Source organism: Dermacentor silvarum, chromosome 10, assembly GCF_013339745.2.
Source record: "Dermacentor silvarum isolate Dsil-2018 chromosome 10, BIME_Dsil_1.4, whole genome shotgun sequence".
Taxonomy (NCBI): Eukaryota; Metazoa; Arthropoda; class Arachnida; order Ixodida; family Ixodidae; genus Dermacentor; species Dermacentor silvarum.
Genome location: NC_051163.1, coordinates 6,644,842 through 6,698,707, shown reverse-complemented (window position 1 = coordinate 6,698,707; position 53,866 = coordinate 6,644,842). Strand labels below are relative to the sequence as shown.

Here is a 53,866-nt window from a genome sequence, read left to right as displayed (position 1 = left end):
GAGCTCAACCCTGTGACAATGCTGTGAGAGGGTGCAGATGAAAAGGAGAACGGGGAGGGCGGTTGACGTGAGTCGCGCTGTCCAATACTCGCGTTGGAGGGGGAGAGCATGAGGCGCGCCAACCAATGGCGGTGTACGAAAAAAGTAGGACAACGGAGGAGTGGGGTGTGAGAGGAATTCGCGTTAGCGTTGGTTGTATATAGGGAGCTTTAGTCAAGGACTCTTGTCTGGGAATGTCGTAGAGAAGCGCGAGGAACGCCGTCGCCCGTGGTGGTTTATTGCTCTCAAAAGAGAGAAGTACATGGAGGTATGCACGAGTCGGTCCTCAAGGGTCCGGTCCTTACAAATACCAGGTGGTGTCACTAGTATACAGGAGCCCAGTGGCGTCGGCCGCTGCCCGGGCGCGTTCGATCAAGGCCATTTGGGCCTGCAGGTCATAGCAGCCGAGCAGGGTCGCCTCCCAGTCCTCCAGAGTGGGGTTGGGGTGAGGGGGAATAGCTGGGTCGGATGTGGACGCCGACGCGTCCCAATCCCCGCAACGTGCTAGGAACACCGTCGCCCGTGGACGCCGAGCCAGTTCTTTCAGAGCCGGGCATTGTATAGCCATCGCCTAAGTGTTAAAAAATACCCCACTGTGCTACTCGGAGCCGGCACCGAAGCCTCTTTCGCGAGTAGGTAGCAAAGGGGTCGGTTTACCATTTTGTAGCGAAATTCAACATATAAAATCTCCAAACCCCAACATAGCAAATCCCACCAGAGCGCCAGCTTCGCTGGACTTCCCTCTTCACAGGGTAAAAGGGCTCTGACTCTTTTTTCTTATGATAAATATTTTGTTATGATATCCAAAAGAGGATGTCCTTTGTTTAGGGCCTAATTAGCTAATTAACAACAGCAAACGGAATGCATTCTGAATGTTCATAGTGGGTCGTAAGCTATAAATCGTTGTTTTAGGTCATTTTGACGCAAATTAATAGGTTGTCAAACTTAGTCATAAAAAATGCCCACCTTGATACCAGAAAAATATCAAGGCGGGCACTTTTTATGTAAAGAGAAGCTTAGCGTTTTGACGAAGTACACCCCAAGATCTTTCATTTCATGGACCTTTGGCAATGGAGCATCCCGAAGGGTGTATAGAAATTGCACATAGTGTGTTTTCTGCGTATAACGTAATACCATAGTTTTGGAAGCATTTAAGAGTAGCTTCTTGTTTCTGCACCACTTTGAGAGTGAAACAAAATTATTTTTTGGAGGTTGTTACGGGCCGGGGTTTGGTGAACCTTCAACAGCGTCTGCTTGGAGCTTGAACCAGGCTGACCATCGGAGAGGGTCCGACAGGGAAGACGAGGCGACGTAAAAACAAATAACAGAAGTTTAATACATGGTTACGGGTGAGCGGTGTGCTCCAAAGCAAAAGAAAGCAAAAGTGGCTGCTTGCTGGCTTTCTTATACCCTCCACCATCCGGGCACTCTTCCCCTCTCCTGCCCCCACTACAGGACAGGGCAAACCATGCGAAGTAGTGAGGGTGGGTGACCGTAGCGGGGTGAACGTCCCCAGCCGGGTTGGTATGGGCGCAAGGCGGCACGGCAAGTTTCGTCTCTGACGTATCTATGACCCGTCGCGACGGAAACGTCTCTTTATGTTGACGAGCGAGATCGTTAGGCACGCCGTTTTCCATGCGTTTGCACGTGGTCCGGGCATGGCCGCTCTATAAGTGAATCGTAACAAGGTCAATGCAGTCGTGAACACGATTGACAGTCTTAAATAGCTGTAAGTCATCAGCATATAGAAGGAATGCAGAGTGATGGAAAATGGCAGTGCACTTCGAAACAAGGAGCGAACAAACACGAGCGCTGTTGTTTAAGTTCGCAATTCTGTGCAATGAAAAACGATAGCACAATTCTGTAAACAGCACTTAATGAAACATTTGATCCGTACAAAATTGATACATTATACACCTCTATGAAATATACAACTAATTTATTAATACGAAATTTGCAGAACCCTTGCACAACATTATAACACATTCACGTAAGCTGTAAATTCATACACCAACTTTGTCCGCTTTAGATGTTCTAACGGATGCAATTCACAGAGTTGCGATATCTGTTTTTTGTGCAGAGTTACTGATTCATAAACTTCGTACTGTAGAACGAACTCCAGACTCTAGACCAAAATTCTGCTTCCTACAGTCACTACCTTCGAACTATGTCTCTCAAATGCAACAAGTTTCATTCAAACCGGCCTAGTGGTTATCTCACAAAAACAATTATCTGAATAGGTGGCACCGGAGTTAGCTCCGAGCTAAAGCTTTTGAACAATGAACTATGCGAACGTCCCGACGATGAGTTACACGCGCAGAGTACAGGTGCGAAGTCGTCACTCGCTCCTTGAGATGCAACGCGGTCTTGGAGCATGGCTGCCTCCGTGTGGCTCTGCGAATGTAGTTGTGGCTTCTTCATTTCGGGACTCCGTGAACTGTAGCATTGAGCTAGAGTCCTCGTATTACTTGCGAGAGCGTGCGATTTTATCATTTTTGAGCTTTTCATTGTTCTTCATAACACATGTAGTGTTGTGCCAAGTGCGTTCCCATGTACCCTACCTTGCATGCTTTTTGTTTCTCCTTGCTCTTTTTCATCCTACACCCTTAATATATGGAGTAGCATATGGAAAGCTCTCTCTCTCTCTGAGTAAGCGTTGCCTCTGTCTTCGTGTTTAAGCTGCTCGCTCTACACTGTCGTTCGGCGCTAGACTGTCGATGGCGAGCTGCACGTGCGTGTGTCCGCAGGGGGTGCTGCTGAGCTGGGCAGTGCGCAAGGGCGGCGACCCACTGCGGCTGCTCCACGGCGTGGACAGTCAGGGCAATGTGTGCGGCCGCGGTGACCAGCAGCCGCTGCCTGGGCGTGCCAGGCTCCGGTCAGAACACCACGGGACTCACGTGAGGACTTGCCGTGCGAGTGTGACTCTCGTCCATGCACGCACCAACCCGTTCCCAGCAAATATGGTGCACTCGGCATTTACGCGTGGCACGACGGTTCATCGGATGACGCAGTGCATGCGCTCGGTGTACTGCGCAAGTGAAGGAGAGTGGGTATGGCGGAGGGGTGTGTAGTGTGCTGAGGCGTCGTGGAATGCGTCTTCGGTGCAGCCCTTGTGGTACGCGATCAGTATACTACGAAGGTCACTGTAAAATAGGTGTATACTTCCTAAAATATTCTTGACCATGGAACACAGAAGTGTGCAGTCACACCGCAAATAAAACTGAACGCAAAAAACACGAAAATTGTACTTTGTGCGACACCACGAGGGGTTTCTTCTTATGCGGAACGCTTGATTTTTTTTTAAAGTAGACTGTCATAGCCATGGCCCCTGCCGTTATTGCAAGCAACAAGAAAAACATTCCGCGATAATCTTGCTAATTACCTAGAATATGCTAATTATGTTAATTAGCATATATGTTATGTATATTAGCATATATGGAGAATATGCTAATTTTAACTTTTTTAAAAAACAAGGTATACTGTACGTGCGACATCGTCTTGTGCGAATCGGCAAAAGAATTAGGTAAGCAGCAGGCCATATGCCATCTGGGCTTACATTGCAGGCGCAAGTTGGAATACGCTAGCGCAAGACAGGGGTAATTGGAGATCGCAGGGAGAGGCCTTCGTCCTGCAGTCGACATAAAGTATAGGGCTGATGATGATGATGATGAGTTCGAAACACCCTCGTAAGTGTTCTACAACCGTTTTCGCCGATCTTCGCGGCAGCTGTACTTGACCATTTGGCAGACAGCGCTACGGCCTGTGTAGCAAAATGGCGGCAGACAGTGCTCGATTAAAATTTTAAAAAATGTCCACATCTGTGTGGCCTATAACAAACGCTCTTTCATAAAAATTGACGCATAATGCTGTAATAATCACAAATGCAAAACAGATGGACTTTTTTTATTATATGGCTTTTAGGAGATGTTGGCGCCTTTAATTGGCGCCGGCTACTCCTTTTCACATAGAAGTATGAAAAAAAAAAAAAAGAAATAAAGAATGAACCTACACGCATTAAAATTAAATGTCAACTCCAAATCACAATAACACAAAGTCCAGTCACTTAAGTGCACTAATACCACACTAATACTGAAAGTCAACTCAGAAACACAGCAACACAAAGTTCATTCACGAAGGCGCATAAAGTTTAACACAAAATCCAGTCACATAAGTACACTAATGTCACACTAAAACTGAAAGTCCACTCAGAAAAAGGGCACACACATTTCAGTCACATAGCTGCACTAAAGTAAACACAAAGTCCGGTCACGTAATTATACTAAAATCACGGCACATAAGATAGCATGGATTCGATTTAAAGGGAACTACATGAACCCAGCTGTCGAATTGACCATAGAGTGATTTTATCACAGATAAACACTCTTTTCAATAGTTTCCGAGAATATTGCTCGCTTCTAGAAATCTTTGGAGGGCCATTAACGCTCGTCTTTGCAACGAATATGTTGGCCAAGGACCTAATATCTTCCTGAGGCTGAAGGGCCTGCGGTCTAATGTCTCTAAATAACGTGCTAAACGTTGTCTGTGTGTATCGTGTCGCGGACAGTCTAACAGAAGATGCTGTACATCCTCATCCGCGTGGCCACAAGTACATTCCGGACTATCAGCTCTCGAAATTTTTTTGAGAAAATGTTTTGTGTACGCGGTACCGAGCCGCAGACGGTGAATGAGTGTTTCGAAGGCTCTGGTTGTATTTAATGTGGACGGGATTTTGTATTGAAGTGCAGGGTCAATGTGAAATAAATCTGAAGATTTCGAGTTCTGATCAAACCATGTCGCTTTGCAACCACGGACTGAGATCTGTCTTAGTATGTGCCGCAATTCTCCTTGCGTTAGGAGACCGTGTGTGTCGGTATTAATATGCGCTTGTCTAGCAGCCATGTCTGCTGCAACATTCCAGGGATATTGCAGTGCCCAGGTATCCATTGGAACAGTATTGTGCGAGATTTTTCACTTGCCTTTGTGAGCTCTTTTAGTGTCTCATAAACTAACGCCATGTTTTGGGAATTGCTGATGCCACCACGAAGTGACGACAAAGCTGCTTGTGAGTCACAAAGGATGACCCATTGGTTCCCTTTTTGCGTTGAGTTTATGTATCGTAACACAGACAATATAGCAAAAAGCTCTGCTGTAGTTGATGATGTCGTGTGAGAAAGTTTAAACGTCTGTATTCGGTTCCATTCAGGAATGACAAAGGCAGCTGTAGAAGAATTTGGTTGGCAAGAACCGTCTGTATACGCTTGAATATATCCAGGGTAGCGAAAGTATATCTGGTACAGCGCCAGTTGTTGGGCTGCTAGCATAAACATGTCTCGTTTGCGAATAATTCCGTCAACCGAAAGTTCAATTTTTGGGGCGACAAATCGCCATGGAGGGTAGGAAATATCTGAGATCCAAAATTCGCTGTGTGGTAGTAGATTTTTTTGCACCTGAATCACAGTATTGATGTTCGCCCTGTCTCTCTCAATAAGTGTAATTGCTAGTGGGTGCCTTTTGTGCTGCACTGAAACGCGAAAGTAGTGTCGACAGGTTTCAACCGTCCTCATAATTGGGAATGGAGGATGACGTGCCTCTGCAATTACTAAGGAACTTGAGGTTGCTCGGGGAACACCTAAGCATACTCTAAGGCTCCTAGCTATTAACCGTTGAAGTCGCTCTTCAGATGAACGGGAGATTCCATGCAGAACAGGTGAAGAATAAGCAATTTTTCGCTTTATAAGTGCATTATGCACTTTCAGTAGAGAAGAAACCGACCCTCCCCATGTCGTGCCTGCTACGCGGCGAAGAACATTTATTGTTGAGTTTATTTGTTCTTCGAGTGTTTTAATGTGAGCATTACAAGAAAGTTGTCTGTCTAGTATAACCCCCAGAAATTTGTGTTATTTTACTGTCTAAACGTTGCCCCTTAAGGCACAGCTGAAACTCTTTTAGGCATCCTCTGGTAAATGGTAGCACAGCCGTCTTACTGTAAGACAGCTCCATTCCTCTTTCCTTTAAAAATTTGTCCACAATGTTTAGGCCTTCCTGCAAAGTTGATTGAACAAGGCTAGCGCATGAACCAGAGGCCCAAATACAAACATCATCCGCATATATAGAATAGTGTAGTGCAGGTGGAAGTCTCCGTGGTAAATCCGCCATTACACAATTAAAGAGAAACGGGCTTAAGACACTGCCTTGTGGGACTCCTTGAATAAGATTATAAGAGGTGGACTGATGCCTATAGGTGGCTATCGCCAAGGAAGTCAAGTTTTTCTTCACTGCGGCATACACGTTACATTCGCAGGCTCCTGGTACTGGAGGATGCGCTGGGCCGCAAGCGACACTGCGCTGCTAGCTGCCCTCCGGGATACAGGTATGCGACAGAGCTGATAACTCCGAGAATCAAGCGAGCGCCGGCAGGTCGTCTTGATGTCTTGTCCGTGACTATTCTTTGAGAGCTGCCCGAACGGCGCACGTTTACTACTCTGTTCGGGCACATTAACGTCCTACATCGCAAGAGTGAATGCATGCGTCGTGGAATGAGCAAGATCATTCTCGAAAACGACATGTGTGACTAGCACACTCTTGCAAACCGGGCAGGAATCTCTCGCCCCCTCGCCACTCGTGCCCGTCACGTGCTTCGCAGGCAAACCGTGTTCCGAAGGTGCGTGCTGGACTCGGGTCCCGTGGGCCTCGTGCACCGGACACTCAACGTCAGCGGCGCGGTGATCGAGGTGCGCACACTCGCTGCCATATTTGGGGCCTCACTATAGCTTCGCGGACGACTCTTTGCAAACCCGCACCATAGCCGAATAGTTAAGAGAGCGCGATTATTTCAAGTTTCGAATACGAATTAATCGAATATAGTATTTACAGAACGGGAAGTTTTGTCCTTCACTCGAAAGCAGCACGAGCCTATAGACAAAAGAAGCCCGTACGAGTTTGCCGGGAAGAATTGAAGCTTCACAGCTGAAGAAAAAAAATTCTGTTGGTCTGAAGCAATTGTTTTAATGAAAAGCCCGTACAAGTTTACGTATGTATGTATGTATGTAAGTATGTTTGTATGTATGTATGTATATATGTATATATGTATGTATGTATATATGTATATATGTATGTATGTATATATGTATGTATGTATATATGTATATATGTATGCATGCATGTATGCATGTATGCATGCATGTATGTATGCATGTATGCATGTATGCATGCATGTATGTATGTATGTATGTATGTATGTATGTATGTATGTATGTATGTATGTATGTATGTATGTATGTATGTATGTATGTATGTATGTATTCATTCATTCACTTATTTATTTATTTATTTATTTATTTATTTATTTATTTATTTATTTATTTATTTATTTAAGAATACTCCTGAAGGCCCTCAGATGAGGGAATTGCATAGTGGGCGTGGAGCAAGTACTTATAAACGACTTGTCATAAAAAGGCTCACAAACATACAAGTCAAACGTAGGATGCTGCACGTGTACGGCATGGCGTGCTTGGATCACACGCGGACATTATTTTTGAAATGAATTTCTGCATAACTATAGCCCACCGGCAAATTACCTGTAACGCCACTACGGAATACAGTGTACGCGGGGACACCGGATCGAGAATCGGGGTATGTCTGGAACGCCCTGTTCGCTTCATGTGCGGTGAATTACGCTGGCAAACTATTGCTAACACTTTTGTAAGCGTTTGACGAATATTAAGTGGCTCACTGCTAGACTAGCTGCTACCGATAGTACAAGAACGGTGCGCACATACGCTGCATTGTCACACTGAGGCGTCCACGTGCCATTGCTGCCTCGGCTGCGCAGTGCTTTCAAGGGTGGCTTTTGTGAAAGGCAGGCTATCCGCGTCAAGTACTTGAATATTGGTTCCGCAACTAAGACCAAGGTCATTTTAAAGCGGCGGTAGTGAGGGTCGCAGCGAACGAGTATGAGCAAGGTTCGGTTCGTTATGGCGAGTGTATTGCAGCTCGTAGCTTTAGCCGGGACTTGGGATTTTCAAAAGCACGTAGCAGTATGATACTTAAAAGTTCTCAGTGTACTTCACGTCAAAAAATAAAAAAAATAATAAAAAAGCGGCAGAACGCATGTCACGATCATTGTCAACGGTAATGCGTTTATCATTAAACAAATATAGCCATTGTCGAGACGGTGGCCACCGCCAATATTGCCACCGTCGAGACCAATTGTTTATGAGACGATATACTGCAGCGGGATTCCCCTCAGAGGCCTGCATTATTATAACACGGAAACAAAATTTTGCGCTTACCGTGCTGCTTTGTTTTCACTTATATTTCGTAACAAGATTGCGTTTCTTTTTGTTTCTTGTGGTTCAGTAAGGCAAGTAGCATCGTGGTTTGCCTGACTCGTCCAGACTTGCAGTTGCCGACAAAGTCAGACCACGCGTTTGCAGCACCTCGCTTCTCGTGTGGCGAGACGCACGTGTCGGCTGGTTCCTCATTTTCTCGGGCCCGACAAGGCACGCAAGCAAGCAATTGAATTATTGAACTATGAGATCCTAAAGGGGAGACCCTGTGAAATTTCAGCGAACATGAGCAGCAGCAAGCGGTTGTCTTTGTTGTTAATATACGATGCCTGTAAATGCTGTGCTTGGGAGCCCACTGAAATGTTCGAGAAATGTGGGACGTAGAACCATATCAATCAATCAATCAATCAATCGATCGATCGATCGATCGCGTTGACGCGCTTAGTGTGCTGGACAAATGCTCCTCCTTCGCCTTCGTGTCGTTCGTGGCACCTGTGTTATACATGACAACATTTGCACTATACTTGCGCGGTGCAGGAGGTTGTACAAGACCTGGTCACCTGCCGACGGGAGCTGGGCTACATGGGCCTCGTGGCGATAGGTCGGTATGCGTCGCACTCGTCCGGGTGTGACAGGTCACGCGCACATAATGCAGGATAAGGGCACTACTTCCCACACCCTCCACGAGACTTGTTGCCTATAAATCCGCAATTCGTCCTATGTTACACTAGGCTTGTATAATCTGGGAATCGTATACACTAAGGCTAAAACAGATAAGCTTCAACTAGCACAAAGGAATGATCTTCGCTTTATTTAAAACAGTTTTGGACGTATCTCAATAGCGCAGGTATTAGAAAGATCTAAACTTGAACCCTTAGTACGAAGAAATCGGAAGCTCTGACTAAAATTTCACTACCAATTTAATGTAAGGACAATATAAAACTGACATCACAAAAAGTATCTCCTTTCCTTCCGGATGCGCCACAAGGCAAAGACACGAGCTGACTATAACACCTTTTCCAACCAAAAGCAACTGCTGCAAATATATTTTTTCCCCTCGAACTGTCAACGATTAGAACGGTCTAACAAACATTCAAGTCCTACAATCTACAATAACATTATTTGTGTCACATTTAGGGTAATAAGGGCTCTGCTTGTTTTTGTACGTGACACTGAAGTGTGTTTCTTTTGTGCTGTTTACTTTTCTTTAACTTGCTGCAATCCGTACTTACATTGTAATGTGGTATGTGAAACCTATTATAGCATGTATATGTATTTCCCACCCTGCTAAATTTCCCAATGGGAATGGCAGTACAAATGAATGAATGAATTAATTAAGAAGTACTAAGGTGTCCTCGGAATAATTAATCAATTAAATCATTCATTAATACGAGGGCACCTAAGCACTTCTTATGCGTTGCGAATGCGAAAGCGTAAATGTCCAATTGAACCCCGCTGAGCGGTCCTTCGAGTCATACTCCTCGCGGGCAAGCGAGCACGTTGAGACGTTTGGCCAACGCCTCGTCTAGCCCAGTCGGTAAGACACTCGACTTCTGAGCGTGGGTTCGAAGCTCACTAGCGCCACCGCTTTACCTTTCGAATTTATTCTGTTTATATACATTAATTTTTTTATAGCGGTTACAGAGGCGTAGTCGGAACGCAGGCGAGAGCTTTACACGGGCTTCCGAGAGCCTCACGCAACACCTGGCGCCGCAGGTGTGCCCTTTCGCCCGCCCTGCTCCGTCGAGGCGCGCTCGTGACGTGGAGTCGCAGCCAATAGGAAGTTAGGTGCCGTTTTTTGCTTGTCCAGACGACACACGCCGGATTTTTCGCTCAATGGGCCATTTGATGCTTTCGCATCAATAAACAAATAAATAGTTTGGGGTCCTCGTGAGCTTTGCGCACGCCGGAATCGGGGTATAGCAGGAACGGGGAGATTCAGAATATTGGGTATTGGCGGCCGCGCTTTGCATATGCATTGCCACAGCAGCTTTGTTCTTTGCTGGCGGTTAGCGCATTTGTTCGCGCATATGGTGGCCCCCTTGCATGTCTGATTTATTCGTCCTAGCGCTCTGTCCTGTCCCCTCTCTCTTTCCGTTAGCTTCTTTTTTCTCTCTCCCTCTATCGAAGTTTTCTTCGCGAACCCTGTCGTACTTTCGTGACCGTGGTTGGTGCTGCTGTACTTGTGAATAGCTCACACTTAAAGAAATATGTGATACGTGCTCGATGGCGGGATCGGACCTCGGTCACGTGGCTCATCGGTGGCTGCGCTGTCGTGTAGGGCTCAGCGTGGCGGCACTGCTTCTGCTGCGCTACTGTGTGGCTCTGCTCGTGTGGCTCCTCCTGGTGGCCGTGTCCCTGGGATGCGTCGGAGGGACGTTCTATCTCTGGTACGTCGCAGCATTCACTCACCGAGTTCACTTCCTTGAGTTCAACTTGTCTTTCGCTTCAGCACGGCACGGTTTTAGAAAAATCATTTTCGTGCGAGACAAAACTGATCTCTTTCGCTCATAAACTACGCCGTGTTTTAGACAAATATTCCATTACTGATTGCATGTTTTTAAATTTCTAGAAAACATTCGACAAAGTAAGCCGTAAACTTCCACTTCGTAAGCTTCAGCACCTAAACCACGACTCTTTGTTTTAAAATGGACAGAATGCTTTCTAATTAATCGCTCACAATTTGTTTCTGCTAATGACCATAACTGATCTTTCGAAGCTGTGGAGTCTGGTGCGCCACAAGGTTCTATCCTTGGGCCTCTTTTATTTCTCAGATGCTTCCACGATTAATTTTAACATTCATCTGTTCGCAGATGACTGCGTTAAAACAGAGATATCAAAAATGACGATGATATCCGTAGCCTCCAGACAGACCTTAACGCAGTAACTACAGTTTGTGTAGCAAATGGCTCATGTAACTAAATACTAACAAATGTAAATTTATGCGCGTGTCCCCGATTAATACTAATTATCCTATGTACTTACTGAACGACACTAGGTAAATCATGTATCTTGATATGGTATTTAGAGGTTCATATTACAGCTAATATCACCAGGAAAATCCATATCAATCACATTATTAACAATGAGAATCGAATTTCGGGTTATTTTCAGTGCAAATTTTGTAATGCACCGTCCTCTCTCAAGTTATTACTACACAAAACACAAGAGTGAGCATTTGCCGCATGGGGTACCGACCACACTAACCTTGTTACTTCAGCAGAACTTGCCCAATATTATTCCGCTGGTTTTATTTGTTGAAATTATGAACCTAACTGCTAGTATGACCATAATTGAAACCAACCTTGAACTTCCATCTCTAGGGGACGGTTCAGACGCCAATAATCTCCCTCCAGCATTCACCTGCAAAGACAAGTTACTTTCATACCACGACATTTGCGGGCATTACCACCTAGGTCGCCGAACCCTCCCACCTTTAATGTGTCGGTCGTCACGCATACACGAGGTGCTATGGCGTAGACTGCAGAATCGCACTTTTCTATCCCCTGCCTTACGTCACAAAATGTACCCTGGAATATACCCTACCTCAGCCTGCAAGTTTTGTCCCGCTAGCAGAGCGGACCTAAACCACATTATGTGGCAATGCAAGAACCACTCCCCACCCCCTCACCTTTGTAGAGTTTTAAGTAGTCGGGAGCTGTGGATAACCCCGAACTTCCGGAAGCTATCCTGAGGTGGGCTGAGGTGGTAGTGGCGGCCTACCGCGAGTAGGACAACCTCTCTCGCCTTCTTCTCGCAGCCCCTTTCCCTCTAAGATGGGATAAATAAAGTTGTTTCTCTCTCTCTCTCCATCTCTTGCTTCCCGTCGCAAAATATCCAGGTTAACTTTACTTCACAACCTATATTATCATTCTTCACTCCGCGATATATGTATCTCCACAACAGCACTTTCTTAGACTGCATTTTACCTCTAACGTACATCTCTTAACTAGAATCGCCTTCCCACAGAAATCGTAACTATTACTAATAATCGTAATTTTCGTGCAGCATTAACTAACATTGTGTAAAGAGAATTCGTTAATTACTTGCCACACTCCTTTTTATATTTTGTAATATTAGCTTATCCTACTGTGTAACGAGAAAGCTGCTGATCTGTTACGCACTGCCATTTGCTATTTTTTGCTCTTTAACAGCTGCTAAATTTGTATAATGGGAACGTTTCTTTTTACGAACGACGACGACGACGAAGTGCCTGTTTGATAGAACGCTTCTATCTCTGTTCCTTGCATTTTGATCAAGTTTTCCACGTTTTTCGGGGACGCTGCTCCCTGCCTCGTGGCAACGGACGCGGAGCCTTCCACAGGCCCGCCCTGCCTGAGGTCTGCTATGGCAAGCTCCCCGGGGAATCAACGCGCCTGGTCCAGCACCAGCGAGGTCATCAGCGAGGCTCGCTGCCTTGTGGCTATGGACGCGGAGTCAACTGCGGTGACACCCGGCCAAAGGTCAACCATGACGAGCTCGTCGAGGAAACGAGGTTCCTGGTCTACCACCAGCGAGGACACCGAACTGTACTCGGTCGCCGGCGACGACTCGTCGGATGACAGCTTTGAGTCTGTGATGAGCAGGAAAGCCAAAAGAAGGTTTCTGAAGGTGTCTTCACCAGCGAGGACATTAACAATGAAGACAAAAATTGAACGCTGGCCGCACTCAGTCCTCTTCGTACCCGAGGACTCCTCCGTCAGCCTCCGAACGCTCAACAGGCAAGCTCTCTCCATGTTCCTCGAGGGGGTGGCGCCGAATGACATAAGGGAAGTTCGAATAAACACGCGAAAGAATATCCTCGCTGTGGACGCGACAAATTGTAGCGCGCTGGACAAGCTTCGGAAAATAACCGATTTGGGAGGCATCAAAGTCCGACCGCGTGTACCATTGGACGAATCCAGCATGGCGGGCGTCATTTACGACATTGATTTGGCCATAGCGAACTCGGACCTGCCAATCCTCATCAAACCAGTGACCGAAGGAGTTATCATCACACATGTGCTCCGCCTTGGCAACTCCCGCTGCGTGAAGTTGATATTCAAGGGCGATTCCATTCCTTCGCATGTCAAGGTTGGCCACTTCCGACATGCTGTTCGCCCATTCGTGCCCAAGCCACTTCAGTGCCATAACTGTATGAAGATCGGCCATGTCAAGGGCGTCTGTACAAAGAGTACGGTTTGTCCACGCTGCACTGAGTCGCACACTGTGGACGCTTGCCGCGCAACACATTTAAAGTGCAATAACTGCGATGGATCCCATGATGCCTCATCCAAAGAGTGCCCGAAAATCCGGAGAGAAATTGCCGTGCTTAAACAAATGGTCCGAGACAGCTCATCCCATAGGGAAGCTGCTGAGACTGTACGACGCCGGCGTAATCGTCGACGCAAGCGTACAAGACGTGGTGTTAATCATATGCAGGACGCACCCAACCCACTACCTTCGAGTGCAAGTAAACATACAAGCACGAAGATTGAGACTGACAAATCTAAAGCCGCGGAAGACTGGCCTGCGCTTCCGCGCACACAGCCTGCCAAGGAGCCTCCCCGCCTGATGTTGACTTCCACGCACACTTCGGTGGATGAAGTACCAAGGGTGGACCGACAGATCATACCGATGCTGCGGTCCCTAATGAATGTCATTAAAGAGCTACTGACAAGTATTGCAACCCCAGCCGCTCGAAGTGGCCTGCAAGTGTTGGACGCGCTGAGCCCAGTCCTAGCAGCCCTCGAGTAGAACCATGGATGGCAATCACCAATCGTTCCGCCAAGAGGTCAGAGAGGCATCTATTATCCAGTGGAACGCCAGAGGACTTAGATGTCGGATGCCTGATTTTCGTCAGTTTGTATATTCTAACCGTTTCCCAATCATCGTAATCTGTGAACCGAAATTATCAAACCCAATCCGTCTATCCGGCTACGAATCAATCATGTCCTCAACTTGCAGCGAAAGCAGCAAGGTCGTTGTGTTTATTCGTCGGGAGCTTACCTACGTCGTTCAGCAAGTGCCACCTCATGATGAGAATCAGTATGTTTGCCTGACTGTTAAGAAGAAAAAGGTAGCCTTTACACTGGTGGGTACCTACTTATCCCCTTCAACCCGGTTTGATAGCAAGAGACTTGAAGACATCTTGACAGCAACCCCTGGTCCATGGATTATCACAGGAGACTTTAACGCCCACCATCCTATCTGGGGAAGCTCTAAAATTAACGCAACCGGCCGACGATTGGCTTCATTCGCATCTGACCATGGACTGTCCCTTCTTAATGATGGGAGCCCTACCTTTTTGCGAGGCTCATCATACAGCAGTTGCTTAGACTTGGCTTTTGTGTCACGTCGCTTGGCTACTCGTGTAAAGTGGTTTTTAGACGTTGAGACACATGGGAGTGATCATATCCCCAGTTACCTTAAGATCAAGGGTTTGGCCAGCTGCCATTCGCCAAACACAATCCGGCGAATTGACTGGTCTACATTCGAAACCAGCATGGAAGAAGCTTGTCGCAACGGTCTTCCTTCTGGCCTTCAGCAAGCTATCAAGGAGGCAACGCAGAATGCGATGTGCACGCTGAAATGCAATCCAAGGTTCTCCGAATCCGACGTGGAGTTAGAGCGACTCCGTGCGATTCGTCGGCGGGCCGAGCGAAGATACCGACGCACTAAGTCCATCCATGATCTCAGAATAGCCAGACGCACGCAAAAGAAAATCCAGCGCCGAATGGCCAAACTGGAATCTCAACGGTGGGCAAAATTTTGTGAATCCCTAGACCCCCGAAAATCTCTTTCTCACATATGGAGAACCGTGCGAGGCCTACGTACGTCTCCCGAACAACGCGTGCCATTCAAAGCCTTGGTACTTTTCCAACGTCGAGAGGACATCGAGGTAGCGGAAGATTTCTGCAGAAAGATTGCAGGTCAATCAACCTACACAGGCCCCCTTGGTACGGATAGCATTGAGCCGCATACACGGGACTCACGCATGGACTTGCCTTTCACCACCGAGGAGCTTGATGCGGCTCTTGCTTTGTGTAATCGGCCGTCGTCTCCTGGACCAGATGGCATATCGTACCGCATCTTGTGCCACCTGGGTGAGCGAGCGCGAAATGCCTTGCTGGATATATTCAATGAATCCTGGCAGGATGGAAACGTTCCTCAAGAATGGAAGACAAGCCGCCTGCTGCCACTCCTCAAACCTGGCAAGTCACCACTCGAGCTCGCGTCATACCGCCCAATCGCGCTGGCAAGTTGCGTAGGGAAGGTGATGGAACGCATGATCCTTGCCAGATTGGAGTGGTACCTGGAACGCTACCAAGTTTATCCAAATGCTATGGCCGGCTTTCGACGTCTCCGCTCCTCCATCGATAACGTCATCGATCTGGTCACTTACGTCCAACATCAAAAGAGATGTAAACGATTATCGGTCGCTATGTTTCTGGACGTAAAAGGAGCTTATGACAATGTTGCTCATGATGCCATACTTGATGCTCTGGAATCGGTTGGCCTTGGTGGCCGCGTGTACCGGTGGACCCGCAACTACTTACACATGAGGCCATTCTTTGTGCAGACCGAGTACGGTCCGACGTCTCAACACTGCACATACCGTGGTGTTCCTCAAGGTGGCGTTTTGAGTCCCACACTATTCAACCTTGTTCTTGTCGGTCTCGTGGAACGCATACCAAATGCTGTCCATATATCAATGTATGCCGATGACATCTGCGTGTGGACGTCAGGTGTAACACGTCCTCAGGTGCGCGCGAGACTTCAAAAATCTGCGACATCAATTTCGGCGTATCTCAGCGAACAAGGCCTCCAGATTTCACCTGAGAAATGTGCGCTGGTCGCGTTTACGCGGAAGTCAATGACGCCTTACGCCATATCCATCAATGGGCAAAACATCTGTTACACCAGGACGCATAGATTCTTAGGGGTGATCATTGATCGAGACCTCAACTGGAGCCCCCATGTGACCTACCTGAAGAAGCGCCTAATGGCCATTTCACACGTTTTCAAGTTTCTTGGAGGGAAAACGTGGGGAGCGTCAGTACACGCAATGTTACAACTATACAGGGCACTGTTTCTCGGATATCTGAGATACAGCTTACCTGTACTGAGCAATACCTGCAGAAGCAACATCCGCACAATCGAAAGTGCTCAGGCGCAGGCACTAAGGGTTTGTCTTGGATTGCCACGATGCACATCGACAACGGAAACAATTGCAATAGCTCAAGATTACCCAGTGACAACTCATATGACATTGGAAGTGCTCAGAGCACACATCAGGCACATTGCCCGCTCCCCTTTCCATCACCTCGCCACTCTGCCGAATGACCGACCCAATGCCTCCTTTTGCCAGGTGATATCGGCGTACCGTGACTGCCTCCCTCGAGATTATACGCCTGCCGAGAGACTGCTATCACCTCCTTGGTGTTTGGCTCGTCCACAAGTTCGACTCTCGGTACCAGGGATTCGAAGAAAAGCAGGACTCTCGTCCCCAGCTCTCAAGCAGCTATCTCTCCTCATGCTGCACGAGACATACAAGGACCATTTTCACATTTACACTGATGGCTCGACAACTCTTGACGGATCTACAGGGGCTGCAATCTTCCCCGCAAAAGCTGTGACCCTTCAGTTTCAAACTTCTCACCGGACAACGTCGACTGCGGCGGAGCTTGCTGCACTTCGCTGTGCACTTCACATAATTCACGAAGACTTACCACGAAGATGGAGCATATTTACAGATTCAAAGGCCGCCCTGCATTGTCTGCTATCCGCTCTACGTCGTGGACAACAAGACCAACTTGTGCTGGAAATAAGGCAGCTTTGTCACCAACTGGCAGAAAAAGGACATGACATCACTTTTCAGTGGCTCCCAGGCCACTGCGGCATCATGGGCAACGAACAGGCCGATGAAGCTGCGAGGAGGGCTCACGAAAATGCTGTGAAGGAACCCATCCCGCTATCAAGAGCCGATGCAGTAACAAAGCTTCGCATAATCGCGCGTGATTCCACACGAGCCATGTGGAACACACCTGGTTTCCAACATACTCGACTGCACCGCCTGGACCCATCCCTCCGACTACGCATTCCATCTGGACTTCCTCGAATAGAGACAACTGCTCTCTGCCGACTGTGGCTTGGAGTATCCTTTACGAATGCTTTTGCTTGTCGCATCGGAATGGCCGACAGTGCTGCCTGTGATACTTGCGGCAGCGAGGAAACACTCCAACATATCCTGTGTCATTGTCCCTGCTACAGCTCCCAGAGACAGTCGCTCGTAACGGAGTTGGCACGCCTCGACGACCGGCCGCTTTCTGAGCAGACGATTTTAGAATGCCGACTGATACGGTCTTCACAGCAGAAGGCGACGAGGGCGCTACTGAAGTTCCTCCGGTCAAGCGACCTGTTTGAACGACTGTGACGCTTCTGAGTTCCTTTGTGTGTGCGTGTATGTGTGTGTGTGTGTTTTTTTTTTCTTTTCTTTATCTACCTCTCTAGGTGTGTGCATTTTTCTTTATCTTTCTGTCTCCCCTTACCCCTTCCCCAGTGTAGGGTAGCCAACTGGATATTTACCTTCCGGTTAACCTCCCTGCCTTTCGCATCTCATTTATCTCTCTCTCTCTCTCTTTTCTTTTTACTAACTGCATTATTTTCTCTGTTTATTGTGCTCAAGCCACTCTCCTTTGTAATGATTTCGGGCTCTGGGGCTACGAATAAATAAAATAAAATAAAATAAAATAAAATAAAATAAAATAAAAAATAATAATAAATAAATAAATAAATAAATAAATAAATAAATAAATAAATAAATAAATAAATAAATAAATAAATAAATAAATAAATAAATAAATAAAGCACCTTCTGTACATCTATGGCACTATTTTTGTTCAAGAATTAACTAACATGTTCGTTGAAACATCTGGTAGATTTGTTGGTTTAACGCCCATACCCGTGTCATGCATATCAGTCTCCTTCCCGTAAGTCTTGTGGTACCACATAGAAAAGAAGAAAAAGAAGAAAACAAAACGTGAAAAATTATTTCTGACCATGCCACTAATTCTCTGATGCTAATTCGCGTCAGAGAACCGCTTTAGAGCGGTTATATTCGTAGCCCTGCTGTCGGTCACGCCATTTCGTGCAGTAATCGGGCAATGTAGCTGTTTGCTTTCTATTTTTGTCTATTTCTTTGATCGAGCTCTGGGTTGTGAGCAGCATTTTCTGCCTTACCGCATTACTTCTCCGAGCGAAAGCGCGCTCCGAAACGCCGAAAGAGAGAAATGTCGATGGATCCGCTAAATTAATTGCGACGCTCACAATAGCGACTATACAGCGCCAGCCACACCCTTTCGCGAGGCGTGTGGTCTCTGTCACGCAAGGGCGTATGCACAGGTATGGTGGAGTAGGTGTGCCGACCAACCCGTCTAGAGCGTAGTTCCCCACTTCTCCGCATTATGACGCAACATGGAGCTGCGCTCATTAGAATGTCTGGTACTAGTGGCAGACGGCGCGCAACAAATAAAGCACTCAGAGTGAAAAGCTGTCATCTGTAGCCGTCAGTTAAGGCAGTGAAGAGCCACGGGTCTCTGTTATTGTGTATTTAGGAGTAGCTAAATGATGTGGAAGCTTCTGAGGGCGCACAATTGCAGCCTCAATAAGATCAACATGCACGCTTATTTCTTCGTTCGGAACAGTAAGGCAGGTTTTAAGTGTGCAGGGAAAGGGCCTGAAGCAGGCACTGTTCTCAGCGCCAACAAACGGAGCAGCGGACACCAGCTGTGCGCGAAGGACGCTTTGAAAAACAGTTCCTCAGGTGCGATCTCAGCCATACGGTTCAACTAAAGAAGGTTTACCAAAGATGCCATGATCACGTGCTCCGGCACATCTTCAAAAAGTAACCCGGAGTGATGCGTCGCTCCAGCGTCTCTCATAGGCCACGTGGTAATTGCTCCGGAAGGTTGAACCCCATAACGTATTTAATTCAAACGATGCTTAATTAGGGCGGAGGGGGGGGGGGGCATCGAATAAAAAATATTCTACATGTTCAAAACCACAATAGAATGCAGTGCCAGGTTCCTGCATATAAGCTAGAAAAGTAATTCCGGTATTTCCAGTTTTCGGACAATAGGACAATGTCCATTCCAGTGCTCGATCAAAACAGTACTTGAAGCATGCATCATAGCTGGAATCAACGGCAGCGATATCCTCAAACACGTCTCTTGTCTACACTGCGTACAGACGACGACGTGCACAGGTGCACCGTGAATGGATGGATGCCATGAGCGTCCCCTTCAAAACGGGGCGGTTGGTTGCGCCACCAAGCTCTTTTTCTTATTTTGCCTAATGTCTTACCTTTTTATGTTTTTATGTTTTTATTAGAGACAACAAATTCACGGCATCAAACTTTCTAAGCCAATGTTGGCAACATTGTTTTTGTACACCTCCGCCTGTTTGCGATCTCCCTACTTTTCTGCCACCAAACTTCCAACCGCATTTTACTAATCTCGGTTACGTTTACGTTCCCCCTGCTATCTCTGAACCCAAGCGGCCTCAAGGAAACTAGCGGGGCCTAAACTGACAGCCGCGTAGATATCTCCACATTCTAATTAAGTATGTTCCATCGTTTCTCTAGCTTTAACGCAGCAAGCACATGCTTCTCATTCCTTGGTGCAGCGGAAAAGATTAGCACAAGTGGCCGATGACCGGAGCAGGCGGTGCGCGGCGTTCTTGTTCCCGTGCACACTGGTATCTAAGGTGCCACACGATTCATGTTTCAAAGACGGGGTGCTTGGCACTCTCGTTCTCAGCGTGCTGGGCAACAACAAAAAAAAAAAATTAATTATGGGGTTTTACGTGCCAAAAGCACGATCTGATTATGAGGAACGCCATATATGGAGGACTCCGGAAATTTGGACCACCTGGGGTTCTTTAACGTCCACCTAATCTAAGTACACGGGTGTTCTCGCATTTCGCCCCCATCAAAATGCGGCCGCAACAGCGTCGCGTGCCGCAATTTATCTGATCGGGTGATCGGTCACATGTGCTAATCTTTTTCCGCTGCAGCTGTACAACGCTTTATAAATACGCGCTCTAAGGCACCCTGATCGCGCTTCGAAAAGTAAACATCTTCCCTTTGAGTTATCAAAATTTCTTCTTTCCCGATTTCGTTCTTACCTCTTAGGTATATTTACTCATAACAGGTTTCTTTTCCATTGCCGCCACCCAGGAATTGTCTCACCCTCTCTTACTTTGCGTTTGACGTTAGTTGTTGCCATGTTGCTTACTACACCGGTCGCATACTTGCTGGTATGCTTCCTAGTTCTTTTCCTCCACTGTGAATCAATGTTTTGTTGTACAAATACCTCAACACTCTCGCAACCCATTTACTTTCTTTCATATTCTTCAGTCGTTCTTCAAAAACAATTTTACTCTGAGCTTCACTGACTTCAAAACTTGTCCAGCCCATGCCACCCTGCGTAGCTTCATTTGTAGTCTTCCCGTAAGTGCCCGATGCGAGGCGTCCCACTGACCTTTGGTTGCCATCGAGTCCTGATTGTACTTCTGACTTAGAGCAAATAACCGCATTTCCAAATGTAAGTCCTAGAACCATTACACCTTTCCACATACACCGGAGCAACTCGTACCTATTGTATCCTCATATCGCTCTGTGTTTTATTATGGTCACACTTTATCTTCCCCTTATTGTTCTTCCCTGTGTTTGCATATATATGCTGCCTTCATTTATCCATACACCAAGGTATTTGTATTATTCTATCAGATGTATTTCCTGGCCCTATATTGACATTGTATGTTCACTTTGCTAATTGAATACCATAAAACCATTTTTAAACGCTAAACTTCAATCCTAAATTCTCATATTCCTGTCCACAGATATTAGCCAGACGTTGCATTTCACTTTGCCTGTTAGCAAGCAACACAATGTCGTCCGCATAATATAAACCTGGAATTCTTAACGTACTGCGCGAAACAATCACCGTTAGATGCGGAAATTAAGGAGAGACAATAGGAAAGCGCCGAAATTGTATATGAGAGTGGCAGCAGGCAAAATAAGATAGCGTCTAGTTGCGTGTACAGGGCGTTCTGAGAACTGCACTCTTTCCTATCGTGTCTCTCCTTTCCGCACCTAACGGTGATTGTTTCGCGCAGTACGTTAAGAATTCCAGTATGAACCAACTAGCTTGCAAAAACTTCGGCCGCATGTTACGCTCCTGTAACACGTGAAGGCGAAAGCCTGCTGCGCACTTGGTGATGCGCCGTCTCGCATCGTCGCGTTGCTGCTTTCGCATTTCGACTTCTTCGGCTCATTTTCGACGCCTAGCTGCGGCTTCGCGCGCTCGTATGACGGGGTCAACCTCGCGTCAACGACGTTTCTCTTCGACTTTAAGTTGCATCCTCTCAGTAAGGGATTGAAACGTACGCTGTTCTGTGTGTTGTATGGGTGATTTCTATGAAAGTACGCACTTTTCGCTTCATTGTGCTGAGTGCTTGCGTAGCCTCATCCTTAGGGGGTATGAGCCATCACATTTTTTGCTTGCTTACGGGGGTATGAGCCATTGAGAAGGTCACGTGGTTTTATTGTGCCACTCGAATATACGCCACGTTTCTGTACGTTGTATGCGCGATTCCAATGAATGTATGCACTGTTTGCTTCACCTTGCTGAGTGCTTGTAGCCTCTGCATTACGAGAAGAGTGAGCCATTGCACTTTTGCTTGCTTAGGGGGGTATGAGCCATTGCTGATGATGACAGTGTTTGTACCACTGGGCCACACGATGCGTTTTTTAAAGACCATCGGGGGTATGAGCCACTTAAGGCTCAAAATGTACTTCTAAAACCTGGAAGCTGCTTCTCTACTATCGTGCCCGCCTGTTTATATCAGAGATTAAACCCGAGGTTCATTCCTTCTGGCGCCCTTTCCATCCTTACCATGTATATCATATAGACAACAGCGGAGATAAAGGGCGCCCTTGTCTTATTACTTTATAGATATCAACTTTCTCCTCGCTCCTCATCCATTCCCATTCAACGCAAAATGCATCGTTGCCCAAGCCTTCTCTTTCCATGAAATCCCACAAAATGTTGCGGTTAACGTTATCATACGCTCCGGTAATGTCTAAAAAGCCCGCACATAACGGTCTCCTTTCTTGTCTAGACGTTTCAATACACTGACAAGCATCGCTATATAATGATGCGGAGAAGTAATGAACTACCTCGGTTGGCTATGGCCTCCGAGATTCGCGCGCAATCTCGGAGGCCATGGGTCGGCATATCTCCCTCCTAGCCACCATAGCACAGGTATTAAGTAGTGCATGCCACGAAAATCGCTTGGAGACAAGACCAAAGTGAACATTGGAAAGATTGCGGAACGCGAAAAAACGATTCTCTAGCCGTCTCGCCCACGAGTTCAATGGCGTTCGCGCGAACGCATTCGCCATTTACGACTGACGGCTCTGACAGAAAAATAGACGAGGGAAGGGCCGCGGGACGACTGTACAACGGCGACAGCTGGGTTTCGGATACGCGAGCTGCTGCAGCCGACGCAGGCACTCAACCACGAGGCTACGGCTGCGAGAACGAACGAACCAACATACAGACAGACTGCGAAAGAGGTTTCCTTGCCATGAATGGCAAGTGCCTCTCAAGTGCGTCTCCACTTGGGTACTTCGCACAGTTTCCCTGAAGTGTTCCCACCTGCCTCCTTTACGTACGATCCCTCAGGTTCTCGTGGAACGCAAGACGGCGCAGCGCTCAGCCGAACGCGGGAGCCTGGCTGGTAGCTGCCGTCGCTGGAACCACGGCCATGGTGAGAGACGCGTTGCGCTTCTGCCACATCGAGACGGCTGTGATGACAGCCGAGCTTGCGTTTACGAAAAACGTTTACGAAGAGCGCTGTCAAATGTATTGAAAGGCGCGAAAGTCAGGTGCGTGCAATAAGACATTCCTGTTATGCTTCCATTTGCAGCAGTGCATCGCAGGTACCCTCGCGCATGGTGTCGTCGTGCTCTGGCACAGACGGCATCCAGCACGTTTACTTTTTTTATATACAGTGCAGACGTTATGCCGCTTCTCTCTCTTTTAATTAAGTGTGAGTTTTTATTCTGCGTCGGGGTGGAATACTTCTTACGTTTTCTTTTTAAGATCATTTCTTTTCTGATGAAGGTAAATTGCACGAGAGATGCTTTGCCAGCGACATTATTTTCTCCTGATTTATGATCAGCTCTGCTCCTTCTGTGGCTTATTACTGCGCTGGCCGGTATTAATAAACGAAATTAAATAGAAATAGTGCGATACAGGAAGAGCAACTATTTCTACAGAGAGCCAAAAAAGCACGTTCCCGCGAACGGACGCCGTACCGATGCCGTATGCCTCTCTACTTCAGAGCATCGTGTGCTTGCTCTGGAGCATAGTCTTTAGCACCAGAGCACACTTTTTAGCTTCCACTCCAGTGCAACATTATTGCGGAAATTGATGTTGGTCTCTCCCGGTGCCCACCCTGCATAACACTTTCTACATAGGTGCCAATTCCTGTGAGCCAACTCGTAAGCAAAGGCAACGTGTCGCTTCCAGTAGGTTGAATTTCTCTGCAGGCGATCAGATGATAGCCTGTTTAATGCGAATGTCGACAAGGTTTTTCAATATGTCTGCACGTATGTAATCAAACGTAGCACACGCCTTTAGAGCTGGCTTCTCCACATGATGGGTCGTTGGAAGAAGAAGTCAGCTTCGGGATTTTCTTACGTCTCACAGGCGAGAGCGGACACATTGGAGGTATATTTACGTGAGCATGTGACCGAGAAAGTTGCCCCTAAACCATTAGTCAGCGTAAATAAACACGAACAGAACACACATAGACATAGACAGACATAGACAGACATAGATATAGATAAAAAATACACATCAGCCTGAATCAGATAAAAAATACACATCAGCCTGAATCAGATAAAAAATACACATCAGCCTGAATCAGATAAAAAATACACATCAGCCTGAATCAGATAAAAAATACACATCAGCCTGAATCGAAGTTGTGCCCAGTCAGCACTAGACTGCAACTTATCCGACTGCTCCATGGATATTTCGTTTCTATTTTTAATTTTTTTGTTTCGACGTTAACGAGACATAACAATGCTAATGGACAGTGTCATAGACAATAGGGGCGACAGAGCATTGTTTATTTAAGTGCAGAGCGGTTTCAACATAATTGTTGGCCTAGTTGGTGTTTGCTGAAGGACATATTTTTTTCCGCAGATGGAGGCACACACAAAAGGAAGAAACATATGGTTGCCGCCCGTGCCGTCGTCTATGTTTCTTCCTTTTGTGTGGGTCTTAATTTGCGGCAAAAAATACGTCCTTCAGCAGAGCGGTTTGCCAGCGTAGAAGTACTCACATACATGCTACTCTGAAAGGGATAAGCCTTAGAAGTTGGAGGCCACAAGAATTTGCAGAAAAAAAAAACACTAAACAAATATAAGCAAAAAGGAAAGAGCATGAATTGCCACTTTGCTTTCAGCGGACGTTTTAAGGGATATACATTTGCGCCAAATGACAGTTAGCCTTGAAAGGTAGCCAATTAAATCAAGACAAGTGAACAAGAAGTCGAAGGCTTGATGATGATTTGATGAAGAACGCCAGGGACGTAATATGCGCCTTAGAATCAAAGATCATTGACTTAACGATGGACAGCAGTGTGTGGTACACTAGAAACAGCCCTGAACGTACCCGTTGAAGTGGACAGGACTCCGCAATATTAATCGAACGTTGTCGGCACACCTTGGCTAACACAGGTCTTCTGAATTCGCACCTACAGTACCATATCTCTTTCAGACGCTACATTATTCTGTTGATTGAAAACTTACATTCACCACATTTATTGCATCTCCAGAATCACAGAAAGTGTACAACTGCAGAAGAGATTAAGAATTTTCAATTTTTTAGTGAGTTTTGTCAAGTTTACAGAATGTGTACTCCACTCGAAACCTCCCTACAGGAACATCAAATATGAGAAGATCAACTATTTCGCTTATTGCATAGCTTGAAAAACACTTATGCAGCCGCTTGAAAATTATGTCTGGTGCATGACATTGTGAAAAACAATGAAGAAGTGAACCTGCTACATAAAACAACATACTGACACCGAGAAAGAACACTCAACCATCTACATTCCCACTCATTTTACTAAAACATTTTCCACGCGTTATCCAAAATTGCAGCACAATTCCAATCATGAGTGTTTCAAGATATATGCGACACATTTGAAATATTGTTACTTTCATCAGTGCTTTTGCTGTTGATCTTGCTGTAAATTTCGTACACGGCGTCTGAAAGGGATATATGCGCACAGCGCTCTGAAGGCACATTTATTTAATGACTGGTGGCCTTTGAGCACGTGTCGTTTTCTTTGTTTGTGCATGTGTTCAGGGAACCTCGCTCTGGTCCAGTTACTCTTTCCCTTCACTTGTGTTTGGCAGTCAAATGCCACGTTCTCCCGATTAATATTGGAACCTTCTACTCTGACACTCCACCTCTCTATTTCCCTTTCTCGCAATTACAGTGCAAAGAATTGCGTGGCTCCTTCGTGATGAGAACAGCACGAAGACTATATAGGCTTGTATGTTGACAGATGCAATGAGCACTAACTTCTAACTTTCGAAACAAATTTGTATCTATATGCAGGGCACATAGATATTCTTGAAGAGGCACTCTAAAAAAACAAGCTAACCATGTATGTACTCTCATAAAAATCTCAACAGCCCATGGATGGTTTACTATAAAGTGGACATAAAGTCTATACACAATGGCCTTGTGCATTTATGGTCTTGCACTTTGTGCCAACTATAGTGTGCACAGACCTCCCACAAGCAACCTATTTGGATACTTGCAGACAAACACACACACAACAAATGAAGACTGGTAGGTAACTTCGGTCAATAGGCAGCATAATTTGTGTAGACAAAATAGGTCTATAAAAAGGCAAGGTAGTCTATAGAAACTGTACACATAGTCAGCAGACTTAATAAACTAGCTTTTAAAAAGGTGAACACCGCCTGATTGAGGTAACGATAAACGTAAACACCTCAACGCTCAATTTTACGGACGCAGTCAGTCCACGAATAGACAAGCCTCCGAGATGGGGTGGTGTTTTATTACCTCGCACCGCCCGATCGTGCAGGCCATGCTCCAAGTCCTCGCAGAGCTTCTTTGAGCCACGCTGCGCTCAACCGACAGCCACGAAGAACCTCGCTGTCTGTCCCGTTTTTAACAGCTGGCTGTCGGTGTCTTGTCATTGTCGTTGGTTCCAGATATCCCTCTACCTCTCTTCACAAGGCGATGCGCAACGAACGAAAAACAACTTGACTGACAGGCCGTTCTTCCGCGTCCACTCAATGCGTTGTGTTAGTGACTGTACTGTTGTTGTTGTTGTTTCCTTGCTGCCTCTCTGAGTGTTTTCACTCTGGCGTCCGCAGGTGCTGCTGATGCTCACGGTGCTAGTGCTGCGCAAGCGGATACAGCTGGCAAGTCCCTCACTGCGACTGCAGCTGCGCACCTCCTTGCAAAATATTACGTACACGGCTGATTGGACAAAGACTCTTCCGCTATGGAATCAGCGACAACAGTCGAAAAAGTTGCGATACACGCAAGCGCGGCTTGCGCCGAGCGATAACTTTAGCAGTTGTTGGCCGGTAAAAAAGGGACACAGAAAAAAAAAAAAAGATGCACGAGTGTCAATATGGTTAAGTGTCTATAGCAACCCAGCACACTATTCCAGTTCTTATGCATCACACCGATAAAGTCACTGCGGCTGATGATGATTGATTTCTATTGGCATCCTCTTTGAAACGGGGCGGCGACAAATAGTCGCCCAGCCTGCATGAGCTAATAGGAAGGAAAACAAGGCCGAGAGGTTAACCAGGTTAAAAGCTCATTCACATCGGCGACTGGCAGTGGTCGCGCGACCAAGTTGGTCGCAAATGGTCGCTTTTCTCGAAAAGCGACCATTTTGGGCCAGTCGCTTGTTGCTCGATTTTTAAGTCGCGCGACCATGGTCGCAAAGCTGCTCAACCAATCAGCGCCGCGCCGAAAGTGATATGCGTTTTTATCCGGCGTCCTCCACACCAAATGCAATGTCCACGTCACCATATGCAGACTACAGGCCGGTAATTTGTTTCTTGTCTTGTGGTGCTGGGACGCAGCAATTGCAGCAACGTGTCGAATGTACGCGGTCGCATTCGCTGGAAGCTAAACAGCAGGAAAAGAAAGCACAACACAAACCCTTTTTCCAGCTGCCGTTCGTTGGATGAGCACGCCACCCAAAGCTGAACAGCGGGTGAACAGCTTTGCTTTAATATTGCTATGCACCGAATAACACGCAATGCGAACTAGAAATTACAACTTGCTCTCGATAATACTCGTTGTCATGCGCACAAAGTTCGGGCAGGAGGCGGCTTGCGTGGCCGGCCACTTTACGCGAGCGGAGGCACGGGCGCACCCACCAGCGTCGCGTTTTCTTCGGAGGCTTCCGTGCTGCCACAGCTGACACCACGGCAGAGCACATCAGCACAGGGACGACGTGCATTTGCATTTTGCTGCATTTCAAAATATGCATTTGCTGCACATTCAAAATCCAGCAATCGCTCGAATCAAAATCCATGGCTGTTGCCGGAACGCGAAACCAATTTACACATTGCCAGCGAAGTGCACGCGAACTGCGTAGATTCCTAGAGTTCTCGCTTGCCGGTCGCGCTCAGCCGGGCTTGCCGGTGTGAACATCGGTCGCCTTCGGTCGCTTTTTGGTCGCGAGTCGCAAATGGTCGCGCGACCTCCTCAAGTCGCCGGTGTGAATGAGCCTTAAGTGTTCGTTCGGTTGGCTACTATTAAATGAGAAGCTATCTATCTATCTATCTATCTATCTATCTATCTATCTATCTATCTATCTATCTATCTATCTATCTATCTATCTATCTATCTATCTATCTATCTATCTATCTATCTATCTATCTATCTATCTATCTATCTATCTATCTATCTATCTATCTATCTATCTATCTATCTATCTATCTATCTATCTATCTATCTATCTATCTATCTATCTATCTATCTATCTATCTATCTATCTATCTATCTATCTATCTATCTATCTATCTATCTATCTCTCTATCTATCTATCTATCTATCCATCCATCCATCTATCTACATCTTGGTGCTCTCATTGTCGTTTCGTTAACTTGGTATGTACCAAAATTGGCATAGTATGACAAGAGTGTATGGCGAACATAAATGATAGAATAGTGTTTGCCTGAGCTCGTTGGTTGCACATAGCACAAATGGTTTCCAGCAGAACGTATGGACACGGACAGAAAGGGACGACGACACACAATGATAGGTCATGACATGAATGTCATGACATACGTGTCATGTAGGTCATGAAACAGTCGCCTAAAATGACAATGACCCATCGAAAAAAGATTAACACTCGAAAACCACTGGAATTGGTTTGGACGTGGGTACTAAGTGAATAAAGAAACGCTAAAGAATGGTGGTAGAAGTCATAGTCATGACCATGACTAAGGCTTTTGCCTTAAGGTCTCTTAGGCGTAGCTAAAGGGACTCGTGACATGAATGCCATGGCATGCGTGTCATGTAGGTCATGAAACAGCCGCCTAGGTGTTGGTGCTCTCATAGTCGTTTCGTTAACTTGGTAGGCTCCCCGCACACTCCTTCGCATAACACCGATTCTCACAGGGCGTGGGATCTGCCGGCTTTCAGTCCGGCATAGTACCTATCTCTACTTTATGGTAATTCTCTCTTCATCAAAACCTATTTCTTTATATTGCGCAGTCACCTATGCATGTACTCCGGTCCATGTTGTTTTTCCACAAATGCTCTCTTGCTTATCTCGAACGCTGACCAGTCATTGCTCACATCAATCTCAGTGCTCGTTCCCTACGCGGTTCTTGTCGGGTGAACATCTTGGCATTCTGTTACAATGTACTGAATCGTACTGAATGTACTGAATCGCATGTGTGCAGGACACACATGCCTGATCTTGTTGCGAATATATCTGCACTATTTGATGCAGTATATCTTTGCCCGTGCATACCAAATGCAATGTCCACGCCACCATATGCAGACTACAGGCCGGTAATTTGTGTCTTGTCTTGTGATGTTGGGACGCAGCAATTGCAGCAACGTGTCGAATGTGCGTGGGCGCATTCGCTGGAAGCTAAACAGCAGGAAAAGAAAGCATAACACAAACCCTTTTTCCAGCTGCCGTTCGTTGGAAGAGCACGCCACCCAAAGGTGAACAGCGGGTGAACAGCTTCGCTTTAATATTACGCACCGAATATCACGCAATGCGAACTAGAAATTACAAGTTGCTCTCGATAATACTCGTTGTCATGCGCACAAAGTTCGGGCAGGAGGCGGCTTGCGTGGCCGGCCACTTTACGCGAGCGGAGGCACGGGCGCACCCACCAGCGTCGCGTTTTCTTCGTAGGCTTCCGTGCTGCCACAGCTGACACCACGGCAGAGCACATCAGCACAGGGACGACGTGCATTTGCATTTTGCTGCATTTCAAAATATGCATTTGCTGCATATTCAAAATCCAGCCATCGCTCGAATCAAAATCCATGGCTGTTGCCGGAACGCGAAACCAATTTACACAGTGCCAGCGAAGTGCACGCGAACTGCGTAGATTCCTAGAGTTCTCGCTTGCCGGTCGCGCTCAGCCGGGCTTGCCGGTGTGAACATCGGTCGCCTTCGGTCGCTTTTTGGTCGCGAGTCGCAAATGGTCGCGCGACCTCCTCAAGTCGCCGGTGTGAATGAGCCTTAAGTGTTCGTTCGGTTGGCTACTATTAAATGAGAAGCTATCTATCTATCTATCTATCTATCTATCTATCTATCTCTATCTATCTATCTATCTATCTATCTATCTATCTATCTATCTATCTATCTATCTATCTATCTATCTATCTATCTATCTATCTATCTATCTATCTATCTATCTATCTATCTATCTATCTATCTATCTATCTACATCTATCTATCTATCCATCCATCCATCTATCTACATCTTGGTGCTCTCATTGTCGTTTCGTTAACTTGGTATGTACCAAAATTGGCATAGTATGACAAGAGTGTATGGCGAACATAAATGATAGAATAGTGTTTGCCTGAGCTCGTTGGTTGCACATAGCACAAATGGTTTCCAGCAGAACGTATGGACACGGACAGAAAGGGACGACGACACACAATGATAGGTCATGACATGAATGTCATGACATACGTGTCATGTAGGTCATGAAACAGTCGCCTAAAATGACAATGACCCAGTGAAAAAAGATTAACATTCGAAAACCACTGGAATTGGTTTGGACGTGGGTACTAAGTGAATAAGGAAACGCTAAAGAATGGTGGTAGAAGTCATAGTCATGACCATGGCTAAGGCTTTTGCCTTAAGGTCTCTTAGGTGTAGCTAAAGGGACTCGTGACATGAATGCCATGGCATGCGTGTCACGTAGGTCATGAAACAGCCGCCTACGTGTTGGTGCTCTCATAGTCGTTTCGTTAACTTGGTAGGCTCCACCTCCCCGCACACTCCTTCGCATGACACCTATTCTCACAGGGCGTGGGATCTGCCGGCTTTCAGTCCGGCATAGTGCCTTTCTCTACTTTATGTTAATTCTCTCTTCATCAAAACATATTTCTTTATATTGCGCAGTCACCTATGCACTCCGGTCCATGTTCTTTTTCCACCAATGCTCTCTTGCTTATCTCGAACGCTGACCAGTCATTGCTCACATCAATCCCAGTGCTCGTTCCCTACGCGGTTCTTGTCGGGTGAACATCTTGGCATTCTGTTACAATGCACTGAATCGTCTCGGACTTTTGTTGCAGGACACACATGCCTGAGCTTGTTGCGAATATATCTGCAATATTTGATGCAGTATATCTTTGCCCGTAGGCAACCAGTTCTGGCCTCAAATAACAAGGCACTGCCCTCTTTGTGTTATCGTACAAGCTTTCTCCATGATTTCCTGCTTTTCTTCTTTGTACACCTTTATGAATACCCCCCCCCCCCCTTTTTTTTTTATTCATTGCCCCCAATTTACCGTCTCTGGTTCTCTCACTTTACTTTGGATGACTCCTGGTTGTTTAACTACACTTTAAATTACCCTGTGCTTGGTTGCCAACTTCCTTGACGTCTTCCTCCATTCTGTGTCCACGCTTTTCAAGTGCAGATACTTGTGCACTTCAGCCACCCATACATTTTTTGTCCATGTTCCCGAGTCTTCAAAACTAATTTTGCTCTACGCTTCTCCGATTTCAAACGAGACTCAACCCATGTCACCCTGCACTGCTTCACTTGCGGTTTTACTGCGCCGCGTACTGAGTGCTACAGTTTGCAATCAACGCTTTAAATGTAATGCTTCTGAACGGTGACAGATACCCGTCTTATTCTGAATGTACAGGATCTTCCGCATGCGTATGCAAAATTTCGAGCAGCAATCTTTAGCCGTTTGCTTGTAGCAGCTGCCTTACAGAAGGCACAAGGAGTGTTTGAAAGGCTCCGACGTCAACTTGAAAACTTACTATACGTATCACCCAAACACCTACAACTTTCACATTGTCCCGGTGTTCCTTTACACATTATTCGTACGCAGTATCATATTTATACAACTAGTATAGTTCAAAAACACCAAATGCTTTGGTCCCCCGGCAAGCATCGCGAAGAACCACAATTAATCGCGTAAATTTAATTATTTTATACATGTACGACACCAAAGCAACTGCAACTTTTAATTTTCTCCGGCATGTTCCTCCTAAAGCGCACTTTATTGCTGTTAAGTTTGACATTTCGGATATTTGAAAAACGATAAGCTGTTTTATACGATATTATATCCCAAAAATTCAATAGTGCAGTTATCGAAAATTCGGTAATTGCCTACAACGCGCCTAATAATTACACACACTTCCACTTCAACCTTTTTCTACACATCACTCTTAAAACCCCCCATATTCCCTCCGAATTTCATATCTTCAGGTTTATTGGTGTCAACATTTGGAAATGACGGTTGGAGAGGACGTTCTCCGCCGCATCTAGCCGCATTAACATGTAGCTTCGCTGTCAAAAAAAAAAAAAAAGAAAGTACACTGGTACCTCGCAATACCTCTATCGGTTTGCGTAAACCTTTACCAAAATACAGGACGACGGGTGTGTTTTGCCTCTCTAAGATTTTTCGAGCACTCTGTTCTGTTTTCCTTCAAAACCGCGCAAAGCCATGGGGCAAGCCCGCTAATGTACATCATTCCTCGTTCCCAGATGACGGCTCTGTTCGGGGAGGCTGGGAAGGCGCTGGCCGCCATGCCTGGCCTACTACTGCAGCCCGCCTGGGTACGTACGTTGCCCACAAATGCAGTCTCTGACACACGTACCGATCTGTACCACGCTATCGAAATGTCCTCGGACGCACGCCGTTTCAATAACCAATATACTTTATCACTGGATGGATAGATGTGATATCGTAGAACAGAAGGTGCATGATGCACTGCATGCATCAGATCACAGATTAGTCACAGATTGATCCACGACTCGCATACAGAGGAGCTACCAATCACAGTATAATTACGACCTGTGTACGGCTCGGTAAGCGAGACTTATCGCTTACCAACAGGTTGGAAACTGAATTATACGGTTACGCTGAGTATCGGGGATGCAAGACCTTTTAGGAACCGTTCACATGTATCAACGGTGTCCGCACTTATATCGAGGTCCCGTTAACTGCGGCAACGGATTCATCACATTTGGTTAGTCTATACGTATACGCCGAGACCATATTTTCCCTTCTATATATAAAGAAGCAGCAGCGATGATTTCAGCCGCAAATGAGCGCCGTTCCCGCTGCAGACGCTGTGCTTTTGCGCGGTCACCGCGGTGGCTGGCGCGTCGGCGATGCTCGTCTTGCTGACGGCTGGCGACGCAGCGGTCACCAAGGACACAGAGGACGACAGCGGCGGTCACGTGACAGTGCTGCTGAAACAGGACTCGCTGCTTCGTCTCGGGCCCTGGTACCTGGCCCTGGCCGTGTGTTGGATGCTCCAACTGGCTGTCAGTTGCCAGGAGGTCGTGGTGGCAGGCGCCGCGGCCGACTGGTACTTCCACAGGTACCAAACAATTTTCTGTTCGAAGCTCTCCATCCACTCTTGTTCCGACGCCTCTCAAGATTTGCGATGGAGCCAAGTGACCACTTCGGTCGAGTGGCGGAGCCCACTTTCTCGAGTAGAGATGGTGGAGTGGAGCTATATAGGAGCGAATACCCGCCGTGGTGACGTACCCGCTTATGCATTTGCGCTACTATGCCAGCGAGATCGCGGAATCAAATGCCGGCCTAGGGGCATACCGTGCGTTGGGTGCACGTTACAAAGAGGCCCAGCTTGTCAAAATTAATGCTGAGTTCGTCACTACGCGGCGTGCCTCATAATCATAACGTGGTTATATGGCACACAAAATCCCACAATATACATACATATATACATAGCGTTCTAGAATACGGGGATAAGAAAATTTTCCACCCTTCAGGTCTTATCTTGTCCCCAAACAATAATCGTCTTCTATTTTGCGTACTTTTCTTGTCTTTAACGCTACATGCCCGGTACTCACGAACTGTACTCATAAACGATATGCACGTATCGGCGCATGACACGACGTTCTTGACAGGAAACTAGCGAGCGCGGAGCGTTGCTATATGCAGTCGCTGCGTGCGCAAGGGCGCTGCCTACATAATCGATAGAGATCGATGACCCGCTGATGAACAGTAAGGAGCCTTATGATTGCATTGCCATGCTAAGGAAAGCACATCCTGCAGCAGGTGACACAGCTCCTCTTAATCCTGCTCGTCGTTCTGGATCTTTTGGATAAAGTACACATGTTCACGTCGATCCCATGAAGACCGTGTACGGTATACTGGGCTCAACGCTTCTTTTTTTTTTTTTTTTTGAACGTCGCCTCGCTACACGTCGATGCCACCAGAGCGCCACGTGCCGCTATCTTGCGCAATCCTCGGCGTTTCGGCTTTTCGGTACACCAGCCGACAGGAACGCCGAATGTCAGTCATTCTTTACACAGCGCGTGTCGGGGCACCACCGCAGGCACAATAAATAAAATTACCTTTCCCAGAGTGGTGCGATCATCAGGAGTGGCAAACAAAGCATACGCGGTGCAACAAGTCTGCCTGAGCCATCACCGCTTATCCGGATCGCTGATACCTGGTTGACTGCAATGTAATGCCACTGCGAGGAATCTTTAAGGTATACATGCAGCCAGAACACCGTGGACCAGAGCGACAACTTATTTTGTAAGTTTCTCTACGAAGCCTTCTCTAACGACTGAAAAATGCAACTGTATACGTGCACAAACAATGTTCTCGGCAGCAACGGGATGTCGCGAGAGCGCGCCGCAAGCCACCGCAAAGCCCGCACGCAACGTGAAACGGTGCGGTTATGTTCTACGCATGCGCACTGTTCATACGTGGCTTGCTTGCGGACGCAAGGCCGTTGCTAATATTAAAGAAAGGAAACACACGCAATACATATTGCGTGTGTTGTTTAGGGACAAAATTAGTCCCAGAAGGTGTGAAGATTTTTAGAATACATAAACAGCCACATCATCAGGCACTAAGCGGCATCATGCGAGATGACGTCATTTAGGGATTAAAATTAAATTTTGAGGTTTTATTTGCCAAAACCACGATATGATTACGAGGCACGCCGTGGTGAGAGACTCCGGGTAAATTCTTACCGCCTGGTGTTCTTTAACGTGTGCGTATATGCACAGTATGCACGGGCGTTTTATTTTATTTATTTTTTCATTTCGCCACCACCGAAATGGGGCCGGGATCTGATTCCGCGCCGTCGGGCTTAGCAGCCCAACGCCAAAGCCACTACGCCGCCATGGCGGGTATTTAGGAATTATAAGGCCAACGTTATTGTTGGCGACGATTTCTTATGATCATCTCTGCGGACCTCTATAGAGAAATTTGTACGTGCCCATACGAAATCCGTGACAATAAGGAAGATGCGCGCAACCTTTAGCGGATCCACGTTAGGGGCACCGTGCAGCATGTGCAGGCCATCTGCGCTGTAGTGAGGCGACACAAAAAAAAAAAAAAGCACCGGCGATTATGATACTCCCTAATGCGAAATTTGAGCTCAGCTGTATACGTGTTTTCATTTAGCGATATCTTGGCTGGTGCGGACGATCTGTCTCGCACGGCACGACCCGACCGAAGCGAAGTGTGGTGCGACTGCCTGGCTAATCGGGAGATCGCGAAAGGCAGCGCGTGGGTGATGCGTGGGCGCGATTCACAGGAGACGCTTCAGACAGACCTGCGCTCATGCAGCTCTTTGGTGAACAGACGACGTGCGCTACTCTGGCGCCATCTCGTAGCCATCGTCGCCGCAGAGTCCGTCTTGTGCAGCACTACGCTTTTCTTCTCACGCTTTCGCCATACCCTCCTCCTCCTCCACTTTTCTTTTCGCGCTCTCTTCGCTATCGCCGTCTTTCATCTCCCGCCGCGTTCGCTCTCATCCGTCGCTGTGTTCGTTCGCTCGGTACGGCGCCGACGCTCGCTGCAGGAACAGGCGCCTAAGAGCTGCGCTCTAAAACTGCGACACGACGGCAGCTACGGCTTGACGTCGATGTCGGCACGACAACACCGACCGAAACACAGCGGCTTGGTGGCGTCACGACGACAACGCATGCAACGATATCGCAGAACACATAGCGAAAAGGGCGCGGAGAGGACACCACGGGCGAGGAGGATTTTAGGGCTGTTTCCTTCACGGCTCGGTTCGCTGAGTGCAGCACTGAAAGCTGCATGCAAAAGGATCTACGCGCGTGCTTACGCTATCGAAATGGACAAAGAAAAAGAATGTCATCGCGTTCCAAGAATATAGAGATTCGATACTATACGGCAGATCTTTGATATTTTACTGGGCGAAGCAATATACAGGGTGTTTCAGCGAACACTTTCAAAATTTATTTAAGGTTGCCTGTGGCAGATAGCCCAATTCTAGTTAATGAGCTGGTCTACTCGAAGAGGCGGACATTACTTGCACAAGAAATTGAAACGCATAATCGACTAATCAACGAAAATTCACTAATTAAGTTTTTAACTAATTACCTGGTGGCCCATATTGCAATTTACAAATTGTAGCCGTGGAGTTCGCAAGGCAATCCGGATCCACTTGGAACGAATTCTCGGGATGATACCAGTTTCGAGATATTAATTCTCGAACTTTGCGGAGAAGTGTATTGGCGTTCCAGTTAGTTCCTTAGCAAAACGTCGCTTTATGCATTGAAGCACAAAATTAACTGGAACGCCAAGTGCATTTCTCCACACAATTAGGGAATTAATATCTCGAAACTGGTGTCATCCTGAGAATTAATGCCAAGTGGATCCGCCTTGCGAACTCCCCGGCTACAATTTGTAAATTGCAATATGGGCCATCAGGAAATTAGTTAAAAACTTAATTAGTGAATTATTGTTAATGATTCGATTATGCATTTCAATTTCTTGTGCAAGTAATGTCCGCCTCTTCGAGTAGACCAGCTCATTAACTAGAATTGTGCTATCTGCCACAGGCAACCTTTAAGAATTTTTTAAAGTGTTCGCTGAAACACCCTGTATAAGTGCGAAATAATGTTAAAACGAGCCCAATTCGGAGACACTCGTGACTTCAAACTACCACGGAATACATCGCTACCCGCCGCGGTGGCTCAGTCAGCTAAGGCGTTGCGTTGCTGAGCACGCGATCGCGGGATCGAATCCCGGCCGCGGCGGCCGCATTTCGATGGAGGCGAAATACAAAAACGCCCGTGTGCTTGCGTTGTAGTGCACGTTAAAAAACCCCAGGTGGTAAAAACTAATCCGGAGCCCTCCACTACGGCGTGCCTCATAATCAGAACTGGTTTTGGCACGTAAAACCCCAGGAAAGAAGGAATACATCGCTGCCTCACGTAGTTTTGTGTTGGACGTTAAAGAAAGCACTGCGACAATTAAAATTAAATTGTAGGGTTTTACGTTCCAAAACCACGATCTGATTATGAGGCATGCCGTAGTGGGGGACTCCGGAAATTTGGACTACCTGGGGTTCTTCAACGTGCACCTAAATCTAAGTACACGGGTGTTTTCGCATTTCGCCCCCATCGAAATGCGGCCGCCGTGGCCGGGACTCGATCCCGCGACCTCGTGCTCAGCAGCCCAACAGCATAGCCACTGAGCAACCACGGCGGGTAGCACTGCGACAAAATGAGACGTGGAAACTAATCTGTTGGCGCCACAATTTATGGGCGAACATTCGCAAAGTGGCGCTCGCACGCCTGAGCGCTCAATGGCCTCAGCCACGCGCGATAACGTCATTACGTAAAACGATAACTGGGTACCTTTAGTTCATTAAAGAGCTTATTTCCCGGTGTCTTGTATCATTTTATGATGCCCATTTTACAGACTGCGTATTATAGAGCTCAAGTAGGCTGATTTGCCTTGATGTAGACTTGTTCTGGTCTACGTACAGACCGATTACAGAGAGAAGTCGTAATAAATGGACAGAAATTGACTTTATAAAGTCAATTTCCGTTCATTTATTACGGTTTACTGTTTCTGAGCGCACCAGGCACGGAGAAACAAGGATGTACACCCTCAGAGCGCTGAGCCAATCAGCCCCACGCTCAACCTTGGCGACGGCCCACAGTGGGTCCCGTCGACGTTTCGTTGTCGAGCCGCGTCGTATTCTGGTCCGTGTGTGGGAGCCGCTGTTTTGGGTGACACTCGAGGCTTGTCCGCTCGAGGAGCTGCAAATGTGCCGCCGCCGAAGAACGAACTCGTGCTCCTGAGACTTCTTCACAAACACGATGCTATGCCCGGCTATTATGAATCACTTTGACCTTATGGTCACCGGCAGGCGCCAGCACTGTGGCGAGGTAGCACATACCTACCATATGGTATGGGCCTGCCAGCAAAATTCAGCCTTAATTCAGAACCCCAACCCTACACGAGAGGACTGGGAGGCGGCCCGGCTTGGCTGCTCAGACCTTCAAGCCCAAAGGGTCCAGAGAGCCAGGACGGCGGCTTCGACCAAGGTGTCCCGGATTAAGGACACACCCTAGTATGTAGGTTCCCATATACTTGGGGGTCCACACCTCTTTATCGTGCAATAAAAGCGTCTCACAACCGAAGACTCTGAAAGAAGCGCGCACTCTGCAGGGGCCGCTGCACCGGGTGGTCGGCGCAGTGCGCGAGCCTGTGGCGGCTGGTGCGCTACCACCTGGGCTCCGTGCTGCTGGGCTCGCTGCTCGTAGCCCTGGCCCGCGTGCTGAGGCTCGCCTGCAGGCTCGCCAGCCGGCATTGCCGCAGGCCCGGAAAGGCTGCCTGCTGCCTCTGTTCCTGCTGCTGCGTCGGCTGCATCGCGGCACTCAGGTTCCTCAACAGGAACGCCTTCATCATGCTCGGTGCGTTCTCTCACCCTATGCAGCGATGGGGGGCTCGTTCGCGTCATCAAATAAGTAAATCATATGTGCGAACAGCGTTTATACACAAATTTGCATTTCGGGCGTTTGCGTTCATAACATCTGTGTGGCACTGAACGGGCTGTAATGTGCATGCGCATCAGCCACGGTTTATGTACCGCCTCCCGCATTTTATCGCGATAGCGTTTAGGGCCCCGTGTCGCAGAAAATCCGGCGTCGGCAGCCGGCGTGTGATCGCGGGTGGCGGAGAAAATCATCCAACCACATCGACCGCCCTGGCCCTCACGTGGTGCAAGGTTTCGGTGACCAAAAATTTAATTTCTCACAGTGAAAACCGTCACATAAATGGTAAAGTAAGAATTTACCATTCGGCGTCGGGTTCGCCGTCGGATTGTTTACCAATCGGTGTCGGGTTGTAATTTGAATGTACGAGAAAACCTAATTCTGCTACGAGGAAACTCAAACATTTCTACCAGACCTGCGCGCGTCGGGGCAATAGCAAACAATTAATAAAATAATAAAAAAAGGTGCTAGGGCTTTCACATTTTAATATAAGACCACTTATATTGCCCCTGGAAAAACGTCTTTGCAACAATGCATTTCAGTTTAAAAGTGAAGCCGACTTTAAGGGTATCGGTGTAAGCGTGGTCTTTGTAAGCTGGCTTTCCCACATTCAGAGTTGCAGTGAATGAAGCCTACTTGCCCTATGCGAACGATGCGATGCGAACGGGTCCCGATAACGCTATCGCGTTCTACTCTTAAAGGCGTAGCTTAAACGCCCTCCAAGTTTTTTTAACTACATGTATATCGCGCGAGCGTCGAACGCACGCTATGTCATCCGCCTTACAACGGCGATAATCTGCAAGACCTGCAGTAGTGCGCGCAGGTGCACGAAGTGTCACCTGCTGGGCTGTCCCCTTGAAGACGACGCACGCTCTAGCATTGTGTCTGAGCAGGTTATCTTAAAAAAAAGAAATATGAAACGAAACCGGGGTAAAGAGAAACATGTGCGCGACTAAGATGTGCGATCTGCCGATGGACGGTTCATTTTTCCTTTCGTATTGCTCTGCAGCCTGCGGATGCGCCAGGAAATTAGAACAAGAAAGTCATTCACACGGACGACGCACGCACTGTAGGTGCACGGCCGCTGGATTTTTTTTTTTTTTTTTTTTTTTTATCCAGCGGCCGTGGTAGGTGTTTCCTCCTGAAGGGAACAGTGTATATGAAACGACGCTCGCACTGGAGTGCTTGTGCGCCTGCGCGTACTACTGCCGGCCTCTCAGATTATCGCTGCCGTAAGGCGCTGACATATATCGTGCGGTCTGTAATGTAATGTAATGAAGCGTTAGGAATTCACCAATGACTGAAGCAAGGATGTCCTGTGTCTCCATTGTTGTTCACGCTTTATGTTAAGCGCATATAAAGACGACTGGAAAACAGCGAATTAGGGTTAGATTTATCCTGCATGTGTAATGGACCAATGGTGCAGCAGAAGGTCCCTGGACTGATGTATGCGGGCGACATAGTGCTACCAGCGGACAATACAAGAGGTATACATACACTTGCGAATATGTGTGGCAACTCAGCGACAAATCTAAGCCTTAAGTTTAGCACAGAGAAATCGGGAATTAGGATATTTAATGCAGAGACGAGTATAATTACGTTGTGTCAATTCAACGGCAAGTCATACCCATAGTCAAGCAATATAAATACATCGGAGTATACATAAACGAAAACTTACTCCAGCACCCACCAAGATAATCTGAAAATAAAGGGGAAGCGGAGTGCAAAAAAGAAAGAAAGAAAGAAAGAAAGAAAGAGAGAAAGAAAGAAAGAAAGAAAGAAAGAAAGAGACAGATAGACAGACTATGAACTTTATTTGAAAGAAAAGGAAGAAAGGAAAATAATAAGTTGAAAAATAAATAAACAATAAGCACATAGAGCACTTTGGAGACAATAAATATGATATGGTGCGTGGAATTTGGAAAATAGTAATGGTGCCAGCCTTAACGTTCGCAAATGCCATTCTGGACTTCAAATCGGGTATCGTGTTGGGGTTGGAAGTTAACCAGAGATCGGTAGGCCGGTTGGCTTCAGGAGCCCACGGTAAAACCACAAATGAGGCAGTGCAGGGTGACATGGGTTCGGCCTCTTTTGAAGTCAGAGAAACGCAGAGCAAAATTAGTTTTCAAGAAAGACTCAGGATTATGTATCAAAATAAGTGGGCGTCTAAAGTGCACAAGTACCTGTACCTGAAAAGCGTGGACACAGGGGTCAAGAAAGTAGGCAACGGAGTACAGGGTAGCTGAAACTGTAAACAGACAACCAGGAGTCGTCAGAAAGAAAGTGGGAGAAACCGAGACAGCGAATTGGATGAAAAGAATGGAAACAAAAGAGGCCACGGAGATTTACAAGAATGGGAAGAAAGAAATTAGAAGGGAAAATCTGTACGATAACACAAAGGGCAGTGCCTTGCAGTTTGAGGCTCGAGCTGGTTCCCTAAGGACTGGAGAAAATATTCGCAACAAGATGAGGTATGTGTAAGCTCGAGCAAAAATCCGGAGACCACTCAGCACATCCCAATGGAATGCGAAGGTATTCACCCAGTGAGAGCCGTAGGTAACTTACACCTTCCAGAAGCGCTTGGATTTAAAGTGGACGGAAGCATCGAACCGTCAGCAGTCGAGATAAGCAAGGTACGTTTAGAGTACTGGTGGGGAAAAAAAGCAGGGAAGAAATTGATACAACCTGATCTGTTACAGGCATAGGTAGCGATATATAGGGCGTAGAGAGAGATCCAAAATCAAGAAGTGTGCTGACAGATGGAGTAGTACACTATAGTATAAAGGTTACAAACAGAAATAAGGTGCCTAAGAAAGTCCTCCTATCGAGATAGGTCCTCCTTTCGAAACGCTGGCAAGCGTTTCTGAGGCACCTTATCCCTGTTTGTAACCTTTTATCGCAAGGTAGGTAGAGAAGTTTTGAGGAAATAAAAAAAAAGAAGATTATGGAGGTGTATACAAAAATCGTTGGCCCTTCCCCTACCGGAAAATGGGGGTAAGCGAAGCTTTCCTGGGTGCACCTTGTGTTTGACGATTACGTTTCTTTCGAGTAACTTGACCGTGACCAAGGGAAGATCAGGGGATCTGCTCGGCGTTGGCGGAGTGCCGCAGCTTCAGCGGCTCGCACCGCAGGATCGGCCCGTCGACGACGCGCCCTTTCACGGGCGACCTCCCGTTGGCACTCGGCGAGAGCTGCCTGATGGCGGAAGCGAAACGCTCTGATTGGCTGCGCACGTGGCGTGAGTGCGCGCCTACGCAGCTGGCACCATGCCTAATGACTCATGCTCCGGCGCCGGCGAGCCGACGCTGGAGCCGGAGTTTTAGCGTTACATCGACGGCGCAGGCTAGCGTATACAAGCTTCGCATGAAATGCTAGAATGGAAAGCATGTGCAGTATACCTCATGAAATAAACCAGGCCAGGTGACCATTTGTCACCCCCCCGTTTCAAAGGGGGTGTCGATAAATGATCATCATCATCTAGAGTTACTCTATAGGTTCCCTTTAACCTAAAGGGAGCCTATACATGCAGTAACACTATAGTGCGGCCGGCGCTAGCGTAATATGGTTAAAAATGCAGGAGGTTGTACGTTATATGTATAAGCTTACACTGCGCCGCCTTGGTCAGGTGCTCCGCAGCCACTGGGAACTGAGGGCCATGGGTTAATTGTCGGAGTCATCAGGGAGGTAGTGGCCGAATACTGCACCAGGGAGGCCAATTCCTGTTCTGGTGAGGGAGTGACTTTGATGAAGCTTTATGGGCCTGCCTAGTTTGGTTGCACCTGAACTATAGTATAGCCCCACTAGCTCTCGGCGATATATATATTTTTTCTTGCCGGTGTCAGGCACCACTCCATGCCTGAAAATGTGGTGGACTGGAGTAGAATTAGAACTGACGACCTTCAGATTTAAAGCCGGGTATTCTACCTCTGCTCCGTGAATATCTTAGCAAACATCTACAAGGATTCCACAGCTACCTTGGTTCTCCACAAGAAAAGTAGAAGGTTACCTATCAAGAAAGGGGTCAGGCAAGGAGACACAATCTCTCCAATGCTATTCACTGTCAAGTAATAGACAGCGCCAGAATATACACAGGACCAAACGACGGGTAACGAGACAGACACCCGTTACCCGTCGTTTGGTCCTGTGTATATTCTGGCGCTGTCTATTACTTGATGATGAAGAACCAACTAGCCCAAAAACACGTCCTTACCAGCTATTCACTGCATGCTTAGAAGAAGTATTCAAGCTATTAGACTGGGAAGGCTTAGGAGTGAGGATCAACGGCGAATATCTCAGCAACCTTCGGTTTGCAGATGACATTGTCCTATTCAGCAACAATGGAGACGAATTACAACAAATGATTAAGGACCTTAATCGAGAAAGTGTAAGAGTGGGGTTGAAGATTAATATGCAGAAGACAAAGATAATGTTCAATAGCCTGGCAAGGGAACAAGAATTCAGGATCGCCAGTCAGCCTCTAGAGTCTTTAAAGGAGTACGTTTATCTAGGTCAATTACTCACAGGGGACCCTGATCACGAGAAAGAAATTTACAGAAGAATAAAATTGGGTTGGAGTGCATACGGCAGGCATTACCAAGTCCTGACTGGGAGTTACCACTGTCGTTGAAAAGAAAAGTGTACAATCATTGCATTCTGCCGGTGCTAACATATGGGGCAGAAACTTGGAGGTTAACAAAGAAGCTCGAGAACAAGTCAAGGACCGCACAAAGAGCGATGGAACGAAAAATCTTAGGACTAACGTTAAGAGACAGGAAGAGAGCGGTGTGGATCAGAGAACAAACGGGGATAGCCGATATTCTAGTTGACATTAAGCGGAAGAAATGCAGCTGGGCAGGCCATGTAATGCGTAGGATGGATAACCGGTGGACCATTAGGGTTACAGAATGGATACCAAGAGAAGGGAAGTGCAGTCGAGGTCGGCAGAAAACCAGATGGGATGATGAAGTTAGGAAATTTGCAGGCGCAAGTTGGAATACGCTAGCGCAAGACAGGGGTAATTGGAGATCGCAGGGAGAGGCCTTCGTCCTGCAGTGGACATAAAATATAGTCTGATGATGATGATGATTAGATGATGATGATGATGATGACACTGCGCATACATGAATGCGTGCGCCGTTTCTCTGCTTTTCTTACCCCCTTTGTCATCCCCAGTGTAAGGTGACAAACCAGATGTCCGCCTTCCTGCCTTTGCCACGTCATTTCTCTCTCTGTGTGTGTATACTACATAAACCAACATCACACCTTGTCGCGGGGCAGCCACCTTGTTAAGCTACTCGGCGTGATAGCTTCTGCGTGGTTGACCCTTCCTTTCATGAAAAGCACCACTGTATTGTTGCCAAGTCCATTTGCAACACGGCAATAACGCGTTTCCTTTACTCGTCGTGCCGCCTGTAGATCTAAACGGAATAAGTTCGGCTTTCACGGTGATGACGTAAGCAGTGGTGAACCCTCCGATGTCGCAGCGGCCCGCGGCTACAGCCTGTGCCGGGCGGCACAGGAGGCCTGGCAGCTGTTGTCGCGCAACGCCCTGCGCGTGGCAACCGTCAACTGCGTCGGTGACTTCGTGCTGCTGCTTGCCAAGGCAGCCGTGGTCGTCGGCACCACGCTCACCGGACAAAAGCTCACTCAGGTGCGATCGCAGCTGCTGGGCGTGTGTTGTAATCCGTGTTTTCCGGCTTCTCAGTGAATGCAGATACAACGTGCTTCGAAGCCACTGGGCACACGCCTCATTCTGGCCATTCTTTACCTGTATATATGGGGTAGCCAACCCGACCGAGAACTGTTTCACAAAGTATAGCGATAAGAAACTAGCTTTAAGAGGCGAAATGTTTAAGCCCGTCCGCAGGCAACTCCATTCTTCCGGAAGATTATTGCAGTAACTCTAATACGCCACCGTAATTTCTGCGCAGATTACAAGGCCGTGCACTTACCCCTGTAGCTACCGTGGGATGAAAACTTGTGACGGCCTCCTGTATTGATAGCTTTCACGTGACGTCACGCACCCACCTTATCACCGTTTTGGGGCACCAACATGGCGACTACGTGCACTTCAGTCCAATCCATCTTATTGAAAGCTTTCACGTGACGTTATGGACCCAGCTTATCATCGTGTTGGTGCACCAGCATGGCGGCTACAATGACGTCAGTGCAAGTCATCTATACTTTTAACATGTCTGCCGTTTTAACATGTATACCTGCAAGATTCAACATCCCTGCCCGAAACTTGTGTTTTTTCGAGAGTCGCCGTCGTCCATGAGGCGCAGTTAAGGCGGTCTACTTGGCTGCGTTCGGACAGCAAAATCGCGGCAGGCGTCGAAAGTGATTTATGCCCTCGCACCGAAATGTATACGTATCGCTCATGTTGGGGGGCGTCACCACAAGCGGCTCCTTTGTATGGCTTTCAGCAGGACAAGGCGGGCCAGCTGCTGTGGGGCCAGTGGGTTCCCCTGACCGCGGGCGCTCTGGGCTCGTTCCTGGTGGCGCACTGCTTCCTCTCGGTGTACGAGATGACGCTGGACACGCTGTTCCTGTGCTTCTGCCACCAGTGCGACGAGATCGGCCGCGGGGGCGTCGCCACCATCGCAGTGCCCGACGCACTCGCGGTGAGCCTTGTTAAAGTGTGTCTGCCACTGCTCCTCTTCGCGACATCCGACTTCACTATAGACGATGTGCATAACGTATACTAGCCGAGACATATACTAGGATATCGATATCTACAACAGCAGTGCTCGTGGTGACATCTGTCAGACGACGCACCGAAAGGATGCGCCTATACTATTGGAATCGAGCGAAATCTGTTGAAAACCTGTCGGATGCGTTTGTTGGCACAACTAGTTCCTACGCAAACTTGTTTCGCTCTTAAAGCAGGAGAGATGTCGTACAACGCAGCATGCGATACGATACGACGTGTATAGCGCGTCGGAAAGATGGATGCTCCGATTGTTGGAACCTATTGACGTCTGGTGGTACGAATAGCCGCTTGGCGGATCGCACGCCGATTGGTTCCATGTGCCGTACTTAACGCGCTAGAAATGGTCTAATGTTGCACGACTCTAAACAGAGAAAATCTCCTTGACGATTATGTCGCCGTCGGCGTGCACGTTTATGACCAACCGCCTCGGGATGTCTTCCGAAAGATATAAAAAGCGTAGTCAAGACAGACCGCGTGTAGGAGATGACACAAGAAAAAAGTCCGTTCTTTCACATATGCACGACCTGTCGCACATGTTCAAAGGGTCGGGGAAATAGCGTACGCACGTTCGAATCGTGTTTTCAGCTCCCGACAAATTGGAACGCCTGCGCAAATCCAGGTGTAGGTCGGTGAAGTCACGTGTGGATCCTTGCCAAGTCAAGCACGGAAACAAGCTTCTTTTGTGCATTGTATATATAGGTGCAACCTACGTGAACCCGCTTTCCTAAGGGAATAAGTACGTGCATGGGCAGACGAGCAGATTTGTAAGCGAGAGGCTATACATAGGGGCAACAACGTGCGCAACGGCTCTCTGGGTTTAGATTGCAAACATTGCTGATGCCAGCCGCAGTAAGAAGCCACGAGTATATCATTGGAAGGAGCAGCAAGCAGACGACATGGCAAACTATCGAGTCCAAAGAAATCACCAGGCTATAGGCGAGCACTCCCTCGTTGTCGCTGTCCAGAAACGAACTAGACTATCTTTCACGTCTGCATTAGGTTGCATAGGTGAATGCCATACAGGGTGTTTCATTTTAGCTGCACCAAATTTTTTAAAAAATTGCCTGTGGCAGATAGCACAATTAATTATAACCATTGATCTAAACTACTCGATGAAGCGACCATTACTTCCACGAGAAATCAAAACGCCTAATTGAATAATTAACATAATTACGCTAATTAACGTGTTAATTATTTTACGGCATGTCTTTCAATCTACGAATTATAGCCGCTGAGTTCGCAAGGCGTATCCACTTGGAACGAATTCTCACCAGTTTCGAGATATTAATTTTCAAAGAGAGAGAGAGAGAGAGAAACAACTTTCATTGAAAACGGCAAGTGTAAGAGGAGTTTATCTCGCTTCCCTTAGGTGACGGCCAGGAACCCTTGGGTCCTAGCGGCATCTTCGGCTTGCCTGATTACTTGTAGTTGGTGCTCGCTGTCTGAACTGAGCAGCGCGGTCTCCCACTGCTCCGCGTTCGTATATGTGTTGTTTGGCCCCTCCACTATGTTGGGGCAAGCCCAGATTATAAGGTGTCTGAGGTCCGCCAGCTGATTGCAGTCTTTGCATTTATCGGAGTAGAGCTCTGCATAACAATGATTATAAGCGACCGGGTTTGGGAAGGTGTTTGTTTGTAGTATGCGCCATGCTGTCGCCTGTTTATTTAATGAGGAGTGTGGTGGAGGGTAATGCTGGCTCCCTAATCTGTAGTGTCCGACTAAATTGCATGGGCGTTCCAGTTACTTTTGTGCTTCAATGCATAAAACAGCGTTTTCAACAAAAACTGGAACGCCCATGCATTTCGTCGGACACTTTGAAAATTAATATCTCGAAACTGGTTCAGGCCTGAGAATTCGTTCTAAGTGAATACGCCTTGCGAACTCAGTGGCTATAATTCGTAGATTGAAAGACGTGCCGTAAAATAATTAATTACCACTTGACATACAATTAATTAGCGTATTTATGGTAATTATTCAATTAGGCGTTTTGATTTCTCGTGGAAGTTATGGTCGCCTCATCGAGTAGTTTAGGTCAATGGTTATAATTAATTGTGCTATCTGCCACATGCAATTTTTAAACATTCGGTGCAGCTAAAATGAAACACCCTATATAGGGCAGGTCATTTTATCCTGTTTTCTTTGTTACCTTCATTTATTCTGTTCCTTGCTTTTTATTTGTTTCTTTATGCTTGACGTCAGTACACCAGGCATGTATATAAATACGGGATTATCAAGATAGCTAGTTGGAAGACAGCATTCATCCTCGTCTCGTTGAGTGTTTTTTCGTCTCGCGTCACGCGCTGGTCGCCATGATTAACCGAACCAACGGGTCCAAAGCTACACCTTACCGATTATTGCAAATATAAGTTCTGCGCCTTCTGTTGTACACAATGCCACAATATGTCGCCAGCAGCGCTGCTTCTCGCATCTATGTGTTTCGGTATAGTTATGCGGCATACGACAGTGTCGTCATGTCCCTGCTGAAAAGCTCTCACTAAGTAAGTATATATCGCAAACTGTCCACATACACCGGAGCGCTTTCAGCTGACTGGATGCCCGACCGTTTTGCGGAAGCAAATATGATGGGAGCATATAGCTTCACCAGTGTTACACCCATGTAACTGTTACCTAGGCACAGGAACTCGCTAGCTCTGCAAAATTTTGTCACACGAGAGGTTTGAGAGCGCAGCTAAAAATTTCAAAAATTAAGAATTATTGGGTTTTACGCCCCACAACCACGATCTGATTATGAGTCACGCCGTAGTGGGGGACTCCGGAATAATTTGGACCACCTGGTGTTCTTTAACGTGCACCTAAATCTAAGTACACGGGTGTTTTTGCATTTCGCCCCCATAGAAATGCGGCCGCCGTGGCCGGGATTCGTTCCCGCGACCTCGTGCTCAGCAGCCCAACACCATAACCACTGAGCAACCACGGCGGGTCTAAAACTTTCAAATTAGATTGAGGCGTCTTAGGTGCCAAAACCACGATATTATTTGAAGCACGCCGTATATACCGAGGGAGGGGGGTGCCGATTGCTTTTGACCAGCTGGGGTTTTTTACCGTGCACAAATGCACTGTACGTACTACATGAATGTTCTTGCATTCCACCCCCATCGGAATGCGGCCGCCGCGATCGAACCCGGGACCTCGAGCTCAGCAGCGCAACGTCATAGCCACTGGGTTACCGCTGAGGGTGAGAGCTGTATCGTTTGGACGGAATGCCAAGAATGAAAAGATCGTTTATTCAGAAAACACCCAGGGTATATATAGTTAACGGCATTCACAGGCACGTGTTGCCGTAATCTTCGTGCTGTCAATCAGTTCAAGCTGATACCTGCGACGCATGCGCAGTCTGCACGATACATCTTCCTATGTTTAATAGTTTGTTAAAGCCGAGGTACACAATGCACTTGATTGAAATTGTGGTCGTACTGCAGCCGTCTTGGCTGACGAGTCATCCGCGTAGGCCGTCTTGGGAGTGGTGTTGTAAGTTGAGTCGGGTTTGCGTGCACTCCAGTTGGGGACGTTACCGGCTGGTCGTCCTCGCTTTCCGGCTCATCGATGTCGAGATCATCGTGTCGAAATGGCTCACGCGTTGCAAGCAGGTGTCTCCTATTCCGACGAAGTACTTGCTCATCTTCAGTAACAATGCGATAGGACCTCGGCGCCGCCGGTCCCACGAGCGTCGTGTAATCATCCTTGCGTTCCGCCTCCAGAAAGGTGAAGTTGTTAAACACCTGAAGTGCATCGTCGCCAGCAACACTCAGCAGCAGCGCAGCCTTGACACCTTCTGACCTTGGTTCTTTCGTAGATGCTTGTAGGAACAGTTCGAACTTCTGCATGAACATGTACAGGTCCCAATTCTTCGCGATGTTGTCGGATGAGCTGGAAAGTTGCAGACGCTCCTCCGGTGGCTTGACTAGCTCCATTGCTCGGAACGGTTACGTTCATCAAGCGACCCCACTTCTGACACCATGTATCGTTTGGACGGAATCCAAGAATGAAAAGAACGTTTATTCAGGAAACACCCAGGGTATTTATAGTCAACGGCATTCACGGGCACGTGTTGCCGTAATCTTCGTGCTGTTAATCAGTTCAAGCTGATACGTGCGACGCATGCGCAGTCTGCACGATACAAGAGCGGAGTTATCGAACCGATACAAATAGACAAAACAGGGTTCTAGACACGGCAGTAACGTTTCTTGTTTTTTTCATCGTATGTACTAAGGCCATGTTGGCGGCAGCTAGCATTTTCCGGAACAAGCATTTATACCTGGATCCCTCACGAACCAAATATTCAGCAGTAACTGCGGGGTTGCAATTTGAGTATTACTTCAGTGTCGATTGTCGCGGTAATTCAAGAAGTGCCATGCACCTCACTGCAGCGAATTACAAGCTTCGAATAGACTCATTTCGGTGTCCTTGAAAAGGAATGTTTCTAAAACATTTTTTTTTCTTTTTGTCAAGGAATCGAACCCGCGGGAACGCTGCCTTTCTACGACATTCGATATCTACTACCTTAGCTATAACAGCGAGGCCAGCAGTCGGTAATATTGCGAGACCGAATTAATGCAGCTTCTCTTGAAAAGTAACTTTGTGGTGCACAGTAGCGATTACAGCGACGATATGAAGACCTGCACAATATGTTTAATGCAAGGAGGTTTTCCTAACGTCCCTTATCGGCCTCTCCTTCCCGATACGAAACGCTGCAGTCATATTCGTTTGGTTAAGGGCGAACTGTGCATGGTATTTATCTCCACCATGGCTGTCGCAAGCTTGGCGTTAAGCATTTCTGCACAACACGCCGGCGGCGGCGGCACGACCAATGCTCGCGCAACTGTACTCTACTATGACTCGTGTTCGTGGAAAGCATCTGCGTCACGAAAACACATCACCGGTTTCTCTTTTTTTTTTTCCACTCTTCTGCCCACTAACATTGAAATTAGGCAATCCGTTGATCTCGTTTTTCCAGAGACGCATGAGGTACGGCCTCAACATTTAACACGATGAGCGAGAGAACAAATCAAATTTTACTACGCACTAAATCAGACGAAAGTAGGTGAAACCAGGAGCTACGCACCTGATAAGCTGTACTGAGGACGCTCCATGGTAAATCGAGCGCATCGCCGAGGCCCAAGACATCAGACGTGCCGATACATTCACGTTGCGGCGACTGCGAAGAGCCAGAAACACTGGGAAAATTGCGAGTTGAGAATGTAACCCTTTATGGGGGGCAAACTTGTGCCAAGCTATATGCAAGCAACGCTCAAATCACAGTGACAGCGGTGAGCACGGTCGTAAGCATCTAATCTCACGAATCAAGTCGGGGGGTCCGGTATTTATACGCGCACACGTCACCGCGCGTTCGAGGGCAGTCGCTGGTGCTCGCGTATAGATTCGAGAATGTAGCGATATTCGCGCCACACGTGCCATGTGAGAAGCAGCGTGATGCGCGATAGTCCTATCACGGCGACAGTTCGGTAAAGCGCCTAAAAGTGAGACGACGAGCCGTGGTGGCACTACGTGAATTTTACGTCAAGTGCACGAGACTCGCTTTTGGGAGAAACCGCACGAGTTCCATTGACCACTGAGTTTCCTACAATAATTACTGCAGGGAACTCTGTCGCTGCCATCGTCCAGCCACCATGATGGGTAGTACCTATAGATTTGACTGATGTTCGTGCTTGTGAGTTGAGACGTTCTTGTGGCTTTGTTTATTGCGTTTTATCTGCATTCATTCTTGTAAATTTCAAGACAATCTATACTTGTATAAATGGAGAAGACCATATGAACACGCATAATCGCTACTAAGGTTCAGCCTGTCGAAGTGCGTGGCAAATCGAAACGCGCCAAGAGTCTCAACGCGCTCGCTTGCCCGCGAGAAATTCGCATGCGTGTCCGTTTATCGATGCATGCGTCCCTGGCTGTAATATCGGGCTTATGTCCTGTGTTCGAATCCTGCCGTCGGACAACTTTAATGGTGTGTACTTAATTATTCACGACGCAGTAATTGGCTTAAAATTTTGAGTTTACTAAGTGACGAATATATTTGAAAGCATAAAAACGAAGTCTAGCCAAATCCATGTACTAACCATCGCTGGCTGAACCACGCCGCTTGCAGCTCTCGTTGAAACAAGCTCTAGTTGCATGAATGCCATTGACATCACCGTGATTGAATACTTCCCTTGTTGTCTTCACTACTCTGACGAATCAAAGTCGATATCAATCCAAAGACGTTGTCGATGTACGTACATAAGAGTGCGACGGTGTCAGCGGTGTTAATGTTCGCTGTTCTTGTTGCAGGCATTCGTGGAGAAGAGTGGCAGCGTGGCTCCGCCTACCGCTCGCCAATGAGCAGCTGCCCTCTCGCGGTGAATGCCATTTTAGGCTGGTGACAGAGCCCCCCTTCTTATACAGGGGGTTTCATTTTAGCTGCACCAAATTTTTAAAAATTGCCTGTGCCAGATAGCACAATTATAATCCTTGATCTAAACTACTCGATGAGGCGACCGTTACTTCCACGAGAAATCAAAACGACGAATTGAATAATTAACATAATTACGCTAACTAACTTTTTAATTAACTGTTTTACGGCACATATTTCAATCTACGAATTATAGCCGCTGAGCTCGCAAGGCGTATCCACTTGGAACGAATTCTCAGGACTGAACTAGTTTCGAGATATTAATATTTAACGTATCCGACGAAATGCATGGGCGTCCAGTTAACTTTTTGAGGAAAACGCTGTGTTATGCATTGAAGCATAAAAATAACTGGAACGCCAACGCATTTCGTCGGACACTTTGAAAATTAATATCTCGAAAGTGGTGAGAATTCGTTCCAAGTGGTAGATACGCCTTGCGAGCTCAGCGGCTATAATTCGTAGATTGAAAGATGTGCCGAAAAATTATTATTTAAAAGTTAATTAGCGTAATTATGTCAATTATTCAATTAGGCGTTTTGATTTCTCGTGGAAGTAATGGCCGCCTGATCGAGTATAGTTTACATCAAGGATTATAATTGTGCTATCTGGCACAGGCAATTTTTTAAAAATTTGGTGCAGCTAAAATGAAACACCCTGTATATTCTAGTCGCACTTACCTGAGGTCTTCAAGTGAAGAACAAAGGGAAACGTGCTTACAGAGCAGGAGCATGTCTACTCCCAAATCCTGGGCCGAATTCGCTGAACTTCTCGTTGGCGAGAACTGTTTGTCACCGGCATGGCAGCCTTTCACTCGTTGTACGTGTTCCGAACGTGTCACGTGCAGCAATCGAGCAAAATCACGATCGGTCGGCGCCTACTTTTTCTGTTCACTGCGCTGCGTGTTTCGCATAAAGAGAGAGAGAGAAAAGGAGGCGCACCTGTTCGCCTTTTCATTGTCCCCTTTTGGGCGAAACAACATCGCAGTGTACCGAATGATGCCGTACCAATTAGCCCTGAAGTTGAAGCCTTTTTATCGATGCCGGTTCATGAACCAACCTAACGACACGAACTTCTATGTGATTACGAGCCCCGAATTAGATCCATTGCTCGAGGCGACACAATCCAACTAAAATGGCATTTAACGTTCGCCGTTTCCAGAGGAGTGCGAGCCACGTGGACAGGCTCAACATCACCGCTCAACGGGAGAGAAATAAAAGATGCATTTCTTCTCGGACGAAACGAGACGGCAGCAAGCCGGCCTTACACCGGTAGGCAATAAAATAATTGTCTCGTCTCAGAGGAAAGTGTTTCCAGTGTTCCGGCCGCGTCTTCAGGCATGCGCCGAGTCCTTGAGTCCTTGAGATTTTCCCCTTTGCTTCCTCGTCTACAACTACAGCGCTGGTGACGCACAACCGTTCAAATATAGTGCGTCGGCTCGAAGGACGGTGTGGCTTCGATGCACGCAGCAAACAAACAAGCAAACAAATGTGAAAAAAAAAAGGCGCGATATATCCACTTGGCATTCGACTGTGTTCGCGCCCCCCCTGTGGAGGCCACTGTTTGCGACACTCAAGCCACTAACTGCATGGTGCGTACGTCGCAGTCCCGTAGAGGACGGCATGCCCCCTTCATACACTTCATACACAATATATATATATATATATATATATATATATATATATATATATATATATATATATATATATAGTTTAATTAGTTACACATTGATTTCCTGAACTTTATCCCCTTCGATGGCAAATTATGATGGACTGCCGATACATTAAGTGAATTCATTCATTAAA

General features: G+C 47.1%; 1 protein-coding gene across 1 annotated transcript; it reads left to right on the top strand.

Annotated features, from left to right (window-relative positions):
* The first annotated feature begins 1,388 nt into the window (after window positions 1-1,388).
* On the top strand, window positions 1,389-53,352 carry LOC119466587 (choline transporter-like protein 1). The gene is given in 14 exon segments (XM_049657428.1): window positions 1,389-2,897; window positions 2,899-2,936; window positions 6,341-6,409; window positions 6,683-6,770; window positions 8,865-8,928; window positions 10,609-10,717; window positions 23,057-23,141; window positions 26,803-27,010; window positions 32,456-32,730; window positions 33,244-33,500; window positions 38,600-38,844; window positions 44,409-44,575; window positions 45,354-45,548; window positions 51,944-53,352. Coding segments are annotated over 14 exon segments (1,992 nt in total). The 5' UTR covers window positions 1,389-2,756; the 3' UTR covers window positions 51,995-53,352.
* Window positions 53,353-53,866: the final 514 nt, after the last annotated feature.